We start from the raw sequence: 72089 nt of genomic DNA on the forward strand, positions 1-72089 counted from the left end.
GGAATTATGGGTGTCCCCCTCTACCACGCACTTTATTACACTCCTGGATGAGTTATCACTTCACGTCTGTTAATCATCTCTGCAAAGCATCATAATGTTCATGGGGAAGAATCCAGAGAAAAACAAGGTTACAAGTGACCATATCTGAATGTATATAACTATACATCCCTTCAGTTATCTGCACACACCACCCAGGGGCGCAACTATCATGAGGCAATTTGAGCCTGTTACCTCAGGCGGCAGGCAGCTGCTGTGCACAGGGGGCGGCATTATGCACTCTGCTGCCCACAGCACCTACAATTTAGCCTCTGCACGCTGGTGTTGCTGGTAGCGTGCAGAGTAGTGTAATGACAAAAAAATTTTTTTTATGAAACCATGTGCAATGGAGGAACTTTTATGGGTTATTTATGAATAAGTATTGCTTTTTTTTGTTTTTTAAAAAAAGTTCCCCCTTTCATTCAAATGAAATAGGCAAAAATGGTATTTTTCCGCAAAAAAAGGACATGCAATTTTGCATTATTATCTTTTATGTTGACAATAGGAGGCAGATTCCTCGTCCAGATAGACCTGTTTGCTTTTACACTGTTGCTGGAATTTCTAGAAGACATTTTCTGAATGCACTTCTTGATCATAAAACTTGAAGCTTTGCACTGAAAATGAAAAGATAATACTAAGTTCCAAAATATTTTAAAATATTCCAGAATGTTCTAGATGTGAATAAAATACCACTTTTTGTTACAACTTAGAAAGATATTTTCTTTAAAGATTAAAATTAAAAGACGAAAAATCTTTTGAAAAAGAGGGGGAACTTTTTTGAATATTTTACAAATTTGATTATACTAATGTCATTTGAATGCAATTATTCCTCCAATGTAAGGGGTTTCATTTTCATTTTGCAAAATTTTTAAAATTGTCATCACCCTAGTGCAGAGGTTTGTAATTGATGAGGTCACAGGAGAGGAGGAGTCAGGCCCCCCTAATCATGTGACCCCTGACTCCTCCCCTCCTGTGACATCATCACATGTCCTGTGCGCACAGCCCTCAGTGTATGCAGGATTCTGCTGTGCTGGTTGTCATGGTGCTGGGTGAGGGAAGTTTATGTCTGGGGTCAGGGGGGTTTACAGGGTGGATGTAGCAGAGCCGCGCGTGTGCAAGGTGTACGAAGCAGAGCCATGTGTGTACAAGGTGTACGGAGCGAAGCCGCGCGTGTGCGAGGTGTACGGAGCGGAGTCGCGCTTGTACGGAGCAGAGCTGCACGTGTGCAAGGTGTACGGAGGGAAGCCGCGCGTGTACGAGGTGTACGAAGCAGAGCCTTGTGTGTACAAGGTGTACGGAGCGAAGCCGCACGTGTGCGAGGTGTACGGAGCGGAGTCGCGATTGTACGTAGCAGAGCTGCACGTGTGCAAGGTGTACGGAGCGAAGCCGCGCGTGTACGAGGTGTATGGAGCAGAGCCGCGCATGTGCAAGGTGTAAAGAGCGGAGCCACATGTGTACGAGGTGTACAGAGTGGAGCCGCGTGTGTACAGGTGTACGGAGCGGAGCTGTGTGTGTATGGGGCGTACAAAACGGAGCCCTGTGTGTACTAAGTGTACGGAGCTGAGCCGTGTGTGTATCAAGTGGAGCAGAGCCGTGTGTGTACGGAGTGGAGCCGCGTGTGTATGGAGTGGAACCGCGTGTGTACGAGGTGTATGGAGCAAAGCCGCATGTGTACAAGGTTTACGGAGTGGAGCCATGTGTGTACAAGGTGTACAGAGCGTGGCCACATGTGTACAAGGTGTATGGAGCAGAGCTGTATGTGTACGTGGTTTACGGAGTGGAGCCATGTGTGTACTGAGTGGTGCCGTGTGTGCGAGGTGTACAGAGCAGAGCCGTGTGTGTATGATGCATAAAAAGCAGAACCGTGTGTATATGAGGTGTGCTGAGCCGTACATGTACAAGGTGTATGTTGGGGAGCAGTCATACCTCCCAGCAGGACAGTCCCGATTTTGAAAGAGAGTCTGCCCCACTGCCCCAGCCGGGAGCTTACTTTCCCGTGGACACAGGAGTACATGGCGGACCCGAGGAGGACTTTAAAATTCGCACGTGATGTTCCACCGGAAATGACGTGCTAGAAGCTGACAGGAAATGAGGTAATTTCGGGAGGAGATTGTGACAGAACCATGGAGGCGCTATAAGGAATGCTTCAGATCAATCTCCGTGTCCTCCTCCGACAGCGCAGACAGCGGGATCGCCTTGGACTCAGGGATGCCGGCCATGTGAGCGGATCATGATATGTCCTGCGTCGGGAGGCTCAGGTGGGCACTTCAATGGGTGCCGGGCCGCTATAGTATTTTTATAGAATCTTTCTTTCTCTCTCTGTTTCTTTCTCTCTCTCTGGTCTTTCTTTCCCTCTCTAATCTTTCTTTTTTGCTTTCTCTCTCTCACTGCTCTTTCTTTCTTTCCTCTCTCTCTCCTTTCTTTCTCTGTTCTTTCTTTCTTCCTTCCCTCTTCCTTTCTCTCTCTCTGTTCTTTCTTTCGCTCTGTTCTTTCTTTCTTTCCACTCTTTCTTTCTCTCTCTAATCTTTCTTTCTTTTTATATTTGTTTTTTCTTTCTCTCTCTGTTCTTTCTTTCTCTCTCTCTGTTCTCTTTCCTTCTCCTCTTTCTTTCTCTGTTCTTTCTTTCTCTCTCTGTTCTTTCTTTCTTTCCTCTCTTTCTCTCTGTTCTTTTTCTCTTGTTCTTTCTCTCTCTCTGTTCTTTCTTTTTCTTTCCCATCTTTCTTCCTCTCTCTGTTCTTTATTTCTTTCACCTCTTTCTTTCTTTCTATCTGTTTTTTCTTTTCCCTCTTTCTTTCTTTCTTTCTTTCTCTCTCTCTGTTTTTTATTTCTTTACCTCTTTCTTTCTCTCTCCCTCTCTGTTCTTTCTTTCTCCTCTTTCTTTTTTCTCTCTCTCTGTTCTTTTTTTCTGACCACTCTTTCTTTCTCTCTCTGTTCTTTTTCTTTCTTTCTCTCCCCTCTTTCTTTCTTTCTCTCTCTCTGTTCTTTCTTTCCCCTCTTTCTTTCTCTTTCTCTCTGTTCTTTCTTTCACTCTGTTCTTTCTTTCTCTTTCTTTCCCCTCTTTCTTTCGCTCTCAAATCTTTCTTTCTCTCTCTGTTCTTTCTTTCTCTCTCTTTGCTCTTCCTTTCTTTGTATCTGTTCTTTCTTTCTTTCTCTCTCTGTTCTCTTTCATTCCCCTCTTTCTTTCCTTCTATTCTTTCTTTCTCTCTCTTTGTTCTTTCTCTCTCTCTGTTCTTTCTTTCTCTTTCTTTCTCTCTCTGTTCTTTCTTTCCCCTCTTTCTTTCTTTCTTTCTTTCTCCGTTCTTTCTTCCCCTTCTTTCTTTCTCTCTCCCTCTCTGTTCTTTCTTTCCCCTCTTTTTTCTCTCTCTCTGTTCTTTTTTTCTGTCCCCTCTTTCTTTCTCTCTCTGTTCTTTCTTTCTCTCTCTCTCTGTTTCTTTCTTTCGTTCTTTCCTCTTTCTTTCTTTCTCTCTCTCTGTTTCTTTCTTTCCTTTCTTTCTTTCTCTTTCTTTCTCTCTCTCTGTTCTTTATTTCTTTCCCCTTTCTTTCTTTCTTTCTCTGTTCTTTCTTTCCCCTCTTTCTTTCTTTCTTTCTTTTTCTTTCTTTCTCTCTCTGTTCTTTCTCTCTCTGTTCTTTCTTTCCCCTCTTTCTTTTGCTCTCTCTGTTCTTTCTTTCCCCTCTTTCTTTTTTTCTCTCTCTGTTCTTTTTGTTGTCCCCTCTTTCTCTCTCTGTTCTTTCTTTCTCTCTCTGCTTCTTTCTTTCTTTTTTCTTTCTTCTTTCTCTCTCTGTTCTTTCTTTCTTTCCCCTCTTTCTTTCTCTCTCTTCTTTCTTTCTCCTCTTTCTTTCTCTCTCTGTTCTTTCTTTCTCTCTCTGATTTCTTTTTTCTCTCTCTCTGTTCTTTCTTTCTTTTCCTCAGTACCAGTCAGTGTGCCCACAATACCAGTAGAATAAGAGGGGTAGGAAACTAGGTGTCACTGGTCACATTGAGCCTCTCATACTTTTTACTGGTGTATAATCATATGCCCTGAGCACTGCCATAAAGTGGGCTAGCACCAGACAACAGGGTACAAAACAAATCACTATTACTATCAGTCCAAGTGGACAATTATATACTAACTATATTAACTTTACGTTAATGATGTCCCTGTGCCAAGCAGTGCGGAGGATCAGAATACACTGAGGAGACCAGAACAGCGGGGTATGGGGAGAAGAATTATATGGGGCCCATTATGCTGTATGAAGTAATATATGGTGCCCATTATGCTGTATGAAGTAATATATGGGGCCCATTATGCTGTATGAAGTAATATATGGGGCCCATTATGCTGTATTCAGTAATATATGGGGCCCATTATACTGTATGAAGTAATATATGGGGCCCATAATACTGTATGGAGCATTAGGTGGGGATAGGGGATGACTTTCTGTTTGTTGTGGATCTGACCGCTGGGATCCCCATGATCCTGGGAAACGTAGCTTTGAAGAGCATCATGTAAATCAAGCTGTGGTCAATCATACGCACTGTGGTGCCATTCACATGTGGCTCTTCAAATAATTCCTCCATAGGCCCCTTTACATTTAGCGATGCACCAGCGATCCCGACAATGATATGACCCGGTCAGGATCGCTGGTACATCGCTAAATGGTCGCTAGTGAGCTGCCACACAGGCAGATCTCACCAGCGATGCAGCAACGCAGCAGCGGTCATTACTTACCTTTCACACGCAGCGATGCTGACGTCCTCCCGCCTGCATCCACACGTCGCTCGTCGGCGCCAGCAGGAAGCGCCCGACGAGAAATGGACCCGACCGATCTCGCGCAATCAGCGATGGACAGCGGGTGGAGCCGGTCGGAGGTAAGTATCACACATAGCGATATCGCTGCTGCCACAAAATCGGTGACACTTTAGCGATATTGCTAGTGATATCGCTATGTGTAAAACCCCCTTAAGAGAGTGATGAGGGGACGAAAAAGTATACCAAAAATTCACTGATCGGGGTGAGGAGTGTTATAGTTTGTGGGCTGGTGGGGTTTGTGTGGCAGGGCTGCTTTTTTGTCCCAGTCCGGCCCTGTGCCAGGCCTACCATTGCCATTATTGACCCTTGTTCTGGATACTTCTGTGTTGTTCTCGTATGTGCGTGTGATGCCGCTGACATCCTTGTGTTTGGACACCTTTTTTTTCTATTTATCTAAGTCAAAATGTTCACTACTATACTCAGTTTTACAATATAGATATAAAAATTTACTTTGTGTGCCGGGGGGGGCGTCATTTTGCTGTTCGCCTCAGGCAGCAGAGAGGCTAGGTTCACCCCTGACACCAGGCTATAAGGGGACATTACCCAAGTATCTATACACACTGCAGGTATATAGAGGATGACAGGGCCGCAGCCTCCTCCCGGCCTCAGCCTCCTCCCCGACCTCAGCCTCCTCCCGGCCTCAGCCTCCTCCCTGCCGCACACTGTGACTGTGACTTGTGCAACTTTATAATTACAAGCAAAACTGAAAGTAAAGACAGAAGAGGAAAAACAAACGGCAAAAAGCAGATGATGATGGAAAGAAGAGAGATAAAAAGAGGTAAGAAATCCCAAAACTATAGAGAAAACTATCCTATAACTATATAGAGAGGGATTCTATAACTATATAGTAATCATAAATAGCTATATATAGAGGGATCCTATAACTGTATAGAGAGGGATCCTATAACTACACAGAGAGTGATCTTACAACTGTGGCGCCCTAAGAGGTTAAGTCGCCACAGAGATACTGCACCTCCTGAGGTGTAGTATCCCACTATCCAGGTAAGATGGGGACACCTGACCAGACTCCAACACCTGCACCAAACACAGAAATTTCAGAACAGCAGGGCACCCTATATGACCCCTGCTTGGTTCATGAAGGGTGCTGGGAGGTGGGTGGAGTTTAAGTTGCACTAGAGAGCTGGAGAACTGATAGGAAGTAAGGATCAGTTCCCCAGAGGGGGAAGTAGTGAGAGGACGTATATGCAGCAGCACCCCACCATCTGTCCCAGAGGATCTGCACTGCAGCGCTGGTCCCCTTTGTGACCAGATACCACAGGTGGTGTCATGAACTTATCTACACATAAACTTTATTCAGCATCAATCCTCTTATTTTACATGGATACTCAGGGCCACGGACCGGGTCACTGCCACCGCGACACATCCCTTTAAGACACCGGCCCGGTACCAAGTAAACCTACTGCTCTGGGGGTGTTCCATAAATATATAGAGAGGGATCCTATGACAATACAGAGAGGGATCCTATAACGATATAGAGAGGGATCCTATAACTATACAGAGAGTGATCTTACAACTACTGTATATAGAGAGGGATCCTATAACTATATAGAGAGGGATCCTATAACTATACAGAGAGTGATCTTACAACTACTGTATATAGAGAGGGATCCTATAACTATACAGAGAGTGATCTTATAACTATATAGAGAGGGATCCTATAACTATATAGAGAGGGATCCTATAACTATACAGAGAGTGATCTTATAACTATATAGAGAGGGATCCTATAACTATATAGAGAGGGATCCTATAACTATAGAGAGAGTGATCTTATAACTATATAGAGAGGGATCCTATAACTATATAGAGAGGGATCCTATAACTATACAGAGAGTGATCTTATAACTATATAGAGAGGGATCCTATAACTATATAGAGAGGGATCTTATAACTATACAGAGAGTGATCTTATAACTATATAGAGAGGGATCCTATAACTATATAGAGAGGGATCCTATAACTATAGAGAGAGTGATCTTATAACTATATAGAGAGGGATCCTATAACTATATAGAGAGGGATCCTATAACTATACAGAGAGTGATCTTACAACTACTGTATATAGAGAGGGATCCTATAACTATACAGAGAGTGATCTTATAACTATATAGAGAGGGATCCTATAACTATATAGAGAGGGATCCTATAACTATACAGAGAGTGATCTTATAACTATATAGAGAGTGATCTTATAACTATATAGAGAGGGATCCTATAACTATATAGAGAGGGATCTTATAACTATACAGAGAGTGATCTTATAACTATATAGAGAGGGATCCTATAACTATATAGAGAGGGATCCTATAACTATATAGAGAGAGATACTATAACTATATAGAGAGAGATCCTATAACTATATAGAGAGATACTATAACTATATAGAGAGGGATCCTATAACTATATAGAGAGAGATACTATAACTATATAGAGAGAGATACTATAACTATATAGAGAGGGATCCTATAACTATATAGAGAGAGATACTATAACTATATAGAGAGGGATCCTATAACTATATAGAGAGAGATACTATAACTATATAGAGAGGGATCCTATAACTATATTGAGAGAGATCCTATAACTATATAGAGAGAGATACTATAACTATATAGAGAGAGATCCTATAACTATATAGAGAGATACTATAACTATATAGAGAGGGATCCTATAACTAGAGGGATCCTATAACTATATAGAGGTATCTTATAACTATAGAGAGGGATCCTATAACTATATAGAGAGAGATACTATAACTATATAGAGAGGAATCCTATAACTATATAGAGGGATCTTATAGCTATAGAGAGGGATCCTAGAACAATATAGAGGGATCTTATGTATATAGAGAGGGATCCTATAACTAAATAGAGAGAGATCTTGTATCTATAGAGAGGGATCCTATAACTATAGAGAGGGATCCTGTAACTATAGAGAGGGATCCTATAACTATAGAGCAGGATCCTATAACTATAGAGAGGGATCCTATAACTATATAGAGAGGAATCCTATAACTTTATAGCGAGAGATCCTGTATCTATAGAGAGGGATCCTATAACTATATAGACAGGGATCCTATAACTTTATAGAGCGGGATCCTATAACTATATGGAGGGATCCTATAACTACAGTTAGGTCCATATATATTTGGACAGAGACAACATTTTTCTAATTTTGGTTCTAGACATTACCACAATGAATTTTAAACAAAACAATTCAGATGCAGTTGAAGTTCAGACTTTCAGCTTTCATTTGAGGGTCTCCACATTTACATTGGATGAAGGGTTTAGGAGTTTCAGCTCCTTAACATGGGCCACCCTGTTTCTAAAGGGTCCAAAAGTAATTGGACAGATTAAATAATTGTAAATAAAATGTTTGTTTCTAGTACTTGGTTGAAAACCCTTTGTTGGCAATGACTGCCTGAAGTCTTGGACTCATGGACATCACCAGACGCTGTGTTTCCTCCTTTTTGATGCTCTGCCAGGCCTTCACAGTTAGTACGGAACGAAAGGAGAGGAGGACTAAGGATTAGGATTAGAGCAGAGCCCTTTCCAAGTTCACAGCGCAAGGCCGGGGTCCGGTCCCCGAGGTTGTATGGATACTAATGGTCCTGCAGCAGACACCGGAGGAATAGAAGTTGTCACCACTTTATTCCCACACAAGACTTGGGGGCACAACAGAAACGATAGTGAGCCGGGACTTAGTAGCAAGGAGTCCCTGAAGCAGGCTACAGCTATCTGCTGTACAAGTAGAGTTCATAGGAACATCTGACGGGAGGAACTCCAGTGTAACTCAGTACTGAGAGTACTTCTCTCTAGGCTCTAAGAGGGAGACGTTCAGAAAAGGCACATATGTTGGCGGAGTGTTGGAACGGAGTACTTCATCTTGCCTGGAAGTTGACTGAGCCCCTGACCGGGAGGACACAGAATGGATGCAGGCACCTGTATGCACAACAGACTGTGAGTAAAGCTTTGGAACTACATGCCCTGGTGTCCTCCACTTATTCCTGCGCCAACCAACTCAGCACTGCTACATCTCTGGGCTTAACATCACACTGTGCCCCTCTCCTCACTACCTCTCCATCTACACTGCCCTGGGACTACAGCCCTACCTGTGGAGGGCCACAACATCATTGCTGCACCACACCATCTGTCCCAGAGGACCTGTCTGCAGCGTCGGCTTAACATCTTCATTGCCGAGCACCACAGGTGGCGTCACGAATCCTTCACTTATAAAATCTAATCATTATCCCTTCACTCAACCCCTTTTACAATGGACGCCCAGGGCCACGGACTGGGTCACAGCTACCGTGACATCTCCCATTGTAATCCACTGGGTCCGGCTCCGAGTACCCCACGGCCCTGGCACCCTTGCAACAGCAGGGGGCGATCCAGTCCCGTTTCCCAGTTGTCTAGACATCAAAATTTGGTTCTTACTAAAATCACTCAAATCCTTACATTTGCCTAATTTTCCTCAACTCCAATAAAGTCCTAATCTCATCTCCACCACCCAACGGGCACCATTGTCACCGGATAATCAGTGACATTCACATCACCATGGCTGACGGCTTATACACACATTACTTTGTGAGGGTTGTATTGTGGAACCCTGAACCCCCAACATGTGTGAGGCCTGGATTACACTCAGGTTTGGCCGGTGATATCAGGCTTTCTGATTTTCTTCTTTTTTTTTTCTAGAAGTTGTGATGGTGAAAATAGATGAAGATGATGATTTTGTAGATTTGACTCCGGAATTTTCTCAACCACCAGGTAGGAGATTTTTCACTCGGGATCCTGAGAGCGATGGTAACAAACCACACAGAGCTGTGGGAGGAAACTTCCATTAAGCGGGAAGGGAAACCTACCTCTTTTCAGACGAGACATATGGGGGGATGCGCCTGGGACCACTCAGACTTTGCTGTTACAGACAGTCGTTTCCTGATAGGTCATCTGCTCATTGTTTGGGGTCTGTGCCCCGTGACCCCCACTGATTGACTAAACAAAGGAGTTGTGACAATCATAGGCGCCATAAAGATGTGAAATCTTCAGGGTAGAGCTGTGGCCCCTGGGTTTAACTATTTACAGTTGTGGTCAAAAGTGTTGACACCCTTTCTCCTAGAAAATTATTCCAATTACACTTTATACACATGTTTATTTCCTTTGTGTGCTTTGAAACAACACAAAAAAATGAGAAAAATGGTAAATTGAACATAATTTTGCACAAAACTCCAAAAAAAAAGACTGAACAAAATTGGTTGCACCCCATTTCGAATAAATAACTGCAATCAATCGCTCCCTATAACCATCCTCCAGCTTCTTTCACTTCTCAACTGGAATTTTGGGCGACTTTTCTTACAAACTGATACAGAGGATCAATGGGATTTAGATCTGGACTCATTTCTGCCACTTCAGAATCCTCCAGCGCTTTGTTTGCATCCATTTCTAGGGGCTTCTTGAAGTATGTTTGGGATCATTGTCCTGCTGGAAGACCCATGACCAAGGATGCAAACCTAGCTTTCTGACACTTGACACTACATTGTGACTTGAGATCCTTTGATAATCTTCAGATTATGATGCCTTGCATACAGTCATGGTACCAGTGCCAGAGGCAGCAAAACAACCCAGAAGATCTGTGACCCTCCACCATATCTGACTGTAGGTGCTGTGTTTTTTTCTCATTTTATTTTTGGTAAACAGTATAATGATGTGTTTTAGGCTAAATGCACACGTTGCGGAATTCCCGCGGTATCTTCCTCGGGAATTCCGGAATTCTATTCCGCGGGAAAACCTCATTTTAAATTCCTGCAGAAAAACTAGCAATTTGCAAGCGTAATTAGCTTGCAGAATGCTAGCGTTTTCCAAGCGATCTGTAGTGTTTGACGAGTGTGACCAACATTTTACTATTGAGGCTGCCTATGTGGCATCAGTAGTAAAAAGATCTAATGTTAAAAATAAAAACGTAAAAAATCGTGTTTTTCTCACCTTCCGACGTCCCGCGCAGCCTTCCCGATCCTCGCGATGGTCCCGTTCCCAGTGATGCTTTGCGACAATGACCTTTGATGACGTCGTGGTCTCGCGAGACCGCTAGGGTATCGCGAGACTGCGACGTTATGAAAGGTCATTTTCGCAATGCATTACTGGGAACGGGACCTGCCAGGAGGATCGGGAATGCTGAGGATGCTGTGCGGGACATTGGAAGGTGAAAATCTGACGATTTTTTTATTTTAATTCTATTTTTTACAGGGATATGGTACCCAGAGCCTGGAGGACAGTCAGTCTCCTCTCCTCCAGACCGTGGGTACCATCCGAAATGTTCTGCTTGCTTTTCAGTTTTTTTGCTGTAGAGTCTCTTGGAACAGGGGAAAAAGTTTACTTATATAGTTCACAACTGTCCTTTAACCAGCATTCAGAGGTCAAGAGAAAGATGTGATGAGGTTAACTCACATTGTTTGGTTATGTAATCTATTTGCATAGTTTTCCTGCCTATGTTGGGCAAGTCAGCAAACTAGCTGGCCTGGACAATGTGTAATCAACATACCAGCAAACATCATTGTTCAATGACCTTTAATCATTGTCTTGCAAAGATAGCAGACAGTAAGTTGTAGAAGCTGATTTAAGATGCAAAACCTTAGCCACTCATCCATTTAGGAATATCAATTTAACTTACAAGTAGAGTCAATACTTCAGACAGCAGTTTATGATTCTGGGCCTACTGAATTAACGTCTGGCATAATTAAGAAGTGCTGTGTCGTCTTAGGAGATTGGTCCTGCTCCTGTCAGGATTTTCAGAGCTCAAAGGATTTAGAGAATGGTTCCATATGTGTCTCTAACATAAACTGTCAGTCTAGAGGCCTCCTACCCTCCTATCAGACACTAAGAAAATATAGAGTAGAACAATCACTCTTATATACTTGTATAAGATTTATCAAATAATATATTTCTATATTATAGAAAGAACTGTAGAAAATGTTCTAGAAGATCCTCCGCTGTCGGGTAAAATATCTTACTATAGATAAATAAAATAATTATTATAGTGATTTTGCAACTATATAAGCAGAATTAGTTCAGATATCACTTTGCTGACTTAAAGGGTTGTCCAGGACGAGAGATGAGCGGACACAATATGAGTCAACAGTGTGATGCAGCAGCAAAAAAGGCAAATGCAATTCTAGGATGTATTAACAGAAGCATACAGTCTAGATCACGTGAAGTCATTATTTCCCTCTACTCCTCTTTGGTCAGACCTCATCTGGAATATTGTGTCCAGTTTTGGGCGCCACATTCTAAAAAAGACATCAACAAACTGGAGCAAGTTCAGAAAAGAGCGACCAGAATGGTGACCGGTCTGCAAACCCTGTCTTATGAGGAAAGGTTGCAGGACTTGGGAATGTTTAGCTTACAGAAGAGAAGACTGAGAGGAGACTAAATAGCTGTCTACAAATATCTAAAGGGCTGTCACATTGTAGAAGGATCAACTTTATTCTCATTTGCACAAGGAAAGACTAGAAGCAATGGGATGAAACTGAATGGGAGGAGACACAGATTAGATATTAGAAAAAACTTTTTGACAGTTAGAGTGATCAATGAGTGGAACAAGCTACCACGAGAGGTGTGGTGAGTTCTCCTTCAACGGAAGTCTTCAAACAGAGGCTGGACAGACATCTGAATGGGATGATTTAGCGAATCCTGCATTGAGCAGGGGGTTGGATTAGATGACCCAGGAGGTCCCTTCCAACTCTACGATTCTATTCTATGACACCTGGATGTTTGGGTCCAGTGGGTTCAGCCGAACAGTTATAAAAAGTAGCAGAACAGTACCCAGACCCGAACCTGGACCCCATTCACTTGAATGGGGGGCCCGAACATCCAGTGTTTGCCATGCTGTCATGTGATTGGCGGTGAAATCATCCTCAGTGGTTAGAGAGCCGCGGTTCCCATGATGTCAAAAGACAGCGGGAGCGCTCAGCTGTGATCGGATGTATACAGTTTACCTTCAGTCACTGGTGTCAGCTGATAGGACTACTGATCCCATCATTAGACACCTGCTTCCACTAATAACAGTGAGAGTACTATAACTAGCCAGGTAAAACTCACAGCTGGGGGCTGCCTCTCTCAGCTGTCAGCTTCAGCAGCTTTGGTTATCAAGAATAGAGGAGTCCCCACCCTTTTTTTAAAATTATTTAAAAAAATAATTATAAAAAACGGTGTGGGGTGCCTCCCATTTTTGACAACCAGCCTTGCTAAAGCATATACATCGCCCACCCTGCCGAAAAATAGCAGCCTGCAGCACGCCCAGAAAAGGCGCATTTATTAAATGTGCCAATTCTGGCACTTTGCCCGGCTCTTCCCACTTGCCCTTTAGTGGTGGCAAGTGAGGTTCATATTTGTGGGGTTGATGTCACCTTTGTATTGTCAGGTGACAACAAGCCCACAGATTCCTAATGGAGAGTCGTCTATAAGACACCTATTCATTACTAATCCTATAGTTACATGGTAAATAAAGTTACAGCCAGAATAAAGTCCTGTATTAGAAATAAGACTAAACACAGTTTTACTTTTTTATTTAAAATTAACAAACAGTTATACTCACCTAACACCTAATTCCACTTAGGATTTAGACAGCTCAGCACTCAAAAATAAGGAGATGCTGGTGTACAAGTCAGGTACTGAATTTATACACAGTGTCACTCCCCGAACGGTGGCACGCACTACCTATGGACCCGAGTCACTTGCTAAGTAAAGAAGCGCTATTTGTTCTCTCACAGTCCTTGTTGCCCCGCAGTGTCCAGATAGTAACACTGTACATGCCTCACAGTGTTCAGTGTTTTTCCGTCACCATGGGTTACATCCTCCTAGACGCATTGCTGTACATATTCTAAGACCTAACACATCCAGTTTCCGTCAAAAGGAATGATGTTCTGATGAAAGTCCTGTGATGGACCAAAAACGTTCATTTTTTATTTGTCTGAATGCACAACAATAAAAAGGAACTGTTATTTTTTCACGCATTGAGTGCCAAGTTGTTTTGAATTCAGTCTAATTCCACTGAATCCCTCGTCTCCTGCAATAAAGCGAAAATGAAAAAACAACAATATCCCTCACCTATCCGTCATTCTGTCCCATGCTGTAATCCATGTCTGGGGGATAAACAGTTTTCAACCTAGACGGTGCCAAGATGCAACCGTCCAGGCTGAGATCCAATGGTGACTGAACTGCTGTGAGCGCAGCCTCAGTGACCGGCGGTGATGTCATCAAGGTTATTTCCGGTCACTGAGGCTGCGTTTCCTGCCGGGCTGAACTGCTATGGCACATCATAGTTGTCTTTCTCACAGCTTATGACACACACTCACATACTATGCCTCTCTCTCCCCCACGTTCACATACTGTGCTACTCTCTCCCCCACGCTCACATACTGTGCTGTCTCTCCCCCACGCTCACATACTTTGCTGCTCTGTCCTCCGTGCTCACATACTGTGCTACTCTCCCCCGTGCTCACATACTGATCTGCTCTCTCCTTCGTGCTCACATGCTGTGCTGCTCTCTCCCCCGTGCTCACATACTGATCTGCTCTCTCCTCCACGCTCACATGCTGTGCTGCTCTCTCCCCTGCACTCACATACTGTGCTGCTCTCTCTCCCGTGCTCACATACTGATCTGCTCTCGCCTCTGTGCTCACATGCTATGCTGCTCTCTCCCCTGTGCTCACTTAATGCACTCTTCTCTCCACTGCGCTCTCTTCTTTCCCCAGCAGGATATATATTTTCTCTTCCTCCTTCATTGGAGTTGAACTCTGGGAAGAGGTCAGATAGTCTTCTGAAGTGAGTGTCCCCCAGCGCTGAGTATTTGGTGCAGTGTAACAGTAAGTGGGTTTCATCCTCCAGGTCACAGTGTAGGTACAGTCTGTCTTCCCTGGGCTTGTAACTTTGTCTGTGCCGGCCGGCCTCGATGGCCAGATTGTGGACACTGAGTCTATACCAGCTCAGGATTTGGCGGTCTTTGGGTTCCGGGAGTTTCTCCAGATATGAAGCCAGTCTGTAGTCTCTCTGTAGACTGTGGTACATGGTCGGTTTTTGTGAGCTACTGATATTGTTCTTCCAGTCACTGACGTACTCCTCCCGCCCCTTGTCTATCATCTTCCTGATTCTGGCTTTTGTCAGGTTGTTTTGGTTGATTGTTCGGTCAGGTTGGGTTTGGGTGAGCTGTGCCGGGGGTCCTGGTTTGTGGGGACCACCTATATATAGCATGGCTTTATGGTGATGGGAGCTTGGACTGCTACTTTGTAGGTGAGCCTGGAAGGACAGCAACCTCTTCAGGACTGCTAGATGCAGTGGGAATCTGCCCAGCTCAGCCCAGCAGACACTGTTGGAGGTGCTCCGATGGACTTGGAGAAGGTGCTTGCAGAATTCCAGGTAGAATATTTCTGTTGGGCTGGAATCCCACTTTGACCAGTCTGGGTATGTGTAAGGGCCCCAGACTTCACTGCTGTACAGGAGGATTGGGGTGATTATGGCATCGAAGATTTTTAGCCAGACGCTCACTGGCGGCTTCAGGTGGTAGATTTTCCTATGGATGATATAGAAGATTTTGCAGGCCTTGTCCTTCAGGGTCTCTCTGGCTTGTTTGAAGCTCCCTGACTGGTGAGTTTTCAGGCCAAGGTAGGTGTATTTGTCATGTAAGTGTAAAGTTATTTAGCACAAATGGAGGGTGCTAGTTTCATCTTGGCTTTCTATCTGGAACACCATGATATTGGTTTTCTTTGGGTTGATCAGTAGTGCCCATGTGGAGTTGGATTTCTAGAAGATTTCAAGGTTGTCTCTGTTGATGATGGCAACAGTAGGTCATCTGCATACAGCAAGAATTTCGCCTGGGCATCATGGAGTGTGAGCCTGGTGCCGCAGAGGATTCCAGAGAAGTGGCCAGCTCATTGATGTAAATATTGAAGAGCATTGGACTAAGCCTGCAGCCCTGTCTTAGGCTAGTTTCACATTTGTGGATTGAGGAGCTGCGGAGGGTTGCGGATGTCCTCCGTGAAGCTCCGCCCACTGCTGCACCTCCTCCGGTCAGCTCCACCTATGTCCGCATTCCGCTGCATGCGGCCTGCATACTCTATCTTTAACATTCGGTATGCAGGCCGTGCGGATGTATGCGGATGCCACCACATGTGTCGTTTTGACGATGCGGCAACCGCATGAAATTCCAACATGTTGCGGCCGACGCGGGTCGCCTCATCGTCAAAACGACGCATGCGGCAACATCCGCATACATCCGCACGGCCTGCGTACCCAATGCTAAAGATATGGTATGCAGGCCGCATGCAGCGGAATGTGGACATAGGCGGAGCTAACCGGAGGAGGTGCAGCAGTGGGCGGAGCTTCACGGAGGACATCCGCAACCCTCTGCAGCTCCTTAATCCGCAAATGTAAAACTAGCCTAACTCCACGGCTCTGCTGGAAATCAGCCGTTCTTCTACCGTTCACACTCACACTGCAGCTGTTCTCGGTGCAGGAACTTTTGATGACATCTATCTGGAAGCTAGAAAAATCATCAGCAAAACGACTCAAACTCATAGATAGTAAATTAGTTTATTATGTTATGTAGAAGTGAGGAACCATAGAAGGAGCCCACTAATCATACTCCTGTCCCCACCCCACCTATAGAGCCCCCAGATGTAACCAGCTGTGTCCCCGACATGTTACCACTGTATTTTTATTACGGGGGAATTACAGGATGAGAGGGACCATGATCAGTAACTCTATTTTACAATTTTTTCTAGGATATAATGAAGACTTTGAGCTTGACGACCCCCCAATGTCAGGTGAGTTCTTACTGTATATAGATCTGTCCTCATCCATTAACCCTTTGTGCTGTGTTGATCATGTTTTTCCCTTTTCTGCTCTATTTTTCAGATAATTGGAAATATGTAAATTGGCAGAAATGTGCTTCGTCTTTGTGGGTAATGTCTATTATGTATTATTATTATTTAGGTTGATGGGTGCTGTGTGGTGTTTAGGGACGTTACTGCTTGAGATCCATCATTGTAAATTCCTTTTTAAAGCATCGCACACTTGCAAGATCTCATATGGTGACGTTGTGCGCGTCTCGCCACGTCCTTTACATATACTCACTCTTATTGCGCACGGACGATGATTTTCCGCAGTGTCTGGTATTTTTTTTTACACTGGATGCAATGTTGCTCCTGTCACCTCTATAGCAAAATTTCACATGAGCCTTCCAGTGGACCAACTATATTTTCAGCATTCTTTGGTGAATTATTTTTCTTTTTAGTATTAGAGGAAAGATATTTAACCCGAAGGATCAGGAGTGTTGATAGAGGGGGTGCAGAGATGGTCCGATGGTCTCTCAGCCAGGTGCTTGTGTCTTAGAGGCCAAAGCTCTTTGCATCACATACGATGACCAAATATTTTAATGGCCATGATAGATGGGAGTCTGTAACAGAGGTTTCATTGGGGCTCAGGAGCTCCAAGTTCCATGTCTTGTATCAAAGTAAACCCAGTACTCATTGTCATAGAAAATATTAAGATCCCTGAAGCCACTAGTGAAGGTCCCCCTTCCCCCCCTTCCCACCTCCTCTCTCTTTTTTCCAGTAGAACAAGAGCTTACAATCTAAGCTGCCTTGAAATAGAATTGTTCAATTGACATTGGGGAAATTACATGTGGTTGGGAAGTGATAAATCTAATTAAAATTCCTTTTGAAACCCATATTCCCTACAGAGAACAGGTAGTTAGACACAAAAGGTCTTTTCAGAGGGTCAGATAACAAAAGGGACATGTGTTTACACATAGATAGAGAAGTGGAAGAGTTCTTGTGTCCCAAAGGAAGTACATCCTGAGTTGGAACTAAGCTTTTGTTCCCTTCAAAGACAATGCCATACATTTACAGCAGACGCAAGAACACCAGTGAAAACTTATGAATATCAAGGTTTGTATTGATCTGATGTTGATGGGACGTAGATTTTCAATTTCAGGGCTAATCAGGGAAGAATGCACATATTTTCTGATAACTGTGATGCCTGCCTATAAGCCCCAAATCAATAGAGCCAGATCACTAACATCAACCATGTCAGGTTTGGTCTCTGGATAAAAGTAAAATCCCCATAAAAAATATGGTGGCAATCTCAAACTTCTGCGATTGTCTAGAGTGAAGATATTGTTAATGTTGGGAATTTCATAAAATCCTGAAGGGCTGAGAACATCCCACAACCTGGCCGACGTGAAGTCTTCATGGGGGTTGTAACTCAAGAACTGATAAAAGGTCAAGGTGAGTCATGATCTGTGATCAAGTAGAGAGATACATATCAGGGTATGCATGATTCCCGTCATTGGACATTTTTCAATCGAAGTGCTCTTCTTTGCTAAGCCGAATCATCTCTGTGATCAGCCGAATAAGTTTCTTTGTTAATCCTGTTTATTTTATGCAACTGTATATGCTGTATTATTTTGTCTCCTTTGTAAAATCTTTTGAAGATTTTTATTAACACTGCCTATCGTTCTGGATTAAATATAAAATGTAATAGTTCTGTTACTTTTGTTCTGTAAACCACACCCTGAAGACAAACGCTGCCAGAACTAGTCGCCCTGGCTGCAATCTTTGAAAATTGGTGGCGGTGGTGGGACTCTGTGATCTCTCCGATGTTGTCTCTTGACAATTGGTGGTAGCGGTGGAATCTGCATGACCCCCTCCAATGTCGTGACACTCATGATGAATTACCAGTGAAGTTTATGTCCTGATATGTTAATGGGAACATCCCATTCTGAGTAATGCTTCCAGTACTGGCGGTGTGTGAAGGAGGCTGGCTGACAGCTAAACCAGCCCCTTTGTCTGACTGGTCATCATTAGAGACAGGGGAGGGATCTGTCTTAGATGTTCTCTTCACACAGAGATTTATTGATATTTTGACTCTGGAAACATTTTCTTGTTTGCATCCATATCCACTATTGATGAATGAAATATCCTCGCTTTCCGTTCTGATTCTATTACTTCTTACGAATCGCAGGTTGTGACTAAATCTCCGTACTCATGTGACTGGATTAAGGACGTGCTGAAATCAGAAATCTTCAATGAGTATAAAAGTGATGAAAAGATGGAAACCTTTAAATTTGATGGAGATAGGAAATTCAGGAAAAGCGTCTCCTCCTGCTCTTGTGTCATGTTCTGTTTTGAAAGTGACCGATGGGATTCTGAGTCATCACAAGAAGTGGAGGATCTGTCTTCTTATTATGGTAAATTTGCTTTCTGTCTAGTTTTGTATATCACAAGCGTAGATGAAGCACTTGATGCAGACTAGACATCCAGGCTATTGTGAGTAGTCCGTATACTGTTTAGACTTGCGGCTTAGATTGAGTCTTTCTGAATATTACCTTTTGCTCTTTGACTTCAAGGCCTGAAAAATGTTATAATTTTGCTGAGTGAAAAGACTCCACACAATTGTCCTCCCGGGCAGATGAACGGTCAACACAACTTTCCGGTTCTAAATTTCTCAAAACAACAAATCGCCTGGTATAAAGACTATCTCAAGTTTTACAGCATGAAGATCGAGAAAATGAAGACAATTTTAATAGGTACCGTGAGTCTAAGTCTAAAATCCTTCCACGGAATAAGATTAGAGGTTGAGGTGTCACGCAACGCACATTGTGAATTTCAGCTTTTCTGCACCTTTGTTCCAGATTCAGCTTCCGGGACGGTAAGAGACGACTCTTCGTAATGCTGCTACATGGACACACATGAGAAAACTGATGGGGATTAGATGAGATGTCTACAAGAGGAGAAGAGAGAATGTCTACAGCTCCTTAGACAATATTCTAAGTTCCCTGCCTTGGCTTTCATAGTTGTTATGTTGGTGTCCGATTTATGTGATTTGTACGATTCACAAATTCTATAAATTTACTTGGTTCAGCAAATTCCTAAAACTTTGATGAATCGATTAGCAGCAAAACGATTTGCTTCTCTCTAAACATGAGTAATGTATTTAGTTAGCAACAAGTCTGAGGAACCCCGCCACATTTTTTTTTGGCTTCATTTGTAACTTGGGTCTCCACTGATTTACTTGGTATTTTTGGTTTTGGTTATTTAGTGTTTGACGTATTGGTCTTAGATTTGGATTTGGTTCCTCGGTGTTTGGGTCTTCAGGGTGAAGATCACATCTGCAGTAGAAATCTTCTCAGATGAAAATGTACAAATACGAATCAATTGTTACCATACATTGGGATATTTTATGCTCTGATTGGTTTTATAGATTACATATTAAGGTGATGAATGACTCCTCGTGGATTTTTTACATTTTTTTAGATAAAAATGTGATTGTGGTGGTCGATGACCTAAATAATGGTAGTGATGAGGAGAAATCACGGATCTTAAGCAGCCAGCCCTCTATTAAAGAGAAAGCTCTAGACTTGTTCCTGTTCACCACGGAGGAGAAGAAACTTGTAGAGCCCCTGGTGAAGATGAGAAACTCCATAAATGGAGGTAAGAGGATTAGTAATGATGAGGGTCATCCATTAAATGGGTTTTCCCATGAACATGATACTTTCCTACAGAATAAAACTTGGCTTATTTTTGTAATGGGGACAATTAAAACAAATGTGTTTGCAGCATTCTTCAGATATATCTGGTGATACTGCCCTCGCTCTGAGGTTTAGGAAGAAGGTTTAGGTAAAGAAAATCCTTCATACCTCTGTGATGATAAAGTATGAGCCCAGCGAGGACTCAGAAACCTGAAGTTTCTTTTATCTGCCGCCCCTAAGTTCAGTTCCAGCGTGTACATATTGGTGTATCGAGACGGAACATCACTGCACCTAATCATTCATCTAATTACTTTTCTTGATTTTTTTGTCTGAAACTTAAGGAACAATAAAATAAATGAAGTTTATGTGAAAATGGAGTGAAGTTCTGGAGAACATTGGGCTACAGACAAGGAGTCCGGTGTTGTGGTCCCTGGTCCCGCTGATTCACGCTCTGTATACTGGGTGGACATCGTTGGCTTTTGGCTTCTTCTATGAAGTTTTTATTGTTATGTTTTTGACATTTTACGTCTCATTATTGTATAAGAATTTCCTCTCGCCTCCTGCACCTTAGACTGAGCTCGTCATGAGAGCAGATATCCGCTGCTGCACCGTGTACGACGTTGTCGCTCTGTTGAGATTGATGTAATCAATAAATAAAAGTCTTCAGAGAAATCTCCAGAATTAAACATGTGCATTGTTAAAAAGGATGCGTCGGTGTGCCGAGATGTAATGTTCAATAAAATCCTTCCACCTGTTCATCATTACAAAAGGAACAAAAAGTCCAATGTGTAGGAGATACTAGTATGTATACGGTCCATGAATCCAATGTGTAGGCGATACTAGTATGTATACGGTCCATGAATCCAATGTGTAGGCGATACTACAGGGTGGGCTATTTATATGGATACAACTGGGTGGGCCATTTATATGGATTCACCTGGGTGGGCCGACTTCTAAGTGGCCGCCATGGTCACCACCCATCTTGAAAAGTTTTCCCTCTCGCATATACTAATGTGCCACAAACAGGAAGTTGATATCACCAACCATTCCCATTTTATTTAGGTGTATCCATATAAATTGCCCACCCCGGTCTAACCTTGAAAATGGCCCACCCTGTAGTATGTACATAGGCCACTAATCCAATGTGTAGGTGATACTATTATGTACATGATCCATGAACCCAATGTGTAGGCGATACTAGTATGTACATGGTCCAGGAATCCAATGTGTCACATGAACAGACCTCTGGGGCAAAAGTAATTGTGTTCCTGCCAAGATGCCAAAATGGGAAACCTCTGGTTCGGCTAATAGCATTTTACTTATCACCTGGACCGGGCGTCTCTATTACTGTATGACCTGGGTGTGGCGTCTACCTTATAACATGTCTCAGGTAGAACTTCTTCATTGTTTTTTCTGGGGCAGGCATCATTCTTTTTCTGTGATTTTGACATGCCTTGACCTAGCTGGGTCTTCTGCTTTGTCCTACTACATGGGCTTGCTTCTGCGCTACTTTTTTCTGGTTGGGTCTTCCTTATTTAAAGAGAATCTGTCACAAGGTTTTTGCTACCACATCTTGCTGCAGGGCAGCCAATCAACAAGTTTTTCCTGTGTGGGCACTTCCGGCCCCATCACACCCACATCAAGTATTGGAATGTCTATGATTGGCCGGTGCACCATGTAAAAAAAAAAGTGGGGTCCGCCTTATTCTTGATAACCAGTGCAGGATAAGCAGACAGCTGTGGGCTGATATTAATAGACTAGAAATGCCCACGGTTATTGGGCCATTCCCAACTTACAAATATCAGCCTGCAGCCACCACATCAGTGGCGCATCGTATTTGATGCCCTAATTATGGCCCTTAGCCTCAGCTCTTCCTGAGTGCCCCGGTGCGGTGGCAATCGGAGTAAATTTTTATGGAGTTAAAAATGGACAATGGTGGATGGGCTCAAATTTTTTGGCCAAATTTTGTGCTAAGCATCTCATGTGTTACTCCTAAATTTCAAAAGCCATTACACTATTCACACTTCATGTATTTCACATTGACCTGCCTTAATGCAGTTGAGTGCAACCATTTCCTCATTTTGAATTGTACAAAGTAGCAGAAACATGACCGTAGTTTGAATAACAAAACTGGTGGTTTACATAACTATCAACCAGAGAAAGATCATCAATAGATGTCGCTGAATCCTCAGGTTTTACATATGGAAATCACTTGTGACTGTGAATTATAAGGATGTAAGATGCCCAAGCGAGGTAGTCATGTCATGGGTGAGTGTCTGTTCCCACTCGCTTTGACATCCTACAGACAATTGTGGGTCCTGGCTGGGTGTTAGTGTTGTGAGGGTCTTGTGCCCGTGCAGGCTGCCGGTAGCCGATGGTATTGGCTGGCCAGGACCACGAGTTCCACAGATTAGTAAAGGAGACTTCTGTTCAAACCTGGGAACTTTACTGAACTTGATTATTATTATTATTACTATTATTTATTATTATAGCACCATTTATTCCATGGCGCTTTACAAGTGAGGAGGGATATATGTGAGGGTTATATACTGTACAAGGGACAGCGAGTGCACAGTCTGAAGCACTTTTCATTCACAGTAAGAAGCCTTCTCCCTGACATCTTCCTTCCACTGTAGTCTGCTCCAGGGCCGGTGTAGCACTGTATCGCCTTACTTCGTCACAGCCTAGCCACAGTACAGTTTAGCGAGGTTCTCTTCACCTGCTCAGCAGCTCTGCATCCTATCACTATGGGCCCCCTGGATCTACCACTCGGGACCCTCCCTAGTCCCACAGACTCAGTCCTCTTTAGGTCCGTACATTCGGCGTTTCTCAAGCTCAGGGTTTCTAGTTACACGTCGTCCTATCCAAGGAGCCCTTTAACGTAGAGGGCCACTCTGCCTCTTCTGTCAGTTCCTAGTCACGCTGTCTCCTCGTCCCGTCATCTCCTTTACTGGCGTTCACCCACAAAGCAGCTCTGCACACTGTCACTGCAGACTCTAACTCTGCTCTGACTAACTTCAGGAAGCCAGTCACTTGTCCTACCACTAAGCCCTACCCCTGAGTCTGTTGCTGGGGAAACCCCTTCCCCTACAGTCTATGCAAGCACTACCTTATGTCCGAAGGCTAGTTTCACATTAGCATTCAGGAGGGCTGAGGATGGCGGCCTACTTCCTCCCTGAAGCTCCGCCTACGCTCCGCCCACTGCTGCATGCGTCCGGCGTTTCTCTGCGCACCTATCTTTAACATTGGGTACGCAGGGACAAGCGTTGTATGCGTATGCGTCCACATGCGGCGATTTGGCGTGTGCGGCGACCGCATGGAAGCGCAATATTTTGCATTATAATACATTACGTTAGCACATTACATGGGCAGACATCTTACACTTCACATGACAGGAGATGGACACAAGACACAGGACATGACTCAGATGACACATCACATTATATACAGCGGTGATGTCTTCAGGGAGCAGGGCAATATGTCCATCTCCTTACAAGGGCGTTATTAACAGATAGGGGAGAACCCCAAATAAACCCTCACTAAAAAGCCTAAAATGAATCTTATTATTATTATTATTATTATTATTATTATTATTTAAAATTCAGGGAGCCCCATATTTTGCATTTTCACAAGGTTAGGCTGGTTTCACATTTGCGTTTTTTAGCGCTGGAAAAAAACGCTAACCTGCGCATGCGTTTTTTCCCCTATATTTAACATGGGTGCGCATACCTGCGCGCTTGTAAGCGCATGTATGCGATTTTCATGCGCTGCGTTTTTTTGGGGTGTGCGATTGGATTTTCCAGACGCATCATGTTGCATTTTTTGGCCCTGCAAAAAAGCGCATGCGCACATATGCGCACGTTTTGAGCTAAAAATGGCCATTATAGCCTATGGATGCGCATATGTGCGCACTGGCATGCTCATGTAAGCGTTTTTTTGCATATGCGTTTTTTTTTTTAACCATGGAATTTAGGGGTTTGAGTTAGAGTTAGGGTTAGTTAAGGGGGTTTAGGGTTAGGGTCAGGGTCAGGGTTAGGGTTGGGTTTTGGGTCAGGGTTAGGGTTTAGTATGGTTTGGTTAAGGGTTAGGGTCAGGGTTAGGGTCAGGATTAGGGTTAAGTATGGTTTTGTTAAGGGTTAGGGTCAGGGTTAGGGTTAGGGTTAGGGTTAGGGTCAGGGTTAGGGTTAGGGTTAGGGTCAGGTTTAGGGTCAGGGTTAGGGTTAAGTATGGTTTTGTTAAGGATTAGGGTCAGGGTTAGGGTCAGGATTAGGGTTAAGTATGGTTTGGTTAAGGGTTAGGGTCAGGGTTAGGGTTAGGGTTAGGGTTAGGGTCAGGGTTAGGGTTAGGGTTAGGGTCAGGGTTAGGGTCAGGGTTAGGGTTAAGTATGGTTTTGTTAAGGATTAGGGTCAGGGTTAGGGTCAGGATTAGGGTTAAGTATGGTTTGGTTAAGGGTTAGGGTCAGGGTTAGGGTTAGGGTTAGGGTCAGGGTTAGGGTCAGGATTAGGGTTAGGGTTAGGGTTAGGGTCAGGGTTAGGGTTAAGTATGGTTTTGTTAAGGGTTAGGGTCAGGGTTAGGGTTAGGGTTAGGGTTAGGGTTAGGGTCAGGGTTAGGGTCAGGGTTAGGGTTAGGGTCAGGGTTAGGGTTAGGGTTAGTTAGGGTTTAGGGTTTGGGTTAGGGTTAAGTATGATTTGGTTAAGGGTTAGGGTCAGGGTTAGGGTTAGGGTTAGGGTCAGGGTTAGGGTTAGGGTTAGGGTCAGGGTTAGGGTTAGTAAAGTCATGGTTTGGGTAGTGTGAGGGGCCACCTAAAAATGTTGGGAAAAAACGCAAACGCGGTAAAAACGCGCTAAAAACGCATACAAACGCATAAAAACGCTGCGTTTTTTTCATGCATGCTCATAAAAATGCTTGAAAAAAACGCAGCAGTTGTATGCTTATGTATGCGTTTTTTCAATGCGTTTTTTTGCGGGAAAAACGCGCTGGAAAAAAAAGCAAGTGTGAAACTAGCCTAAACAAGCAAATTTGCACCATACAATTTGTTGTGCAATTTCTCCTGAGTATGTCGATGCCCTATATGTGGTAAATAACTACGGTCTGGGCAGACAGCAAGGCCCGGAAAAGAAGGAGTACCATATGAATTTTGGATTGCAAAATTGTCTTTAATAGATAGCACACACTATGTTGTATTTGGAGAGCCTCTAACATACCTAAACAGTGGAAATCGCCCACAAATGACCCCAATTTGGAAACTAGGCCACTCAATTTTATTGAGAAAATGATAAATCGCTGGTCAACTTTTAATCACTATGATCTGTTGATGCGTTCTAGAGTTATTATCTCATAAATGGAAACTGGTCAGAATTGAAAATCTTGGCCTGGTCAGGAAGGTGAAAACATAAGATGAAAACAAGGCACTTCTAGAAATATAATGGGGCACAAGTAGGATAACTAAATCCGTGAACCGTAATGTAGAGACACTTGGCACTCATGTAGGTGCATTCAAACGAAATTTATTAAAAGTAGTAAATCCAGAAAAATACGAAACGTTTCGGTCAACACGAGACCTTCATCGGTCGTCTGAATAGAGGAAAACCGTGTGTAGTAGCGCTAGGTGAAGGTCTGAGGTGTCCAACGCTAAGACTAGAAGCGCTTCTAAGAAATGTTTCTTATTTTTCTGGATTTATTGGTTTAATATATTCCTTTGAATACATCCACACAAGTGCCCAGTGTCTCTACATTACAGGAAGGTGAAAACAGGCTGGGGTGTGAAGGGGTTAATAAAGATTATGCCATGGAAAAAAAACAAAAAAGATTTCACAAATAAAAAAAACACATGTAACACAAAATCTGATATAAACAAGAGGTGATGTTCTCATGACACATTCCCTTTAATGATGTCTGTTCTGCACCCACTGCCCAAGAGAAATCTGATCACAAGCAATCCTCCCTCTCAATACTGAAACGTAACACCGGATTATTTTGCATTTCCAGCTTGCTGATTCTGGAAAGGATTCATAGACTGAAGGGTCTTCACCATACCACATCGGAAAAAGCTCAGGTCCCTGGCACAATGGTATCAACATCATGGGTTTTTATCTTAGTCATCGACTTCATCGCTTTGGTTTCAGGAAATGTTTTGAATCTCGGCATTGTCATTGTCCACATCAAAAACTGGACACAGCATCTGCTGGCTGGTGGGTGTGACAAAGTGGTCCTCACCATGGCCTCAGTCAATGCTCTCCTCCAGGTCTTACTTATTTATGGAGGATTATTATTTTCACAGACTCTTCTTCTTCTCGATATCCCCCTTTCACCATTTATGTTCATATTCTTTTCTCTCATTGATATCTGTTTCTGGAACACCTCCTGGCTCTCCATCTGTTACTGCTTAAAACTGGTCAACTATTCCCAACGAATTTTCCTGTGGATGAAGTCAAGATTGTCCTCTGCTGTGAATGTGCTTCTCCTAGGATCAACCTTGGGATCATTTCTCCTTAGTCTGCCCCTTCTATGGACAACTATGCAGATAAATCTAAATGTTATTGGAAACGCAACTGTCACTGACTTTAAATTTGATTTCCATTTGTCCTTCTTACTTGTGAAGATCATATTTGGGACTTGTTTGCCCTTTCTTTTGACATTCTTATGCATTCTGCTCAGTGTAAAATCTCTCCTTACACACATCTGGAAGATTCAGAAGAACTCGTCTAATATCAGATATTCTCACCTTCAGGGACATATCCGCGCCATCAGGACAATGATTCTGTTGTTATTCCTGGATTTGATGTTCTGCATTGCAGTCATGGGGGTGAGGTTAATTTTTCTGGACATTGGAAATTTCCTGGGAACTATTACCTGGATAACTATTCTCCTGCATCCTTCTCTTCAATCTGTGATTCTAATCAGTGGCAATCCAAAGTTACAGAAACATTTCATTTGTCAAAGACAAAGACAAAAACCTTCAGGACCTTCAAGTGCATAAGATATTAATCCTGCCTATTTAGGATATTAATGGGTGGATCACAAAGAATAAAACCCTGCGACTTTCTGAAAGAAAGACATTCACTTTTTTATTAAGAGTTAACTTTATCCACTATGGATCCTGCCTGGGGGTCTGTTGGGAGCATGACATTGATGACTTCCACGTCCTGTAGGCCGGAGATGGAGACTCCTTCGAGAATTTAGTTTTACGCCTTAATCAAAATAACATTGGACTTCAATTTACTTATGAAATAGAAGGTGACAGAATTACTTTCCTGGCTGTAAATATCCAGAGAGACCGGACTGGTTCATTGCAACCACTAAATACCGAAAACCAACTACTATAAGCAATTTGTTGTGATGGGATGCCTAGTATCTGAAGAATCTTAAGAAGGACTTTTTGAAGGTCAGTTTCCGCATATTTGGAGAAACATTTCCTCACTTATTGATTTCAATCATTAAACAGGTTGTACATTATTCGGACAACCCCTTCTGAATCCCTATGTTTGACCCCAGTAAAATAATAATATTTGTATTCACCTCCTGTGCTGGCACTGACTCTCGTAGGGATCTTGTGATATTGTTATATCACGCTATCACTGCGGCAAATCAGCGCTGGCTTCACCTCGCCTACTGACGTAATTTACTCCCAGAGGAAGAGAGCCGCAGCTGCTCTCACGTCCTTCAGATGTTTTGATTTGTCTGAAGAAGGGGACAGTGAAGCTAGAAGGATAGCATGATGTAAGAATGTGAGAGCCAGTGCCGACACCACCGGAACCGCGCCGGAACCAGAGAGGAGTATAAGTGTTATTATTTACTGGGGGAGGAAATGTGGATTCAGAAGGGGTTGTCCGAGTTGTGGACAAATCCTTTAAGCAAAAGATTGTAGGAAAAGGTTTTGGTGTAAAGGTTACCAGTTTTCATGAGGCCTATAAAGACATGTTAGGTAATAATGTACAGTATATGTAATATTTGTACCAAATTTAACCAGTATCCAAGATGACTATACTGTAAGACTTATAGGTACGTCAGATGATTAAGTTATATAATGTCATGGTCAATCTTAGAAAACACTGTTGGACCCTAACTCATTGCCGAGCCAGACCTGCAAGACATAATTTTCTCCTTTCCACCAGTAACTTCCATGACGGAAATGTCGCTAGGCCATAGGTTGGTAAATAGTATCTATAAACCACCAGTCATCAGGTAAATGGTTGGCTTGGAAAGTTACGAGCACTTATAGATGTGGAACTTGCAAATTATGCAGATTCATCTAATCCTCTAAAGGCTTGCATGGAATGAAGACTTTGCAAACTGCAGAACTGCGGGTGTGGTCATCTCTGCACATGCACCTACCCCGTGAATTATGTTGGAAAAGACACAAGAAAAGACATAACAATCTCCAAGTTTGTACATCAAAAGTATGGCGGCAGTGATTAATGTGCTTGTTTTGTGCAAAACAGGTTGTTCAACCCTCTAAAATAAAGTGTGATTATATCAGAAGAATGGTCCAAAAGGAAACAAGATGACCACATTGGCTGGAATCGGTCATCTTGAGGGTCTCAATGAACAGCTGCGTCTTATTAGCTTTATTTCATATTTCAAAATGTATTAATTTTCCATTATCGTATACAAGTGCTTCTGACAAAATTAGAATATCATCAAAAAGTTAATTTATTTCTGTTCTTCAATACAAAAAGTGAACCTCCTCTATTCTATAGAGTCATTACACACAGAGTGATCTATGTCACGGGTTTATTTCCGGTAATGTTGATGATTATGGCTTACAGCCAATGAAAACCCAAAAGTCATTATCTCAGGAAATTAGAATACTTTATAACACCAGCCTGAAAATGATTGTAAAATCTGAAATGTCATCCTACTGAAATGTATGGTCAGTAAATGCCCTCAGTACTTGGTCGGGCTCCTTTTGCTTCAATTACTGCATCAATGTGATCACCAATTATAATAATAATAATACATTTTATTTCTATCGCTCTGACATATTCCGCAGCACTTTACATTTCAGAGGGGATTTGTACAGACAATAGACATTACAGCATAACAATAATCACATACAGTAGATTATAACAAATAACAAGAGGAATGAGGGCCCTGCTCGCAAGCTTACAGTCTATGAGGAAAGAGGGAGACACGAAAGGTGGGTGGTAACAGTTGCCCTGATTGTATGGACCAGCCATAATGTTAAAGGGGTTGTCCGGGCTTTTCACATAATCTCAGGACATATCTGGGCTGCAGAATTATGACAATAAGTAATTTACTTTCTGTCACCAGTTTGCACGGTTTTCTAGATATTCTGAACAGAACGTCCAAGGGGGGGGGTGTTATGGCATTGAAATGAGAACTAGTCGTAACCTCCTACTCTACTCCAAACCTGCCCTCTATAGCAACAACCCCACCCTCCATAGCTACAGGCCCTCCCCGTCCACATGAAGCAGCCCTCATCACACAGTAACGAATCCTCCCCCTCCAGCAGCCTCAGTGCAGAGAGCTGCTCCTCCCCCAGACACACACAGTTACCTATATCTATGGAAAGTAAAACCAGTGAGGAGGAGGGAAAATCGTCCTGTATTTTAATCTGCACAGGGGATGGCAGTCACTGATGTAATCCGTTGTGTGACAAAGCCTCTGCTGTGTGAATGAGACAGCTCTGTGTCACTGATGTCTTCACAGATTTGGTGCAGTGTATGTGCGAAGCTCCACCAAACTCCCAGCAAGCTCCAGTGACCATCACCACCCACTGCCCACTCATTGGCTGGCAGTAAACTGCACCAGCACTCATCTTTATCATCATTCCAGCATTGGAAAGAACACAGCAGTGATCCTGTATGTGTGAAAGCAGCACAATACATACATACACCCCCCAACACTTCACACTGTTACAGCTGCTGATTGGACAGGCTGCTCCCATCAGTATTTGTATCATTAGAGACACAGTGCTCACAAATACACTGCACCAAATCTGCTGCTGTGTGAAGACATCAGTGACACAGAGCTGTCTCACTCACACAGCAGAGGCTGTCACACAGCAGATTACATCAGTGACTGCCATCCCCTGTGCAGATTAGAATACAGGACGATTTTCCCTCCTCACTGGTTTCACTTTCCATAGATCACTGTTCAGCGTGTGTCTGGGGGAGGAGCAGCTCTCTGCTCTCTGCACTGAGGCTGCTGGAGGGGAAGAATTCAATACAGTGTGAGGAAGGCTTTTTCATGTGGATGGGGAGGGTCTGTAGCTATGGAGGGTGGGGTTGTTGCTATAGAGGGCATGTTTGGAGTAGAGTAGGAGGTTACGACTAGTTCTCATTTCAATGCCATAACACAACCCCCTTGGACGTTCTGTTCAGAATATCTAGAAAACCATGCAAACTAGTGACAGAAAGTAAATTACTTACTGTCATAATTCTGCAGCCCAGATATGTACTGAGATTATGTAAAAAGCCCGGACAACCCCTTTAAGTGAGTATCAGTACAGACACAGAGGGCTAATGGATGCATAAAGCATGTGGGAACATGATGCGGGGAACCTGGTTATGGTAAAACTTTTGGCTGTGCCCAGTGGCGGATTAAGTGGACTATGGGCCCGGGGCTGTTCATAAAGCCTGGGCCCCTGTACCCCCCTTCCCACCTGAGCGCTGCGGTCCCCGTGCGGGAATTGACAGCCGTATGGACCGCAGCACTTGGTTTGCTGCGGGTCCATACGGAAAACCGCCACCATTCCACCACGTGTGGACATGGCCTAAAAAGACGTTGCACATAAGCTGTAGGCCTACGGCCAATACGCACAAAATCGCCCAACGTGATCCTGGCCATAGGGGATCCACTTTAATGTCCCCACTTTAATTTGAAGTCCCCTTACTTCATCCATTGCAGTCCCCTATCACCCACTCACTTCATCTGCAGTGCCGCTTCATCATTTGCAGCCCCTTATCCCCCTTTCCATTTCATCATGTGCAGTCCCCTTCCCCCCCAACTTCATGTGCAGCCCCACTCCCCCATCATCATGTGCAGTGCCCCTTACCCCCAATTCATCATGTGCAGTCCCCCTTACCCCCAATTCATCATGTGCAGTCCCCCTTACCCCCAATTCATCATGTGCAGTCCCACTTACCCCTTAATTCATCATGTGCAGTTCCCCTTACCCCCAATTCATCATGTGCAGTCCCACTTACCCCTTAATTCATCATGTGCAGTCCCACTTACCCCTTAATTCATCATGTGCAGTCCCCCTTATCCCCCACTTCATCATGTGCAGCCCCACTTATCCCCCACTTCATCATGTTCAGCCCCACTCACCCCCCCTTCATCATATGCAGCCCGAATCACCCCCCCTTCATCATGTGCAGCCCCACTCACCCCCCTTCATGTGAAGCCCCACTCACCCCCCTTCATCATGTGAAGCCCCCACTCACCCCCTTCATCCTGTACAACCCCAGTCACCCCCCTTCATCCTGTACAGCCCCACTCACCCACTTCATCATGTGAAGCCCCCACTCACCCCCTTCATCCTGTACAACCCCACTCACCCCCTTCATCATGTCTAGCCCCACTCACCCCCCTTCATCATGTGAAGACCCCACTCACCCCCCTTCATCATATACAGCCCCCAGTCACCCCCCTTCATCATATACAGCCCCCAGTCACCCCACCGTCATCATATACAGGCCTCAGTCACCCCCTTTCATCATGTACAGCCCCAGACACCCCCCCTTCATCATATACAGGCCCCAGTCACCCCCCTTCATCATATACAGGCCCCAGTCACCCCCCCTTCATCATGTACAGCCCCCGTCACCCCCCCTTCATTGTGTACAGCCCCCACTCACCCCCTCCCCCATTTAATTCATTTTATAAATAAAAAAAAATAAAAAAAGTTCCCCATACTTACCTCACAGCTAGCTCGCTCCCCAGCAGCGCATCTGCTTTCAGCATCCTCCGGGACATGTCGGTGCGTGCACGATGACGTCATCGCGCACGCCCGACATCTGACCCGGAAGTACAGCCGGAGGGAGCCGGAGCTGAGCAGCCGTCAAGGTGACGGCCGTGCACCGTGCGCCGTGCACAGCTCCCGGCCCCTCATAGAATGTGATGCGGGCGGCTGTCTGCTGCCGGCGGCGTCACAGCACAGGGCACGGCCGGCCCTGTACAGGTGCTGGGGGGAGCGGCCCGGGGGGCATTTGCCTCCCTGCCCCTGGGCCCAGCCCGCCCCTGCCCCTGGGCCCCCAAAAAACCTTGGGCCCGGGGCGACCGCCCCATCCGCCCCTATTAAGATCCGCCACTGGCTGTGCCACACAGGGATAGATTAGGTTAATATGTTGAGGTGATAGGCCAGTCTGAATAAATGTGTTTTCAGGGCACGCTTAAAATTGTGGGGATTGGGGACTAATCGTATTGACCTGGGAAGTGCATTCCAAAGAATTGGCGCAGCATGTGTAAAGTCTTGGAGACGACAGTGGGAGGTTCTGATTATTGAGGATGCTAACCTCAGGTCATCAGCAGAACGGATGGCACGGGTAGGGTGGTATACTGAAACTAGGGAGGAGATGTAGGGTGGTGCTGAGCCATGGAGGGCTTTGTGGGTGAGGGTAGTAAGTTTATACTGAATTCTGGAGTGGATGGGTAGCCAGTGTAATGACTGGCACAAGGTAGAGGCATCGGTGTAACCAATGGGCGGGCTTCGGGAATCCTATATGGCTTCTAGTTGACCCAGACATGAGGTTCTATCAGAACCTCATGCTCTATGATCTTTGTACAACCTGGTAGTTCTGAGAATGGGTCTCTGTTCTGATGTAGCAACCCTTGGCACTGTTGCTTTTGGGCACGTAACAGCATCTCTGCCACCTTAACCTCTTCCATGTCAGCTTCAGGCTTAGCCACCAAACCACGAGCTTCCACGTGCTCTCTAACTCACCATGGTTTAATCAGGTTGAAATGTTATACCTGGTAGGGCTTCCTTCTCAATGGTTGTTGGACTTTATAGTTGACATCTTCAACCTTTACAACTATTTCGTAGGGGCCCTGTCGCTTGGCCAGGAATTTGCTCTCCACCGTAGGTACCAGCACCAGAACTAGATCCCCAGGGTCAAAGTGTCTCCTGCTCTCGCCAAACTATTGTACATCCTCAATCGTGCCTCTTTTGCTTTGAGGAAGTGTTCTCTCATGATGGGTATCACCACAGCAATCCTCTCTTGCATCTGGTCCACTTGCTCGATTACACTCCGGTAGGGTGTATACTCCGCCTCCCACATTTCCTTTGCTACATTGAGGAGCCCACGGGGTGTCGGCCATACAATAGTTCAAAATCCAGTAAAGGCCTGTGGGACTTCTGTGATGGAGAATAGAGGGTACAGCAGTAGACAGTCCCAGTCCCGGCCGTCCTTCCCTACAACCTTCCTCAACATGGCCTTCAAGGTTTTATTAAACCTTTCCACCAAGCCATCGGTCAGTGGATGACTGACGTCTGGAGTTAGGTGATTTGCAGGGTTTTGTACATTTCCCTCACCACCCTTGCCATGAATGGGGGCCATTGGTCTGTTAGGATCTCCTTAAGCAAACCCGTTCTTGAAAAGATGTGGCCAACTCCTGGGCTATACACCTGGTGGAGGAGTTTGTAGCGGTATGGCCTCTGGGTACTGTGTAGCATAGTCCAGTACAACCAAGATATACTTATGCCCTCTGGTGGACTTGACAAGGGTTCCCACTATATCCATGGCTATGCAATCAAGTGGCACCTCAATAATAGGCAACATCGCTAAGGTGCTACGGAAGTGGGCCACTGGGGAGGTCAGCTGGCAGGTGGGACATGACTTACAATAATTTAAGATTTCTCGGTGACAACCGAGCCAATAGAAACTTTGGAGGATCCATTCTTGGGTTTTTTCTATGCCAGATGACCACCGAACACATTAGTTTGGGCCATGTCTTACACCTTCTCAATTACCTCCCCTCTTAGCTTGGTGACCCGGTATAGTAACTTTCCATTTACAGCAAAGTTGGGGTATCAGGTGTCAGCCTCTTGCTCTTAAGCAACCCCATTAAGTACCGTCACATTATCAAATGACCCTTTCAGAGTTTAATCCCTCAGTTGGGCGGTTCCAAAGTTTCTCCCGGAACACCTTCAGCTCCGGAATGTTGGCCTCAGTGGTTGCTGCCTCATCCTCATTATCAACAAGCACATAAAAGGAAACCTGTCATCCGCAGCCTGTGACGAGGTTTCTTTAGAAGTGACCTAGTTGTTGTCCGGGCAACCAGGCGTATTCCCTTTTCCGCCACAAGTCCCAAAATAATGCAAAGTCCTGCCCTATTATAACGGTGCAATAGGTCCTTGACTACGCCCACTGCATGGGACTCGGTGTGACAGTTTGTGTCTATGACCACTCGGGCCACAGGGTAGTTCTTAGCATCCCCATGGAGACAGAGGATGCCCACCATCTTCCCATGAATCAGCCGATGAGGTATTGTGGTCCTCACTAGGGTTATTAACAAACTACTAGACCAACTCCCTCAGGTGCTATATCCTACCATACCAGTGGGAGTCATTGAGGGGGGACAGTCACTGATAAGGTAGAACATAGCATCTGAGGAATTTTCTGACCAAACCACCATCTGAATTTGGGTGAGGCTGTTCCAAAATATTTTATCATGTCTACCGTATATTTGCATTTTGGCTTTGGGAACCAATAGTTGTATATTCCATCCAGCTTGGTTTTGAAAAAAAAGTATGGTGTTTAGTTGATAAGGGTCACCACTGAGACCTAATACAAGAGGAATACACTCATGATTTGTGCAATTAGAAATGTCTAATGGTTGTTTAGGTGAGTGAAACCTTCAATAAATGTTTTGTCATGCAAAATATCATTTCCTCCGGCTGCAATATACTGCATTAGTATGCAGAACTGAGATTCATTGGACCGCTAAATGCCAGATGTGATTGGTTATTTGCATCCTCAGCATCTTAGTACTCCTAATTAAGAATTGATTCCCATGCTATTCTTTTTGTGAGACACTCAGACTATGGGTCACGACGTGTTGCATTAGGACATAGACTGATAAATAAATTATCATATATGAAATTGGCCGAATTGGGCTTCTATGCCTAACAGAAATAGCTGCCATCACTGACTCAGGTAAACTGTAAAGACGTAGGCAACAATCCACTCTGCTTCGGTTAGAAGCTTCACACGTAAATCTGGAATCAGTTTGACTGATAGGACGGAGTACTTGTGCTTATTATTCTTTATGTTTGTCTGTCCTGCACCTTGCTCTTTGATATTTAGTTTTAGTTATAAATAATTAAATGGTATATATATTTTAACATATAAAGTTCACAGCTGTATCATTAACATTCCCCGGTGAATTTACGACTGTGCTTCAAATCTGAGAAATCAAATTCACCATTTTTGTGATTCATATATTCAGCAGAGTGGCGGCTGGCTGGTTGCTATTTTGCTAGATTGTAGAGGGTCGGGAAAGGGGTTAAAAAAATAATGTAGTCAACTAGCCACTCACCTGTCCTGCCTCTGTAGTTCTCTGGCCAGTTCTCCATTGGTTGTCTCCAGCATTTGTCTTGTTTGGTCTTCATGGCAGGCATTGTCCTTTTCCATGTCTTCCTTCACTCTATGTTGGTGTTCCCGTCACTGAGTACACCTCAGGTAATGCATGGCTTGAATTCATAATATCAGGAAGTCATGCCATGTGTCACCCAAGAAGTGAAGGAGGACATGGAAGAATGAAGATCAGAAGAGACTGGAGCTTTGATAGACAGCGTAGGACCAGGTGTTGAGCTGTGGTGGCCTGACAGGTGAATCGAGATGTGTTATACAGTTTTTTTTATTTTTGAAGTCCTACGTATATTAGGCTCTGGGTTCTGGGAAACCCCCAGAGCACAACAAGGCACATCTATACAGTATATATATAATTACCTTGTAATGTCTTCACATCCTGTTCCATCCAGATGTGTCCGGATCCGAGAATTCCAAGCGGCGGAAGTCCGCTGACCGCCATATTGGTACACCCAAGTGATGGGTGGTACCACCAGTGGAACACTGATGCACCACACACACACTGTATACGCCATATGGCGGTCTGATTTACTGCACCAGCATGAATTCTGCGCAGGCACAGTGAACCATTCGGCTGATCCCCGCGGCAGATGCGCGACATGTCTACAGGCAGAGTAAGCTGGTCACATTAAAGGGGTTTTACCATGAAAGAAAGTTAATTTTAAAAATTGTCTGTGTCTGACCGTGTACGGAGCATACCACATCTCCTGGGCAGGGGAGGAGCTGTCTCCCCCCCTGTGCTCTGTCTCTCTCGCCCCTGTGCACTTTCTCTCTTCCCTATCTGTTGTCTTCTCCTCCCATTGTCTGTGTCTGACCGTGTACAGAACATACCACAGCTCCTGGGCAGGGGAGGAAGCAAAAGACAATACTGACATTACAGCAGGGGATCACAGAGGATTCATTTTGTGAGGTAAAATATTTTGCTGACTGTTTTTAAGCAATATTTTACCTCACAAAATGTATCCTCTGTGATCTCCTGCTGTAATGTCAGTATTGTCTTTTGCTTCCTCCCCTGCCCAGGAGCTGTGGTATGTTGTGTACACGGTCAGACACAGACAATGGGAGGAGAAGACAGCAGATGGGGAAGAGAGAAAGTGCACCGGGGTGAGAGAGACAGAGCACAGGGGGAGACAGCTCAAACGGGACAGCACATGAGGGGAGAACACAGCAGACAAGGGGGATAGCACATGGGGTAGACAGGTCAAAGAAGAGAGCACAGACGGGAGAACTCAGAACATGGGGGGAAGAGAGAGTAGATAGGTGGGTGAGCACATGGGGGGAGAGAGATTCTCAACGCTGCAAAGCCTGCCCCCATCGTGAAATTACCGCCCTCCCGATGCGATAGCATCCGGCCACCATCTAGTCTGATTGATATTGCCTAAATTTAATTTTGATTAAATTTTCTGGCCAAATTTATGCAAACTGCCCAATTCATCACTAATAGGCAAGTTCGGTCAGAGGGTTCTTAACTGTTATATACAACGTCTTACCCTTCTTATTATACTTCGGTTAGTACTAGTCATTTCCATTGTTGTAGACCTAGTAGAAACATTGCTGGGACTGGTAGTAGCCTCATTATCTCACTTCTCAGACTTGAAGGACAATTTGTACCGTGTAACAGAAACCCAACCACAGTTTGAATAGCAAAACTGGAGATTTACATAACTATCAACTATGTGCAAGAACGCAAAGTGAAGATTTAGCTGAACTCTCATGGTTTACATATGGAAATCACTTGTGACTGTGAATTATAAGGACATGATAGCTACAACATCTGCACATAATCCTCCTCTGATGTACACAGCGCTGGCCGTGGTGATGATCACATCAGAACTCAAAGCTGAAATACGTAGAAAAGTGAAAGCATCTGATTCCATGCTCTCATTTATCACTTACGGTCCGTTTTCAGGCACAAAAATCCATTTATAAAAAAAAAAGCCAAAATAAAAGCAGAAAAGTTTTTTTAAGGAGTTCAATCAGGATTTCTCATGGGATCACCAATAAACCTTCAGCTGCTTTTCTTCTTATCACTTCCATGGTCTTCTGTGGCCTTAATAGGAAGCTCAAAGTAGAAACCTCAGCACCACAAATAAACAAAAATGATCCTGTAGGTCCTGCTGCAATATTATTTATTTAGATCCTGCAAGGAGTCAAAACAGATAAGGTCCAATGTTTCGACAAAGACGTGAATGCACACTCTTCCGCATTTCTCGGCTCTTGCTACACGCAGATGTCCTTAACAAACACCACTCTCGGTCAAAATGTTGGACCATGAGAGGTCATCGTCAAGGACATCTGTGTGTAGCAAGAGATGAGAAATGGGAAATGTGGCAGGGTGCACTTTCATGTCTTTGTCAAAGCATTGGACCTTGTCTGTTTTGACTCTTTGCCGGATCAAAATAAATAACAATACAGCAGGACCTACAGTCTGATTTTATTTTTTATGGTGCTGAGATTCTACTTTGATTACTTTGGACCACAAGTCCCTTCCTCGAGCACACTATATTTAAAAGGACCGAGCTGCTGGTCTTTCTCCTTCCCTTAATGGGAAGCTAGAAAAGGACCCGTTATTTATATAAGCATTTTTTTTATTTTTAGTAATTTTTTATGGCACAATTTGTATTAAAAATAAAATAAAAATCTTGCAATTTTCACACCGGCCATTGGAGCTTTATTAGACTCTAACTTTCTGTTGTGTCAGGAAACAATATATGTACATTAACAGCTAAGAGCGAACCTCAGCACTGTCTTTTGTATTAAGCCATCTACTGAGTGTGTGCAAAGCGTCATTGAGAATGGAGGGGGAGCAGGAGAGCGGTGACATCGCGTATTGTGATGGGGCATCTTGCGTTAACAGCTGTGTATAAAGATTTTTTCAGTCCTGGCAATCCTACAGATGATAAGAAACCTGCTGAAAAATCTTTTTGATGGGACAGAAAATAGTCTAGAAAAGCTCCAATAACTACTGTAAAAATTGCAAGATTTCTAATTTAGTTTTTTCCATAATATTGTGAAATGCAAAAAAAAAACATTTTAAAAACAAATTTGTAACACAAAAATCCGATTTAAAGAATAGGTAATTTTCTAACGATGGTTTCTCTATTTTGACGACTGTTCGACTCCTTTGGCCAAAGACAAACATGATCCCACACAAACCTCCCTCTCACAAAGGAAACATAACACCTGAATATTTTGCATTTCCAAGTTCCTGATTCTGGCTGTGGTTCATAAGCTGAAGGATCTTCATCTTCACCATATCCCACAGACACACTGTCAGGAAAAGCTCGGGTCCTTAGCACAATGATATCACCATTATGGGCTTTCACTTTAGTCATCATTATCATCACTTTGGTCTCTGGAACTGTTTCGAATGTCGGCATTGTCATCGTTTACTGCAAAACCTGGAGACAACATCTGATGGCTGGTGGCTGTGATAAAATAGTCCTCACCATGGCTGCAGTCAATGCTCTCTTCCAGGTCATACTCACGTATGGAGGCTTTTTATTTTATTCCCAGATTTTTCTTCTCCTCAATATCAGCCTCTCGCCATTTCTCTTCACGTTCTTATCTCTCATTGATCTCTGTTTTTGGAACATCTCCTTGCTCTCCATCTCTTACTGCCTAAAACTGGTCAACTTGTCTCACCGATTTTTACTGTTGATGAAGTCAAGATTGTCCTCTGCTGTGAATGTGCTTCTCCTGGGATCAACCTTGGGATCATTTCTCATTAATCTTCCCGTTCTTTGGACAACTACATGGATGGATCTAACTCCCAATGGAAACTTGACCATCGGTGACTATAGAATTAGCCTGAATTCCTATTTGGTACTTGTGAAGGTCGCATTTGGGACTTGTTTGCCCTTTCTTGTAAGCTTCTTTTGCATCCTACTTAGCGTAAAATCTCTCCTTCAACACATCTGGAAGATTCAGAAGAATTCATCTGATATCAAATATTCTCAACTTCAGGGACATGTCCGCGCCATCAGGACGATGATTCTGCTGTTATTCCTGGATTTGATGCTAGTCGTTGTAGTTGCAGGGGTAATGTTATTCTCCTTACAAATTGGACAAGTCCTGGGAACCGTCTCCTGGATAACTGTCATGCTGTATCCTTCTCTGCAATCTGTGATTCTCATTACTGGCAATCCAAAGTTACAGAAACATTTGTCTTGTCAAAGACAATAATCTCCAGGACCTTCTAATGCTTAAGATATTAATCCTATAGAATATTGCAGGGTGGATCACAAAGAATAAACCCAACTACTGGTTGGGATAATTAACCCTCAGGCTGGTGATCAGATAACTGCGCACAGAATAGATTTTGTAGTGGGTCAGGAAAAGAGATTAAATAAATATTTCTCACCATTGTCTGCTTTCCAGACAACTCTTTTTTCCACCTTCCAAATTCCACGACATCGTCTTTAGCCTTCTTTATTTTGTTTGGGGCTTCTGAAGCACGTTATGGCATCTTGACACGTGTTGTGACAGTGCAAGCCTCAGATCTCATCACGTGTGTAGCGTTGTGAGAGGCCTACTTGTCCGTGGAAGTGTGGCGCCCCCAGGAGTATGTTCACCACAGTGGCTTTGCCTTCCTCCAGGGGAGGGTAATGCCAGGCTTGGAGGCAATGATGGGTCTCTCTTGCAGTCAATCCATTCATGCAACACAGTTCCACTCCAGGCCAGCAGGGGAGCTCTGAACCAGGACTAAGGGGAGGAGTGCTCTCTGAGGGCCAAGAGGAAGGAGTAGGAGTTAGACTGCAGAGGGTGAAGTGTGCAGACGTGGAGAGAGAAGCTGGAGGTTGAGCTAGGAAAGGAGAGCTCCCTCACGGTCAGCGCATGAACTGGAGCCTGGTCTCCATGGTTGTATGGATACTAACAGTCCTACAACAGATACCAGAGGAGTAGGAGGCTGTAAATGTCCTGCTCCCATTTAAGACTTGAGGGCACAACAGCAGCTTCGATAGTGAGCCAGGACTCAAGAGAGAGGAGTCCCCGGGAAAGGCTACAGCTGTCTGCCGTGCAAGTAAGGGTCTTGGGAACATCTGGCAGGAGGAACTTGAGTGTAACTCAGTACTTGGAGTACTTCATTCAAATAAGCACTAGGGAAGGAGACTGCACAGCCCGTCTGCTGAGAGAGAATCCCTGAGTTGCTTCCAGGCTAGCCTGCTCCGTTACCATCTGTAATCAGGACCCTGGACTGCAGTTATCAAGTAAAGGTACAGAAATTGCACCCCGCTGTGTCTTGTCTGCTTCCTACCCTTCCGGCACTGCTACATCCCCGTGCCAACCACATCTACACTGCCCTGGGACTGCAGCTTCACCTGTGGGGAGCTTTTACATCTTTGCTGTGCCATACCATCAGTCCCAGTGGATCTAACATCTCACTTGCCGAAGACCACAGGTGGCGTCACAAACTATTCATCTAATTACATTCCCCCATTACTTGGGCGCCCGGGGCCACGGACAGGGTCACCGCTGCTGTGACACAACCCCCTGACACCGGCCAGCTACCGAGTACCCCACAGCCCTGGGAGGGCGACCCAACTTGGCGTCACGAACAGGATTACGGAGCCCGGTACCCCCCGGGTCCTGCGTGCCATAGACTGTGTTTGTGTAAAAGACTGTGTGTGAAATGGGCGCCAATTGCCGCCATTGCCGCGCTGCTTGGCACGCGCGGGAAGAAAGAGGGGCAGGCCTTCATGGGCGGAGCCTACCACAGAGCGCGAAGAGGTGCAGTGCCGCGCAGGAAGAGAAGACAGCGCACGAGAAGGGGAGGAGCTGAGGCCTACAGCCCGGAGCGTCGGGCCTGTGAAGCGGCCGCCGGTGAGCTCACACAACCCCTGGCCCTGGCTAGCGTTAACTAGGGGGGGGAAGAGGATGTCCGTGCCACGCGACAATGCAGCAATGGACGCCGTCGCCAACCCCGCAGCACCGCAAGGAGGAGCGCCCGCCGCAGCGGTCTCCATTATGCCACTGTCGATGCCCTACATACCGGGAGCGGCCTAGCTACCCCAGTACTCGGGTGAGTCACATACCCTGAGTGAATTTAAAGAGAGGCTGTGCAGTTTGTTTAAAGTATACCCTCTGTCTGAAAGCCAGAAAGTGAATATCCTGATTGGACAGCTAATGGGTGCAGCACAGAGAGAGGTGAAAGCCAGGCAGGACACTGATAAAGAGACTGTGGCAAAAATCCTGGCCAAGCTGAGGAGCACCTTTGACACCCGCATAGCAGCTGAAATCAAGATGAGGTTCTTTGGCTGTAAACAGAAGGCGCAGGACAGTATCAGGGACTATGCTCTCAAGCTGCAGGAGGCGCTGCGAGCAGTTAAGCAAGTTAATCCTGACAGTGTGAAGGAGGAAGATAAACTGTTAAAGGAGCAGTTCATTGAAGGGCTCTTGTCCAGTACCCACAGAGGACAGTTGCGTATTATAACCCTGCAAAACCCTGATCTGGACTTTGCTGATTTTAAGGACAGGGCTATTCGGGTACTGCAGGAATCCACTGACAGCCGTCCAGCGCGCCCTAGGCGCCCAGCGATCACCTACCACCTGGAAGCAACATCTTTTCCTTCAATCCCTGTGGAGGCTGATGCACAAACTCTGGATAAAGATCCAACTGAGGAGCTGCGTCTTCAGGTCCAGGAGTTGACCAAAGGAATGGCTGCACTCACTAAAACTGTGCAGTCCCTGCAGGTGTCCTCCAAAGAAAAGATCAAGCTTGCTTCCAGTCCAGAGGATGTCCCATGGCTCCGGAGGAAGAGAGCTCCGCCACTTTGAGGAAGGAACAACGATCACTATGACCAGGACGGACGTCCCATCTGTCGTCGCTGCTACAAGGCAGGTCATCTTGCAAGATTTTGTCCTTTAAACAAGCAACCCCTGGGGCAGAGGGCCAACCCCCAGGAATAGGATCCCCAGGCCCAAGGAACTGGCGAGCCAAGTATGTGGGAGGGAGACCGATCCTTCCTGTGGTGATTGACAGCATCCCCATGAATGCTTTGCTGGACACTGGCCCCCAGGTGACCACTATGCCGTACATTCTTTATAAGAGGTATTGGGCTGATTCTGAACTCACCCGTGGCCCAACAGATGACCTAACAGTAGTTGCTAGTAATGGTCAGACCTTACCGCAGATTGGATGTAAAGAGATTACTGTTAAAGTGGGTCGGGTAGAGCTGAAATCTCAGGGCCTGATAATTGTTGATATTGATCGACGTTAATGTAATCCCATGATGACTCTTGGTACAAATGTAATTGAAAACCGTCTGTCCGAGGTTATTGTCTTGTTGCAACAGGTAGCTGAGACTGCTGGTTCCAGAGAACAACGAGTCCTGCAGAAGAAGATCCGAGCCCTGATGCAAAGACAACAAGTAGAACTCTCTGGTGGAGAGATTGGCAGCGTCAGAGTGAGTGATGCTTTCCCCATTGCCATACTCCCCAGATGTGAAATGTTGGTTTGGTGTCGGGCAGCTATAGGTCTTAGAGGGAGAGATTACCAGGCATTGGTAGAACCAGTATACTCCGACAGCAGGCCCAATGTCCTGACAGCCAGAGGAGTGGTTGATGTCAGAAAAGGGAGAGTACCTGTACGCCTTTTGAATTGTGGGGAAGAGGAGGCCACAATACCTCGGTACGCCACAGTTGCCAAGCTGCTCACAGTTACTAACAACTCTTTCCAGGCAGCAGGGCCCTCATCCGATCAGGTGGAGGACAATGGCTCTGTGAAGCAGCCGGAGGAGTGGTGCCAGCAACTGCAGGTGGGAACTGACTCTACAGCTTCATACCAGAAAAATGGGGTTTACAGAGTGACACAAGAGTATGAGCGGGTATTCAGCAAACACCCACTAGATTTTGGGCAGGCAAAAGGGGTTCAATATCATATCCCCACTGGAGACCATCCACCCATAAAGGAGAGGTACAGACCTATACCCCAACACAGTACCAATGTGCTAAAAGTATGTTGAGAGAGATGAAGGAAGCTGGGGTTATCAGAGACAGTTGTAGCCCCTGGGCAGCTCCAATAGTTTTTGTAAAGAAAAAGGATGGTACCATGAGAATGTGTGTTGATTACAGGAAAATTAACAGCATTACACATAAAGATGCCTACCCATTACCTAGAATTGAAGAGTCATTAGCTGCACTTAAAACTGCTAACTACTTTTCCACTTTTGATCTCACCAGTGGGTATTGGCATTTTCCCGTGGCAGAAGCAGACAAGGATAAAACAGCATTTACCACTCCAATGGGTCTCTGTGAGTTCAATTATGTGCCATTTGGGCTCTGCACTGCCCCAGGAACATTTCAACGGCTGATGGAGTGCTGCCTGGAACACATGAACTTTGAGACGGTCCTGTTGTACCTGGATGATGTCATTGTTTCCTCCAAAACCTTTGAAGATCATCTTGAACACCTGGCTGAAGTGTTTGAAGCTTTGTCTAATTTTGGCCTGAAGGTGAAGCCTTCCAAATGCCACCTCTTGAAATCCAAGGCACAGTATCTCGGTCATGTGGTCAGTGCAGAAGGTGTGGCACCAGATCCTGACAAGGTCACAGTCATCCGGGACTGGATGAAGCCCAGCAACCTCCATGAAGTACGCCAATTCCTTGGACTGGTAGGCTACTACCGAAGATTCATCAAAGGCTTTACCAAAATAGCCACCCCTATGCAAAACCTTATGGTGGGGCAGTCCAAGAAGACCAAACAGAAAAATTCCACCTTTGAGTGGACTGAAGAGTTGGAGAGATCCTTCACTCGGTTGAAGATGGCTCTCACAGGTGACGAAGCTCTGGCCTACCCAGATTATGACAAACCCTTTGTGCTGTACACAGATGCCAGCAATGTGGGACTAGGAGCAGTACTGTCACAGGTACAGAATGGAAAAGAAAAAGTGATCTCCTACGCCAGCAGGAAGTTGCGTCCCACCGAAAGGAACCCTTACAACTACAGTTCTTTCAAGCTGGAGTTCCTTGCCATAGTCTGGGCTGTCACCGAAAGGTTCAAATATTACCTAGCCTCCGCCAAGTTCATTATCTTCACGGACAACAATCCGTTGACTCACTTGGACACTGCAAAACTAGGTGCACTGGAACAGTGATGGATGGCTCGGCTATCTAATTATGAGTTTACCATCAAGCACCGGGCAGGGCACAAGAATGCCAATGCTGATGCGCTGTCCAGGATTCCTAACCTACCAGATGCAGGAGAAGACCCGGAGGCTCTTGAAGAAATAGAGTTGCCTCCCTTTCACCAGTCACTGGCGGCCCAATGTGCTCAAGGAGTGAGAAACAGACGGTCTGGCTTGAAGGAGGTCACCCTGAATCCACTGCCCCACCATAACTGGGCAGAGATGCAAGATAGTGACCCTGCAGTCCGCCTGGTGAAGGAGCTGCTGACACGAGCTGACTCACGTCCAGAGTCGGATGCTCCTGAAGAAACTCAGCAGTTGTGCAGGGAGAGAGGCCGGTTGTTCATCTATGAAGGGAAGCTGTGTTGGAGGAGTATCAATGCCCCCACTCATGAGCTGGTTTGGCAGGTGATAGTCCCAAAGAGAGAGGCATCAATGGTCCTGGAAGCATACCACAATGGAGCTGGACACTTCAGATGGAAGAAGTTGGAAGCATTGCTCCGAGAGAGGTTCTACTGGGCTGGTATGAGGAAAGCCATTGAGAGGTGGTGCCGGGAGTGTGGACAATGTAACATGCGCAGAAAGGATCGAGACAGCCAGAGAGCTCCTCTGCAGCCAATCATCACCAAACAGCCCCCTAAGTTGGTAGCCCTGGACCATGTGAAGCTGGTTCCAAGTCGGTCAGGCTACATCCATACTCTTACCATTGTGGACCACTACTCAAGATTCCTGGTAGTTGTGCCTGTCAAAGATCAGATGGCCAGGACGGCAGCCCGAGCATTCCAACAGCACTTCTGTAGACCACATGGGTATCCTGAAAGAGTGCTTACAGATCAAGGTCCAGCTTTCAAGGCAGAAGTGTTCCAAGAATTCTGTAACCTGTATGGTTGTAAGAAGATCCGGACAACACCGTACCACCCACAGACCAATGGCTTGGGCGAGAAGATGAACCAGGTAGTGATTGACCTCCTGAAGACTTTGCCCTTGGAGGAGAGGAATCTGTGGCCAGAGAAGTTGCCCGACCTGGTAGACCTTTACAACCATATTCCAGTGAACTCCACCAACTGTACCCCAGCCTACCTGATGAGAGCAAGACCTGGTAAGCTGCAACAGTACAGGAGAGTTCAATAATGTGTGGAGAAGAGTCTAGCCCAGGCAAGACAAAAGCAGGAGAAGCTTTACAATCAAAATGCACCTGCTGTTCCTTTGTCACCGGGAGAGCAAGTCTTGAAAAGAAAGAGAAGATTGCACAAATTGGATGATCAATGGGAAGCTGAATCTTATACCATTCTGCCCTCGAACTTTGATAATACTAAGGTATGCCTTGTTAGTAAAGATGGAGGAGAGACCTCAGCAGCAGTATCGAGAGATCATTTGATGTTATGTCCTGACCAGTTAAAAGAAAAAAAAGAAGAGCCAAATAACGTCCAACCCCTAGGAGAAGAGAAGGTCAGCACCATACTTGGAGAATTCCCTGCGAATTGGACTAGAGAGAACGATGCTATAGTGGTGCCAGTGTTGACATTTCCCCAACTGGTAGTACAGGGAGAAGTGACTCAAGAGAATCAGGAAAATCAGGCAGCAGATGCCGCACCAGCAGTGGAGCAAGAGAACCCTCGCCCTGCCAGTGGTGAATCTGTCGTGCCCCTGGTGAGTCCAAGACTTACTAGGCGACCTAGGATCCCTGTGCCATGCAGAACCACCAGTAGTGTATCCGGAGCATTACCCACTACACCGGTAGTTAGAACCAGACAGTCAGTGAGGGCCACTACAACACCAGTGCTACGCAGATCTACTCGTATCACCCAGGGCATACTACCAGTTAGATTACGCATATAAAGTTGAAATTGTGTATATATGTAACTATTTTCAAGTTTTGTGCCTACAGGTAACCTGTAAGAGTTTCCTTTGAACTTTCCAGTTTTATTTTATGGACACTGAACCACAGGACTTGTGTGTGGTCAAAAACTTTCTTGTATATAATTCGCCATTTGCCCAGGAATGGACCATGGACATTGATGCTTGGACTTATCATCATAGGACCATTTTTGAAGCACTTAGTTTTTGTAACTTTTTCATTTTAAATCTTGTACAATTATTATTGTTTATCTGTATATATGATTCCTGTTTTGCTCAGCCCAGGAGTGCTGACTTGCACTAGGGGGGAATGTGGCACCCCAAGGAGTATGGTTGCCACAGTAGCTTTGCCTTCGTCCAGGGGAGGGTAATGCCAGGCTTGGAGGCAATGATGGGTCTCTCTCACAGTCAATCCATTCATGCAACACAGTTCCACTCCAGGCCAGCAGGGGGAGCTCTGAACCAGGATTAAGGAGAGGAGTGCTCTCTGAGGGCCAAGAGGAAGGAGTGGTCAGTTAGTCTGCGGAGGGTGAAGTGTGCAGATGTGGAGAGAGAAGCTGGAGGTTGAGCTAGGAAAGGAGAGCTCCCTCACAGTGAGCGCATGAACTGGAGCCTGGTCTCCACGGTTGTACGGATACTAACGGTCCTACAACAGATACCAGAGGAGTAGGAGGCTGTAAATGCCCTGCTCCCATTTAAGACTTGAGGGCACAACAGCAGCTTCGATAGTGAGCCAGGACTCAAGAGAGAGGAGTCCCCGGGAAAGGCTACAGCTGTCTGCCATGCAAGTAAGGTTCTTGGGAACATCTGACAGGAGGAACTTCAGTGTAACTCAGTATTTGGAGTACTTCATTCAAATAAGCGCTAGGGAAGGAGACTGCACAGCCCGTCTGCTGAGAGAGAATCCCTGAGTTGCTTCCAGGCTAGCCTGCTCCGTTACCATCTGTAATCAGGACCCTGGACTGCAGTTATCAAGTAAAGGTACAGAAATTGCACCCTGCTGTGTCTTGTCTGCTTCCTACCCTTCCGGCACTGCTACATCCCCGTGCCAACCACATCTACACTGCCCTGGGACTACAGCTTCACCTGTGGGGAGCTTTTACATCTTTGCTGGGCCATACCATCAGTCCCAGTGGATCTGCATGCAGCGTCGGCCTAACATCTCACTTGCCGAAGACCACAGGTGGCATCACGAACTATTCATCTAATTACATTCCTCCATTACTTGGGCGCCCAGGGCCACGGACCGGGTCACCGCTGCTGTGACACATCCCCCTGAAACCGGCCCGGTACCGAGTACCCCACAGCCCTGGAAGGGCGACCCAGAAGCCCTGACAGATAGTGAAGAAGGTAGAAATGGATGCTGTACAATGACGATAGGTGGAATGAAGAACTGGATGATGCAGAGGACCAGATAGTGGGTGCTGGTAGTGGTGGTGGGGGACAGGTGAGGTGAGTAGGTCTTTTTTCTTTCTTACACCATCTGCTTATTATGCTCTGAGGTTTACTGAAGAAATAAACTTGCACTCTGTAGTGCTAAAGCATGGAAATAGGAAATATATGAAATATGAATAGCAATACTGCTCTAGATAATAAGAAAAAATACAGGCGCTTAGCATATAATTTGGCCAATTCATGCATGCCCAGCAACCAACGACAAGGCGGTCTCCGGTTTGCTGGGAACCTGCCTAATGTAAATCCTCTCTTAGGTTAAAATCTGAATTTATGGGTAGGTTGGATCCTGCTACAATTAAAACCACCTCAGGCTGGATGGCAGAGAGCTCAGTCAGATGGCTGATATGCAAATAACAAAAAACTGACTGGCAGTTCCAAATCAGAAAACTGGTGTGTATGTAAGATGCCCAAGGGAGGTAGTCGTAGGCGAGCTTTGGTCCCCACTCGCTCTGGCATCATACAAACAAGGGGTTTCCCAGCCTGGGTGTTCTGCTAAGTATGTGGTGTTTTCCACTTACAGTTAGGTCCATATGTGATGTACAATGTCTGCAAGATATGTTTTCTGTTGGAATGTGCTAAAAATCCTCCATTTCAGCTGAGAAGCTGCCTGCCAGTGTCTCAGTTACATTGCACACTGCAGTAGCCTCCCTTCCCCCCAAGTGTTATAAACCAGGACACTTCCTGTCACACCATTTGGCTTCTCTCAGCTTCAGCTGAAAGAGAAAAAAAGTGCGTGAAAAAACTCTTTGTCTGAAATCAGGAGTTAGAAGTAAACCTTTAAGAGCCTGCCCTGCGAAAACCGTACCAAGTAGAGATATGAAATTACATATTTTTGTAACCTGAGCGATCCCAGCTTCAATACCGCGTCTCTTTCGGAGTTCTAACATGTCCAGAACCTAAGATATGATTTGCTCCCACATAGAAGGTCGTACCTATGCCGTGCATGGTATTGTTTTATTCTATGTGGTAAATCACAAACAATGGCACCATATATATGTCTGTGCGGGTTTCCCTCGCGAAGCTATGATGATTATAAGTTTTTGGTAAGATTTCTAACTTGGAAGAGAGAGGTGGGATTAACCCAGGATGCATCTCTCCGTGATGTCACATAGCAAAGTCTATAAGGCATTCCCTTGGCAAAACCAGCAGAAGAGCTCCAATCCTCGTGCTGACAAGAACTCCAGATGAGTGGAGATGTGTGGCTCCGCCTTCTTTCTCCGCCGCATGGTTTTGCCTAAAGAGCCATGAACAACCGTGAGTGTACTTTCTATGTTCATCCATCCTTTATTTTATATTTGTAACTGTACATAATTAATGTCTCAACTTTATAGCAACTTTTATCTGTAATCACTGTCCTCTTTCGGAAAATAAATGATTTGATATTTAGTCTGTCTCTATGCTCTAAGAATCGAACTATACGACTTTGTTAGATAATCGCTACTAATTTGTCGGGTTGGCTTCGAACGCCTCCCTTGAGACTATAACTTAAGTGGAGAAACCAGGAACTGGTGGCAGCGCGTTGTGTATGGTGATTGCGGCTTGCTGGCAGTCCAGAAGGGTTTTATATTGCTGAATGAGGGGCTGCGGCCACAGCATTGATAATTCCCTTACTCCAGAAGCCTAATTACCGGTTCACAACAGGCAGCCCGTCCGGCGACTAATTATCCTAGATGCAGTTCCCTGACTGACCTGAGGGTAATGGGGGCGCCGGAGAGCTGCGAGTTCCGAAGTGGAACTGAGAAAGTGGGATATACATAAATCCCCGCAGTACTTAGAAGATTGATAGCAGTGGTGGGGCATCCAAATTAAACTCCCCCTGCGGCAAATTGTCAGAGCGAGATTAGCTTGCTAGGTATTTTTGGTCACATGGTGCCAGCAGTGGGATAACTAAGATAAGCCCCCACTGTGCCTGTGATAACCGTGTGCCGGCAGTGTGTCTCGTCCCTCCGTCCGCTGATACACCCGTGTCAGTGGTGGGGCTGTGACATAGTGGTGACACAGGGTCCGCTGTCCGTCGCGTTTTGGTGGCAGCGGGACCCCGTCAGTCGTCCGTATTTGGACGAACGGCGGTGGGCTGTTCGTCACACCATATATATTTGGACCTAACTGCTTCTGTCCTGTGTCACATCATCAATAAACACTAGTGACCCAGTGCCACTGGCAGCCATGCATGCCCAAGCCATCACACTGCCTCCACCGTGTTTTACAGATGATGTGGGATGCTTTGGATCATGAGCTGTACCACGCCTTCGCCATACTTTTCTCTTTCCATCATTCTGGTAGAGGTTGATCTTGGTTTCATCTGTCCAAAGAATGTTCTTCCAGAACTGTGCTGGCTTTTTAAGATGTTTTTTTAGCAAAGTCCAGTCTAGCCTTTTGATTCTTGATGCTTATGAGTGGCTTGCACCGTGCAGTGAACCCTCTGTATTTACTTTCATGCAGTCTTCTCTTTATGGTAGATTTGGATATTGATACGCCTACCTCCTGGAGAGTGTTGTTCACTTGGTTGGCTGTTGTGAAGGGGTTTCTCTTCACCATGGAGACTATTCTGCGATCATCCACCACTGTTGTCTTCCGTGGGCGCCCAGGTCTTTTTGCATTGATGAGTTCACCAGTGCTTTCTTTCTTTCTCAGGATGTACCAAACTGTAGATTTTGCCACTCCTAATGTTGTAGCAATTTCTCGGATGGGTTTTTTCTGTTTTTGCAGCTTAAGGATGGCTTGTTTCACCTGCATGGAGAGCTCCTTTGACCGCTTGTTTCCTTCACAGCAAAACCTTCCAAATGCAAGCACCACACCTCAAATCAACTACAGGCCTTTTATCTGCTTAATTGAGAATGACATAACGAAGGGATTGCCCACACCTGTCCATGAAATAGCCTTGGAGTCAATTGTCCAATGACTTTTGGTCCGTTTAAAAACAGGGTGGCACATGTTAAGGAGCTGAAACTCCTAAACCCTCCATCCAATTTTCATGTGGATACCCTCAAATGAAAGCTGAAAGTCTGAACTTCAACTGCATCTGAATTGTTTTGTTTAAAATTCATTGTGGTAATGTCTAGAAACAAAATTAGAAAAACGTTGTCTCTGTCCAAATATATATGGACCTAACTGTACTTCTGGCCTGCAGGCCTCTCGTGACTCCAGGAATTCCCTCTTCTGGAACCAGGGCAGCAAATAATCCAGGAGACACGTGGTTCATAAAAAGCAAACTTTTACCATGTGAATGGCAGTGTGCACAGCATTTACAAGCAGATACAAAGGATGAGGCCCTGTGGGTTGTCATCTTTCCCACAGGTACCAGATACAACTTCAGCCCTGGTGCTTGGTATAGGTGACATGTCCCTCTGTCTGGCTTTTCTAGCCCTTGGGGATTTTCCTCACCTCTAACAGTATATATGGATTGCAATACTTTCCACCCCATGTAGTTTGAGTCCATCTTTTAATGCCCCTGACGTCCATCTCGAGGTTGCCTTTGCCCATTTAGAAGGAATCACACGGAAGGGTATGTACGGAAATCTACTGCCCCGAATATTAGGCTCATGTTGTCCCTAGCAGCCCAAGTTCTCCTGCTTTCTCTCTACTGCCCTCGCATTGGCTGACTTGTCACTTCCTGCCTCTATCACTAGCCCTCAGTTTCCCCTCCCCAACTGGGCTGACCACTTCAGTTAACCCCGTCCCAGCTAACTGCAGCCCCCAGGGGTATTATACCTGCATCACATACAAGGGGATTAAATGCACTTAACCTTTGAGTATCAGGGAGCAAGAATCTATCAGCTCCCACCACTGTTACATGTACGTGTGCGAACTAAGAGCAGCCACCTATATGCATAGCAAACATAAAGTTGCACTCTGCGGTAAAAACGTTCTAAATATGGAATATATGAAACATGTATAGCATTACTGCTGTAGATAATAAGAAAACATGGAGATTCTTAGCACACAATATGGCCAATTCTGCAGCCCAGGAGCCAATGACAAGGCGATCTCTGGTTTGCTGGGATCTAATATGAATACTTTCTTAGGTTAAAACCTGAATTTATGGGCTACATGAATTGGCCAAATTAAGTGCTAAGTATCTGCATGTTTTCCTATTATCCAGATTAATATTGCTCGTCACATTTCCTATATTACATACTTACAGCTTTAGCACTACAGAGAGCAACTTGCTCTGTTTGTTACGAATAGAGGTGGCTGCTCTTAGTTCGCACCTGTACTCACCAGTTTTCTGACTTGGGAGTGCCAGTCTTTTGTTATCTGAGGTTTAGTGAGACCCCAGAGAAAATGGAGAGATATTCAATATGGATAGAGTAATTTAGATGCAAATTTCCTGCCAACTTCAAGTGATCTCCCAAATACTAGCAGGTGTAATCAGATGATCACTGCCCGCTCCTGGTCATCCACGTCTGTTAACCCTTACCCTGACGACACCACTTTTTTCAGTTACAGGGATTTCAGTACACAGTTTTTCTACTGATGAACATCTCATAGAAGCCTTTTCCTGGGGCTTCTCGTAATCTTCTGGATGTTTGAATCAACGATGCGTGTGTGAAAACATGAGGGTCTAGTTGTTTCTTTACATGGGCCTTGGATCTCAAGTGACATCATGATTAGAGTTGAGCGAATTTGATCGGGTCAGGGCTTATTGTCAAGCTACAGTGCTTACAGAATAAGCTACGGCGGGAACCGGGCATCCTGGAGCGTTCCGGCTGATCAGCTGATCGCCGCCGCAGTTGCATGTGTCCGCGGCTGTGTGACAGTCACAGCACGTGCATTGGTAGCCCCACACACAGACCCTCCATGTATGTGCTGTGACTGTCACTCAGCCGCGGACACATGCAGCTGCAACGGCGATCAGCTGATCAGCCGGCACGCTCCAGGAAGCCGGGTTCCCGGAGCAGCTTAGTCAGTAAGCACTATAGTTTGCCAAATAAGTGGGAACCCGAACAAATTCACTCAACTCTAATCATGATGATGCGGGACGACGCACATCGTGACATCATTGAGGTCCAGTTTAGGCTCAGACGAACCTCGTTCATGTTTTATACTGCTCTGGCAAAATGAAAGCTGAGCTCCGATTGGTCTGGCCGCGCCCCCGGCACTGATTGGCATCTCTCAGTTATTATACAATGCACACAGGAAGACGTGATGTGGGTGGGGTTATACACGGCTCAGCATTCTGAGCTCTGCTACATCTGTGACTGTATCACGCATCGCTGAAATCAGGGACTCTGCGCTGACACCATGCTGCTATCAGATTATATAAAAAATCTTCTGACAGATTCCCTTTAAAATAATGGTTACTTGACTAATGCTCCATTCAGATGACTATAGATTTCCCCCAAAACCATTTTTGGATGAATATTTCTGATAGTCTCTTATACATCGTCCTCACTGAAGATGCTCATCTAAGCGTAGTCCTCACGCCGCCCCTATAGTGATGTCTTTATGTCCCGGATAGCCTCTGCATCCCTCAGAAATCACTACCCCCGGTATCATTCTCCCCATATTACTTCATTCTCTTCAATTACACTTGAATATTATTGTATTATTCCATTTTTTGTTATTTAATATCCACATTTTACAAACGAGATGACAAAATCAGCACGGGTTACAAATTGTTTTAAATTTTAATTTATTTTTTTTATTCATGCCCATTTACCACATTCTGTTTTTTTTTCCATTTATTTTGGCTTTATTTAAGCTTTACATTTTACAGACATTGTAATGTAGTATCATGTATGTATCATGTATAACAATAAACATAACTATCGTGACTGCATTATTTCATAACAGTAAATGATCTATGTCTAAAGTCTCAGAAAAGCCCATTACGAGTGCAGTCTAATGATAGGAAAGAGAAAAATAGCCTATAAAAAGTAAGACACAGCTTGGGATTATCAAGTGTGGGAACAGGACATCCCTAAAGGCGTGGAGGGCGAAACGCAAACAGTGATCCTGTATAATATGTTAAAATCATTATGGTTTTATGAAAACTACTGCAAGCAGCCCTGCATCTCTGGAATCAGGGTCTCTCTTTCTACATCATACTGCTCTCAGAATAGGTGGTAAAAACCTGGTGAGATTTGACAGATTCCTTTTAAAGGGAATTTGACCCCCCGGGATGTATATGACCTATTAATATGGGCATACAGGTGATAGAAATGTTACACTAGTCCTACCTGTCTGCCTCATATTAATGGTCTTGTTACATTCTGTCTCCTGGGACGTGTATGACCTATTAATATGGGCATACAGGTGATAGAAATGTTACACTAGTCCTATCTGTCTGCCTGATATTAATGGTCTTGTTACATTCTGTCTCCCGGGATGTGTATGACCTATTAATATGGGCATACAGGTGATAGAAATGTTACACTAGTCCTACCTGTCTGCCTCATATTAATGGTCTTGTTATATTCTATCCCTCGGGACGTGTATGACCTAATAATATGGGCATACAGGTGATAGAAATGTTACACTAGTTCTACCTGTCTTCCTCATATTAATGGTTTTTTACATTCTTTCCCCCGGGACTTGTAGGACCTATTAATATGGGCATACAGGTGATAGAAATGTTACACTAGTCCTACCTGTCTGCCTGAAATTAATGGTCTTGTTACATTCTGTCTCCCGGGACGTATATGACCTATTAATATGGGCATACAGGTGATAGAAATGTTACACTAGTCCTACCTGTCTTCCTCATATTAATGGTCTTGCTATATTCTATCCCTCGGGACGTGTATGACCTAATAATATGAGCATAAAGGTGATAGAAATGTTACACTAGTCCTACCTGTCTGCCTCATATTAATGGTCTTGTTATATTCTGTCCCTCGGGATGTGTATGACCTAATAATATGGGCATACGGGTGATAGAAATGTTACACTAGTCCTATCTGTCTGCCTGATATTAATGGTCTTGTTACATTCTGTCTCCCGGGACTTATATGACCTATTAATATGGGCATACAGGTGATAGAAATGTTACACTAGTCCTACCTGTCTGCCTGATATTAATAGTCTTGTTACATTCTGTCTCCCGGGACGTATATGACCTATTAATATGGGCATACAGGTGATAGAAATGTTACACTAGTCCTACCTGTCTTCCTCATATTAATGGTTTTGTTATATTCTATCCCTCGGGACATGTATGACCTATTAATATGGGCATACAGGTGATAGAAATGTTACACTAGTCCTACCTGTCTGCCTCATATTAATGGTCTTGTTATATTCTGTCCCTCGGGATGTGTATGACCTAATAATATGGGCATACAGGTGATAGAAATGTTACACTAGTCCTACCTGTCTGCCTGATATTAATGGTCTTGTTACATTCTGTCTCCCGGGACGTATATGACCTATTAATATGGGCATACAGGTGATAGTAATGTTACACTAGTCCTACCTGTATGCCTCATATTAATGGTCTTTTTACATTCTTTCCCCCGGGACGTGTATGACCTATTAATATGGGCATACAGGTGATAGAAATGTTACACTAGTCCTACCTGTCTGCCTCATACTAATGGTCTTGTTATATTCTGTCCCTCGGGACGTGTATGACCTATTAATATGGGCATACAGGTGATAGAAATGTTACACTAGTCCGACCTGTTTGCCTCATATTAATGGTCTTTTTACATTCTTTCCCCCGGGACGTGTATGACCTATTAATATGGGCATACAGGTGATAGAAATGTTACACTAGTCCTACCTGTCTGCCTCATATTAATGGTCTAGTTATATTCTGTCCCACGGGACGTGTATGACCTATTAATATGGGCCTACAGGTGATAGAAATGTTACACTAGTCCTACCTGTCTGCCTCATATTAATGGTCTCGTTATATTCTGTCCCTCGGGACGTGTATGACCTATTATTATGGACATACAGGTGATAGAAATGTTACACTAGTCTTACCTGTCAGCCTCATATTAATAGTCTTGTTGCTTAGAAATGTTATATTCTGTCTTTATGCTAATGATTTCTTCCAGGCTCCGGGGCATGCGGTGCTGTAAAAATTCCCTGCCCCGGTCTTGATTTTAATATCACCCCCCTCTCATGCACGTTAATTATGGAGCTGTAATCCCGCGCCTGTGCCCTGCATTCCCTCCACAATCCGTACCTTTTTCTCCCTTTTATGGCCAGTGTGTTCAGGGATCTTCTGCGCAGGCGCTGGCGACTTACACTCCAGTGACCTAAGGATAGGTCATCAATGTAACAGTAGTGGACAACCTCTTTAAGAATATTGCACTTGAAGAATAAAAACAACCAAACATCCGAAACAGTAATCCTCAATTCTTAGAGAGGACACACCTAGAGGAGGCAGTCTTATATTCTGCCAAATGTATAAAAATGGATCTTAGTGTTTGAAATACGTGAAATTGGCTTACTTTGTACCTGAAATTTGTGACAAACTTTTTGGATTATTTTTTGTTTCATGGTGTTGCCTGTTAAGTGACTCCCCTTCTGAATAAAACATGCCCCCCTAACACAACTCCGAAAATGTCTAAAACACATAATCAATATAATAAACATCCACTGCTTTGCACTGATGATGGGAAAACATCTCAAAACATGAGTCTGTAAATGGAGCATCTGGTTTGGCTTCCTATCCAAAGTCATGTGACAAGGCTCGTTAATGGGTTGATAATAGTTTTTAGGATTGTTACATCCAATGGGTGGAAATATAGGTCGAGTCCTCCACCAATCTGAAGAAGCAGTTTGTATATTTAGGTACCTTCTGGTCACTTTTGCATCTAAACCTTTGCAGAGCACTAGCCTTGTCTCCATTATTTACCACTCCATGTACAATAGGTGGCACAATTCTTCGTCCTAATGGATCCTATATATTCCAGAAGATGTTTCTTGTACTGACAAATGTACCACTAGTTTTGCTGAGTATAACATTTCTTGAGATTCTAAATCGATAAAATCACCACCACACGACCAATAACCAGACAACCGTCTCACATTGTCCCATCACAACCGCTATGTAACAACTTGACTAAGTCATGACAACGTAACATCTCCTTCCACGCATCTTTAAGTCTGGGATTACCAAGAATCATTAGGATAGACTGAACAGGGGCGAAGGACGACATCAGCATGAGCGCTAACCAAAATCCTGACTCAACTTGTACAACAATAGAAAAATAAAAATTCAATATCAGAGCGTAAAAGGCCAGGTAGAAAAGAAGGAAATAGGTCATTCTACAAACCACCCTCTCATATGGCGTCAAGCGTCTTTTATCCACTGTTTCCATACCTCTCTTCATCTTCAGACTGTGTCGTTTCAGGGTCCATACAGTGCAGATGGTGGAGATCAGTATTATCACTACAGGTATGGAAGAAGTTGCTACCGCAGCGTTAATAAGTCCTACTTTGTTCTCTGCTAGCACCGTCATGACAGATGGAGGACTATCCGTGATGTTTCGAGATCTGATCTGATGAGGAAGCATCAGAAAACTGCTGAAGCAGCTGATGGTGAGGGACACAACCTCAAGGATCAAGAGCATCCAAGGAACAATGGAGCTGATGCGGAACTTCACCCAAGAAAGAAGTCTGACCTGGGATATCTTTATAAAATGGAAGAATCCAAGGCCGGCCGAAAGCCACCCACATGAGCCGACGCAGTAGAGTAGTAGGGTGATGTACATGTAAGACAGGTCATATGTGTATGAGGCGTGAAGACCAATATATTCATCCATGATGCCCGAGGCAATCAGAACGTTGTAACTCACATTCGAGGTGCAAATACACAACACAATTTTATTACTGTCGTTCATGTTTTTCTCTCTGTAGAAGTCACAGAAGATGATGGATATAATGAATACATTAAAAAACGTTCCTGCTGTTAACTCCAGGGATAAAACAATGACAAAGGACAAGACGTCAATATCCATCGTAATATTATTAACTCTCTCTCTTGGCTCCATAATGTTTTCCTCCAGAATAATCAGAATTGTCTCAAATTATTCTATGACCAGTGACAATCCATATGTGACCATGTCCATGTATCCATTCTGCTCATGCCTATTAATGGCTTCTGATAACATCTGCAGAGTCTTACCTTCATCTGTCTCCTCCTCACAAAAGTTCTGTAGAGGGAAGGCTTATGGTGATTGGAACTTTTTATCTCTCTGACAAGATAAATGACGGAAGACCAGAATTTGTGTTCATACAAATTCCTGCCATCTACAATTTCCACTGACACATATCTGTAACAAGGAGAATAGGAAGGAAAGGTTATGCAAACTATAGAGTTACTCTCAGCTTTTCCATAGTAAAGCCCTTCGCCATCATTCTGGTTTTTACATAGAATTATTCCTATAAATATGTAACATACGGGGCCCGATTCATCAACACTGCCATAGTTCATGCTGGTCTTGATGAGGAGATGTGCTGGAGTCACGCGTATGCTTCTTCGTGAATCGGGCGTCAGATGAGTGGTCTGCGCCTCAGTGGTTGCCTCGCCACAAATCTTACTCCACTTCCTAAGATTATGACTCATGTCATAGATTTCATAAGCAATGGTCACCATGCCCCGATCCCAGTTCTGCTCACTTTGCTGGAGCTGGGCAAAAATTGCATGAGAACGTCAAAAGTCAAAACATTTTCGAGTTTCACCAAAACTGTATTAGACAAACTTTTAAAAACTTTTTACGCCAGAATACTAGCGTAAATGCTTTGATGAATTAAACCCATAATTTATACAATGTCACTGAGTATCCATCACGAAACAATCACTGACCTCAGGGAGACCAGTCAAAGAAAACGCTGCGGCAGCCGGCAAAGGCACTCAATCAGTGAAATCCTAGGTGCATTGCTCCCTGGGAAATACGAGTATGCAAATAAAGTCCGTGTAAACTCGTAAAGAGCTGGATATTTACTTAAAGGGCCACTTAATATGGTGGTAATGGTGGTTTCCGAAAGGAGACACTCCTTGGCTGGGTCCTTCCCTGGAGGAAGATCTGGCTAGTCCCGTGTTTGAGACTCTTAAATGAGGCTCCACAGACTTTATTTGCATATTCGTAATTCCCAGGGAGCATTGCACCTAGGATTTCACTGATTGAGCGCCTTTGCCGGCTGCCGCAGTTTTCTCTTTGACTGGTCTCCCTGAGGTCAGTGATTGTTTCGTGATGTTGGTCTACTAGGCATTGCTCCCACCTAGCCAGAATCCTGCTCCACACTGATGAGGGGCAACACCCTGAAACAGCTGTCTGTGGATGGATACCTGGCCTTGGTACTTCCCTTGTCATATCTGTAAACTCGTAAAGAGCTGGATATTGACTTAAAGGGCCATTTAATATGGTGGTAATGGTGGTTTCTGAAAGGAGACACTCTTTGGCTGGGTCCTTCCCTGGAGGAAGATCTGGCTAGTCCCATGTTTGAGACTCTTAAGGCCTCTTTCACACATCAGTTTTTTGCCTTCAGGCGCGATCCGGCTTTTTTTTGTAAAACCGGATCCGGCAAAATGCAATGCCGGATCCAGTTTTTCCCCATTGACTTGCATTAGCGCCGGATCGTGCCGGATGGCATTGCGTTTCATCCGTTTTTTGCCGGATCCGGCAACTTGTCTCATTCCGGCGTCTGGAAAAAACGGCTACTGTAACGTTTTTTGTCTCCGGCGAAAAAGCCGGAAGCGCCGGATCCGGCGCTTCCAGCTTTTTGCTACAATGAAAGTCTATGGGCGCCGGAATGCGCCGGATCCAGAAAAAGACGGATCCAGCCACCGGATCCGGTTTTTTTAAGTCTGCGCATGCTCAGATCCAATTGGCCAGCCCCCAGGAACAGAAGACGGATCCAGCAAAAAAACGGATCCGTTTCTACAGTTCTCCAAATTTTATGCCGGATCCGTTTTTTCAAAAAATAGCCGGATCCTGCCTGACGGCAAAAAACTGATGTGTGAAAGTAGCCTAAATGAGGCTCCACGGACTTTATTTGCATACTGAGTATCCATGTCATAAGTGATCGCCAAATTTTGATTTGGGACACACTGTTTATTTGCTGGACAACATTATTACTTACAGTATAATCACAGCAGAGAATCCGTCATGCCTAGATGTCTTTTGTCCCCTGAGTGCTGCCGTGGTCCACAGAGGAGCTACCATCTCCGAATGATCATGAGTGCTATTCAATAGTTGCCTAAAGTTCTAACCCCATGGTGAACATGTGACACAGGTCCTTAGGGTGGCGAACCACTACCATTCCACTATTGACTCAGCACAGCTGTGAGATTAAAGAGGACCTGTCTCAGCTCAAAAAAATGTCATCTATTCATTTTCAATAGGACCCCTGAGATAGCCCAGGTGCAGAGTTCAGATAGTCTTCTGCACTCCCATTGAGAACGATCGGCCACTGCTCCATTCACAAAGAAATTTTCAGAGTCTTAGTTTTCATTATTGGTGGTGGTGTCAATGGTGGGATCCCCAGCAATTGGGTCCTATTGGGAAGTTGTAGTTTCCAAACTTGATACAACTCCTTTAACAAATTAGTGGCAAAGAAACTCAACAGAGACACGAGTCATAATGAATTGATTAATAAAGCCAAAAAGTGCGCAGAAAATGAATGTGTAATGGTAAAAAATAATTACATGACCTGACATTGGATAATCAGATTCCGAGCAGTCATCCTAATGGTGGTCCAAGCAGCTCGAAAACTAATGATGGCCAAGACCTAGATTGACTCAACTGTGAGATAAGGAAGAAAAGTCATGAAGTTTTATCTTAAGTATAAAACATTGGTTAAAATTAACAGCAGAATACGGTGGTGAGCTCCAAATACTAAGTCCTGTGACTTTGAGACTTATAGAAAATTAAAGATATTTGTCCAGAGAATCTAGATCTAATGCCGAAAAGATGGAATCAAAGATGAAGCTTCTTTGGAGAAGTTTGCTTATGAGACCAATGGTACAGAGAAGTTTGTTGTACCTCCATAAATAATGGGATCTCCTGATGTCCTCATTTCTTTTGTTAGCAGCTCATTGCCTGGGGGATTGGTCACCAACGCAGGCCATCAGTGGTGGCTGAACATCTGCAGTCTTTACAAGCTGTTTTCTAGTGACCTTGTAAGAAGTGATACTGGCTGCTATTGCTGGGGTACACTGTTATCTGTTGATCGTGGCCAGATTCAGAGGCACTGCTCTTTCCATACTGCATACTAGGAGTGCACAGTTCAGGCTACGGATGCAATGATTCCACTGGTCCGAACTGTCAGTCAGGAGAGCATCAACCACCAAGAAGCAGGAAGTCAGCTGGCAGCGGTGCGCTCCTAACTATCAAAGGTGCTGCAGCTCTCAATGTTCTGCAGTGCAGTCAAAAAGATATTGGCGAGTTATTTACATATTGGACATTTCTTGGAACACTTGCCGGGATAGTTATCCCTCTGTATCCATCTCTGCCCTCCATAATCCTAAATAAGAGCAGCCCAATGGTAAAGGGGACTTGTCACGTCGTACCCGCGGTACGATCTGTGGACAGCACGATACAGAGAAGGAGAAGCTGAGTAGAAGAGTTCCAACATTTCAGAGAGTAATATACTATAATAATGATATCTAATTCCTGTTGCGGATGGTTTGGGCACCATGAAATACCAGACAGGTTACCATTAAATGAAACAACAATCAATATAAAAGGGACAGGGCACCATCATAGGAGAAAAGGAAAAAAAAATTATATTAACATCTTTAAAAGTCCATACACTGCACTCTTCAATTTGGGATTTCCAAGGATTAGAAGCAAGGCCTGAGAAGTTGGATACATCAAAATTTGTATCCATAAGAAAGACAATACAGATGAATTAATGAGAAATGGGTCTGAAAGGGCTAGAACTGATACAACAAAGAAGAACAAGTCTAAGAGAACCCGTATGACCAGTGTCCTGACCGCTTGGTAATGTCCCTTTAGTTGGTCAGATGATAGGTTAGAGTCACTGGAGCCCATCCTCCAGATGTGGCTCACCAAAGTAGTGACACTAAACCCAATAGAGACACAAGTCACACAGAAAGGAAAAACAAAGCCAAATAGTATGGAGAAGATTATGTAGTAACGGTCTAAGATAATTCTTTTACCGGACATGTTTTGGTAGGCAGTTAAGTTTTCATAACTTTGCAGCATGGTTGTCCAAGGTAATTGAGAATGAAAGGTGGCAGAGACCAAGACTGACCCAACCAAGAGATAAGGAAGGAAAGCAATAAACTTTGTTTTAATCCTAAGTAAAACCCGGTGGTTGGAATTAACCAGCCGAACACAGCAGAACATGGAGAGCCAGGTGGTGTTCCAAACATTCACATTAATGAAAGTCAGTTCCAAAGCTAAGAGAAATAAAAGAAGGTTTTCATTCAACAAATAATAATTGAAAGTCTCACAAATGATATCAAACACCAAGCTTCCTTGGAAGAGGATGTTTATGAGTCCGATACTAATGAGAATTTTCTTGTAGCCCCTCGATGTAGTCGTGTCTCTCCAGAATCTCAAATTCAGGGCAACAATTAAAGAGTTAAGGAAGGTCCCGCAGACCCCAGTGATGACCATAAGAATGAATCGTGCAATCTTCAGTTCTGACCTCATGATCCTTAACCTGTGATCAATCCTCAACCACAACGAAAATCTTGAGTATTCTCAGAAAGAAGAGGACTGCAGCTCTGTGTCTAATCCTTCTAATCATTGCAAGCAAATATACCTACAGTCTGCATTTTATAGCTGGATGATATCTGATCAGGGTTCTGCGTTCCAGGCCTCCATCACCTGATACTTGATCATTTCCCTGAAAGTCCGTCTCCATCTGCTGAAATTTTCCACAACATGTTTTAAAGTATAAAATGTCAGTGTAAGCCTAGACAATGGGACGCCATTCATAAATAATAAGCTAAAAAGGCAATCTACAAATTACATTATCTCACCATTAATTTGTCTTATTTCCAAAAATCAATTAGAAGAGCTGCCACCAGGTTTACTCCTTCTGTCCACATTTCTGTTATTTTGTCAAGTGTAATCTATCTCTAGCAGCACTGACTCTGAGATTAAAGGACCTGGGGATGGTGCTCTCTACATGAAGGGAGGACAGGAAGTGGGGAGGTTCTTCATCTATCTACAGGAAGTGGGGAGGATCTTCATCGCTATAAGAAGTGGGGAGGATCTTCATCTCTATAAGAAGTGGGGAGGATCTTCATCTCTATAAGAAGTGGGGAGGATCTTCATCTTTCTATAGGAAGTGGAAGGATATTCATCTCTCTATAGGAAGTGGGGAGGATCTTTGTCTCTCTGTAGGAAGTGGGTGTCACGGGGCGACTGGCCCTGTGTGACGCGATCCGACGATCGGTCGGTCACCAAACAACAAGACAAAACAAGGGGACACCGGGGACACAATTACAACAGTGGGCCCTTCATTAGTGAGCGGGGAAGTGGACACCTCCTGCACTCTCCTAAGGAAGAGCCCTGAACTCTCCTTACATTCCCTATACAGGTTTTTTCAACCTGTCGCCGACCAGGATATCTAGGTCCCTCACTTACCCTGCACCTATCCCTTACTAGGGAACTGGCAAGTGCTTACACTAGTACCACCGCTGTACTAATAAGACACCAGAGAAAATAACAAACAGTGAAAAACAACAACACTTACCTTGCTCTGCAGTCATGCACCGGACCGCAGAGTAAGGCACCTGAACACCGCTCCCGACAGGATAACCACTGCTCTAGATTAGCTGCAAACAGCACTGCTCAAGATAGCTCCTCTCTTCAGCATGGTTGGTTTCCAAATGACTAGTATTACTAACAGTGAATTGCAGCGCCAGGTGGCCTTATAAAGGGAAGTGGGAGTAATCACCACCTGCTGACTAACTAAACATGTAGTAACACCAGCGACCACCGGGGGGGAAGCCCAGCAGCCGACCAACGACAGTTGTAGTAACACCAGCGGCCAGCGGGGGCAAAAACCCATATTAACCCCCGAGGGCCAGAAAGGAAAATGGTTTATATAAGAGAGTCCAGACTCTGAAACAGATCCAAGAATGGAGCGCGACAGTGGGGAGGATCTTCATCTCTATAGAAAGTGGGGAAGGATCTTTGTCTCTCCATAGGAAGTGGGGAGGATCTTTGTCTATAGGAAGTGGGGAGGATCTTCATCTCTCTATAGGAAGTGGGGAGGATCTTCATCTCTCTATAGGAAGTGGGGAGGATCTTCATCTCTCTATAGGAAGTGGGGAGGATCTTTGTCTCTCAATAGGAAGTGGGGAGGATCTTTGTCTCTCAATAGGAAGTGGGGAGGATCTTTGTCTCTCTATAGGAAGTGGGGAGGGTCTTCATCTCTCTATAGAAAGTGGGGAGGATCTTTGTCTCTCTATAGGAAGTGGGGAGGATATTCATCTCTCAATAGGCAGTGGGGAGGATATTCATCTCTCTATAGGAAGTGGGGAGGATATTCATCTCTCAATAGGCAGTGGGGAGGATATTCATCTCTCTATTGGAAGTGGGGAGGATCTTTATCTCTCTATATTTGAAGTGGGGTTAGATCATTTTTGTCTCTCTGCTGCTGCCCTCCTATCAAGCTACATACATGCTTAACAGAGAGGCAAAGGTTTATATCAGTTCAAACACTGTCTGGCAGATGCAATATATGCTGGAACCATTAAAATAAGTTCCAGCAGATATAGTGCTGGCAGAATAAAGCTGAAGAGGAACTCTACACTTTGAAATATTGGTTGTGAAAATACAGAGTATGAGAATAGGGACTTTTCTTTGATGTAGTAGACTGGTCATGCACCAAAGTCATTTTCACTATTTGTTTGAGGTGAGCATAGCATAAGTATGCTGTTCTACAAGTTACAAGTTTTGTGTGATAGGTCAGGTATGCTTTAAGGCAGAGGTGGGTGATGTGGTACGATCAGACCTTGTTCCAGTATGGTCGAACACGACCATTACACAGTACACAGCAGGGCACATTTATAAGATTATCTCAGCACAGGAACATTTTATTTATCACATCCAACTGTGGAAATAATTATTATTCCAAGATCTATTGATTAAAATGAATGTTTTTGTTAGGGTTGGGGGTTGGGACTGCACTAAATAGAAAATCTAATATATAAAGCTGAATGTGTGTGTGTGTGTGTATGTACTGTATGTGTGTATGTTTGTATGTATGTATGTGTGTATGTCCGGGATTGGCATCTGCACCGTCGCAGCTACAGCCACAAAATTTGGCACAGTCACACGTCTGGACCCCGAGAGCGTCATAGGCTATGTTGTGAGGTGAAATTTTAACCCTGCGCATTCCAATTCACCAAACAATTTTGCCCCTATCTACATAATGGGGAAAAAGTGAAAGGAAAAGTGTTGGAGGCAAATTGACAGCTGCCAGATGTGAACAAGGGGAACTTAAGGAATGAGAGCGATGGCGCCAAAGTGTATATACCGTACAGTTGCTAAGGTGGGGCCCTGACATGGGATACTCACCACACACAGGGATATGAACACACACACAAAATGCGCCACACACTACCACGTGCTTCACCATATATACCACCCTCAGCACACATTTCACCATACAGTGGCGGCTGGAGAGCTGAGTTGCAGAGGGAAAGTGCGAAACACGGGTGGAGACCAGAGCTGTGAGGGAGAGAGCGGGACACGGAGAGCAGCGCTGCAGAGAGATAGAGCGGGACGGCATATGGAGAGCGGGGCTGTGGAGGGAGAGCGGAAAACAGATGAAGAGCGGGGCTGCGGAAGGAGATAGCGGGACTGTTAAGGGAGAGAGTGGGACGCGGATGGAGAGCTGGGCTCCTGAGGGAGAGAGCGGGACGGCCAGTGGAGACAGGCTGCTGAGGGAGAGAGCGGAACGGCCAGTGGAGACAGGCTGCTGAGGGAGAGAGTGGGGCTGAGGAGGTAGAGTGCGGGGCGACGATTGGAGAGTGGGGCTGCATAAGGAAAGAGCGTGATGGTGGAGGGAGACAACGGGGCTGCGGAGGGAGAGAGCAGGATGGTGAGTTGAGAGCGGGGCTGCAGAGGGAGACGGGAACGGCAGTTAGTTACTATGCCTGGGCAACGCCGGGCTCTTCAGCTAGTAAGTAATAAAGTGAAATCACAACCCGGGGTCCACCGTGCAGAGATGTTTAACTGCTGCTAGTGAACAATGGCGAAAACTTAACAGCGAGCGATTGCTTGAACTCACTGTGTTAATGCCACATAGTGTGCATGGGACACTGCGTACCAAGCTCCATTAATTCACAGAGCGGTACTGAGCAAAAGAATACTAAGAGCAATACCCTGTTAAACGTCACAGGGATAAAGCATACGGATTGAGCTTGCTCTGAAACTGAACTGTGTCAATCGCACACAAGAGCGTAACAGATGCTAAGTCAAGAGAAGTCACTTCAGTGATGCTAGGTATAATACCGTAACTAGGGTTGAACTTACTCTGTAACTCCACTCTGCTAACCGCACACATATAGGAAACCGAAGCTAAGCCAAGTAGCAAATTGCCCCTACTGACACTAACTGCCTGACAACGAGTACAGTCCCAGAACTTAGACACACACAGCTTGCAGACAGAATGGTAGAGTATCCACACTCACTCTCTATAACTTTCATGATATTAGCAAGCCCGCATGCGCCCAGACACTCACACCCAGTTGGCTGAGACATCGCCCGCGGGCCAATCCGAAGCTGCCGCATCACTAGAGCAGGTGACATCCGACCACTAATAGGAAGATGCCACATCACAGACATGCTCAGTAAAGTGATCTCTGTGCTTAGACTCCAGAGTTTCAGACTGCACCTGTATATCACTGATTACTAAGGACTTGGCTGGAGATCCAGCAGTAACCAACCGCATAGCACGAGCCTGAGCAAGACGCCGGGACCGACATCTATGCTGAGCAGCACCCGCAGTGGCCGAACCCGAACAGGAGCCCGTAGATGCTGATAAGGCTTGGGACCCATCCTGTGCAGCGGGAGAATCCCGACGCCTAACAGTTTGTTCGTGGGAAAATCCCTGTAATATTGAGCAGAATTAAGTATGCTGACTTCCATTAAGTATGCCATCAAGACTCGCATTGCTCATGCCAGTGTTGGTTAGGGGTGTGCTGGAGTCAGAAGCTCCTGATTCATGAGGAAGTGCATGCCTCTGACATGTGGTTGGAACCTCCATGCGCTGTGCCAGATGTCTCACTTCTGTCAGATGCTGGACTGAGATTTATGTCAGACAGAATATTACTAGCGATGAACGAGTATTTTCGTTACTTGAGATTTCTGAGCATGTTCTGGTGAACTCCGGAGATTTAGTTTTCGTCGCCGCAGCTGCATGATTTGCGACTGCTAGACAGCCTGAATACATGTGGGGATTGCCTGTTTGTTAGGAAATCCGCACATGTATTCATGCTGTGTAGCAGTCGCAAATCATGCAGCTGAGGCTAATTTCACACTTGCTTTTTTTTGCAGCGCATTTTTCCCGCAAAAAAACGCATTGAAAAAACGCATACATGCGCATACATCTGCTGCGTTTTTTTCAAGCATTTTTATGAGCATGCATGAAAAAAACGCAGCGTTTTTATGCGTTTGTATGCGTTTTTAGTGCGTTTTTACCGCGTTTGCATTTTTTCCAAACATTAGGTGGCCCCTCACACTAACCCAAACCATGACTTTACTAACCCTAACCCTGACCCTAACCCTGACCCTAACCCTAACCCTGACCCTAACCCTGACCCTAACCCTAACCCTGACCCTAACCCTAACCCTAACCCTGACCCTAACCCTAACCCTAAACCTAACCCTGACCCTAACCCTAACCCTAACCCTGACCCTAACCCTAACCCTGACCCTAACCCTTAACCAAACCATACTAACCCTAACCCAAACCCTAAACCCTAACTAACCCTAACCCTGACCTTAACCCAAACCCTGACCCTAACCCTGACCCTAACCCTGACCCTAAACCCCCTTAACTAACCCTAACTCTAACCCAAACCCCTAAATTCCATGGTTAACAAAAAAAAACGCATGTGCAAAAAAACGCATACATAAGCATGCCAATGCGCACATATGCGCACCCATAGACTTATAATGGGTGTCTTGCTGTAAAAAAACGCATTGCGCGTGCATGCGTTTTTTTGAGGCAAGTCGGACGCCCAAAAAATGCAACAGGATGCATTTTGTGCGCCCGAGCGCATACCGCAAAAAAACGCATGCGCGCAAAAACGCATACAAACGCGTGTGTATGCGCACATAAGCGCATCCCATGCAAAGTATAGGAAAAAAAAATCGCATGCGTTTTTTAGCGCTAAAATACCGCGAAAAAAAACGCAAGTGTGAAACCAGCCTGAGACGACGAAAACTAAATCTCTGAGCACGCCAAAATACTCGGAGACCACCCGAGCATGATCGGAAATATCGAGTGACGAGCATACTCGCTCATCACTAAATACCACAAGTAATCAGAAATTAGACGAGCTGTGGCATCCCGTCTCTGAAGCGCTCACTTTTCAGAACTTTTACACCATAATTCTGGCATGAGAGTTTTGATGAATCGGGCCCTTTTTCTCGAATGTAAAGAAATGGAATTAGAACTGGATCTTTGTGTTTTCAATAAGAAGTGTTACCGAGTCTTTTTCTTTTGGTGAATTCCAATTTTGTCATCTCCACTCATCTCTACTCTTAACGTCACATTAAATTTGCTTTCTCACATCAAAATGTCGGCACATGCTCAGAAAACTCTTAAATGTCTACAACTCCTCATAGACAAATATCGCACATACATCTTCTGACTGAGCATCACTGATATAGATATAACAAAAGCTCTGAAATTTGATTTAGTCTGAATAAACGTAAAGGCGGTGAGGAATGAGTTAAAGTAAAAACCTCTCTACAGTCACCTTTCCTCACCTGACCTTATGCTAGCTCAGCCACCTTGCCTTTGCCTTCATAGCTCTCCAGTCCCCCACACAAGTATCTGATCTTTAGATCATTAGTTCTTCCTCCATTCCAGGGCCAAAGTCATTCCGAGATGTCAGCTTCACTCCATGTGGTCCCACGTGAAGCCTAAGTTTGGCCTCAGATTGGCTGAATGAACAGAAAGGTGTTGATATGGTGGCAAGATTTTCTGAAGAGTGGTGAGAAAAACATTTTTTTTTTATTTTAACCCTTCTATTCCCCACTTTCTGGTTTCTAGTGAATCAAATTTGAAAAATATTTGTGGATCAATTTTAGATTTCCAATCGATTTGCTCATCTCTAATGGCCAAACCAATTTTTTTCAAAGCCTGTCATCTTGTGACAAACATCTCCAAATAAGTGAAGCCAAGAAAGGTAACAGACACATTTGTACAAGTGCCAGAGTAGAGACAAGCAGGAACTCACGTGAGTGACAATCAGTATCAAGTCACTGTTCAGATAATGGTATCCATAAAGGTAGTCAATGACAGGTAGGGTCATAACTCGTCCTATACTAGAAGCCAAGAGAAAGCAAATGAATACTTGACACAAAGCCCAGGGCACTAAACAAATAGAACACATGGTATCTGAAATATCTGAAAACCAAGGTTCCCGATTGGACGGTTGGCGCCCCACAATCCCACCGGTCCCACAGTAAAGTTCAGAGTGGCTATAACTGGCATAGGAGGACAGGGCAGGAGTGAGTCCAGGTGAAATTATAGCGACAGAAGACTATCCAGACATTCTCTTTGATTTATTTGGCTTTTTTAGTCTACATTGCACTTTGGAGTTAAAAAAGAAAATCTACTAAAAGAGAAGATGTTTATAGAAAAAAGGCACGGCTTGGAGAACCTCGAGCAGTCACTACTTACAACCAGATGTAACCTTTCTTACAATTTTTTACATTAAAAAAGATAGAAAAAAGGGAAATCAGTAATCAAAGAGATACTCATAGGTCATGAGACAAGGTCATTAGCAAAGAAAGACTTAAAACAAAACACAAGCCGCAAATCATGGAGCTGCGTCGACACAAACTAAATCTCCGAGCATGCCAAAATACTAGGAGGACACCCAAGCATGCTCGGGAAAACCCGAACAATGAGCATACTCGCTCCTCACTAGTGCCGAGTCTTTCTTTCTTTATGTTATGGACTTTATCCCTACTCAGGCAACGCAACTCTCACGGAATGACGTATAGTACCATGTAATAGATACACATTGTATTCATGGGTTGGCGCCTCCATAGACCAGCTTTTCTCCTACCTCACGCTCATTGGCCACACCAGTGGAATCCCTCTTCAGCTGGCTTCCTGAGGAGAAGCAGCCCGTTTTCCAGGTTCTCAATAGTTTTGTGCCTTTCCTAGAACAACCTGACAAGGTGAGCACTTCATAGCTGAGTGTTTGCCCTCATTCTACCACTCATTTACTACCTCTGTGAAGCTCCTGTCTGTTTTTATCTTTTCTTAGAACAATCATACTTTACCAACTTGAGCTCCACATGAACATTAACAATAGCGTTTAGTAGAAACGTTTAAGAATTATCTTTTAGACTGTAGACATTTTGGGTAAGCACAGAATGTACATCGGTCATTGCTGTTATAGAAGGTACGTCTCGTTGTTTCAGTCATTTCTTATGGACATCATTTTGTTGATGTAAAGAAACAGAAAAAAAACAAAATACAAACAGAAACAAGATATTCTACAGATTTGCATCAATTATGTGTTCTGCTGATTTTCTCTGCTGGCGCCCGCCACTCCTTCATCCATCATCCTTCTGACACCATCCTTCATGCTATCATGCTGCTGTCGGTAAAGATCATCAAGACAATCATTTTAGTCACGACACTGATCTCTGGACTTTCAATGAACTCATCAATAATCACCGAATACTGCAGAGCCTGGAGCCAGAAGCATCAACCTGCTGGTTACATTCTCTTCTCCACAACGGTAACTCATCTCCTCCTTCAGTGCTCCATCACTCTTGATGGTTTCCTGTATCTTTTTTTTAGCTACGTGAGGTTTGTACAAGAAGTCTACATCTTGGACTTGATAATTCTGTATTTCCTGATAGAGCTGAGCTTCTGGCATGCCACCTGGCTCTCCATCTACTACTGCCTGAAACTGGTCAACCTTCCCAACCAGTTCTTCACCCAGATGAAGCTATGGTTTACTCCGTGTGTTCCTCTGCTACTCATAGGATCCCTCATAGGCTCCCTTCTAATTAACATCCCACTTCTCTGGACTCTACAGATAACCTTCCATCCCAATATGACTGATCATATGCTTGAAATTCATTACCCACATATAATCATTAACTTGATGTTTGGTTGCTTCTTCCCTTTTGTTATAACTTTCACATCGATTGTGCTCAGCATCCGTTCCCTCCTGAGTCACATCATGAAGATGAAGAACGGTGAGAATAACTTCAGGAGGCCTCAGCTAAAGGCTCATGGTGGAGCAGTGAAAACCATGGTCACGCGACTGATTCTGGACTTGATTCTTTGCTTGGTGTCTGTGGGTTTATTAATGTCAAAGTTACGTGTGGACCTAGTGGTGGACACACTCTGCTGGCTATTCCTAATGTTATATTCTACTTTCCAGTCCATTATATTCATTGTAGGAAATCCAAAACTGAAGACACACTTATTCCCTTGCAGCAGGATGATGAGGAGACATTGAAGGGAATAGAAAATGTTTTTTATGTTTTTTAACTAGACAACATTTTACATATATTCCATATTACACTGCCGCTCTACTGTAAGTATAAAATAATGGAACATACTAGTAGA

General features: G+C 44.6%; 1 protein-coding gene across 9 annotated transcripts; it reads left to right on the plus strand.

Annotated features, from left to right (window-relative positions):
• The first annotated feature begins 5466 nt into the window (after positions 1 to 5466).
• LOC141073442 (uncharacterized) lies at positions 5467 to 21055 on the plus strand. 9 transcript variants are annotated; one of them, XM_073560662.1, is made up of 10 exons: positions 5467 to 5604; positions 8666 to 8806; positions 9545 to 9616; positions 11798 to 11839; positions 16621 to 16662; positions 16754 to 16800; positions 18863 to 19088; positions 19248 to 19427; positions 19533 to 20331; positions 20711 to 21055. In XM_073560662.1, the coding sequence occupies exons 3-9, from the start codon at positions 9553 to 9555 to the stop codon at positions 19568 to 19570; spliced, it is 639 nt and encodes a 212-aa protein (XP_073416763.1). In that variant the 5' UTR covers positions 5467 to 5604; positions 8666 to 8806; positions 9545 to 9552; the 3' UTR covers positions 19571 to 20331; positions 20711 to 21055. The 9 variants fall into 9 exon arrangements, with proteins under 9 accessions (XP_073416763.1, XP_073416761.1, XP_073416762.1 ...); XM_073560660.1 differs by having other exon boundaries at positions 9548 to 9616; XM_073560661.1 differs by lacking the exon at positions 8666 to 8806 and having other exon boundaries at positions 19533 to 19549; positions 20155 to 20331.
• Positions 21056 to 72089: the final 51034 nt, after the last annotated feature.

Source organism: Dendrobates tinctorius, unplaced genomic scaffold (assembly GCF_039654945.1).
Source record: "Dendrobates tinctorius isolate UK_male_01 unplaced genomic scaffold, ASM3965494v1 ptg000301l, whole genome shotgun sequence".
NCBI classification, from domain to species: Eukaryota; Metazoa; Chordata; class Amphibia; order Anura; family Dendrobatidae; genus Dendrobates; species Dendrobates tinctorius.

Excerpts from the sequence above, each read along its gene's own strand:
- LOC141073442 (XM_073560658.1), top strand. The coding sequence starts at position 5,574 with ATGATGATGGAAAGAAGAGAGATAAAAAGAG. Across the intron at positions 11,840-16,620 it reads AGAAGATCCTCCGCTGTCGG|GATATAATGAAGACTTTGAG; the intron begins GTAAAATATCTT and ends AATTTTTTCTAG. Across the intron at positions 16,663-16,753 it reads TGACGACCCCCCAATGTCAG|ATAATTGGAAATATGTAAAT; the intron begins GTGAGTTCTTAC and ends TCTATTTTTCAG.